General features: G+C 39.7%; 1 protein-coding gene across 1 annotated transcript; it reads right to left on the reverse strand.

Annotated features, from left to right (window-relative positions):
* Positions 1 to 5,532: 5,532 nt before the first annotated feature.
* On the reverse strand, positions 5,533 to 27,172 carry LOC124271443 (potassium voltage-gated channel protein Shaw-like). Its single transcript, XM_046706594.1, is given in 4 exon segments — positions 5,533 to 5,746; positions 5,749 to 6,406; positions 15,404 to 16,222; positions 27,092 to 27,172. Coding segments are annotated over 3 exon segments (1,377 nt in total). The 5' UTR covers positions 15,911 to 16,222; positions 27,092 to 27,172; the 3' UTR covers positions 5,533 to 5,534.
* Between the last annotated feature and the right edge of the window lie 26,279 nt (positions 27,173 to 53,451).

A 53,451-nucleotide genomic window follows, 5' to 3' on the forward strand; every position in this document is an offset into this window, starting at 1 on the left:
CGAAAATTTAGTTTTTGATGCATTTTCAAATTTGTTGTACTGACCGAAAGTTCCACCCGTTGTCTCTCTGATGAATAAGATAGATATGTAATAATGATTTGTTTGTGAAGATAACACTAAGTGGTGCTGTCTCACTTACATCAAACAAAGGTACCAAAATGGTTCTATTTTTGTAAAGCTTGAGGTTATAAAACATGAAAGAAACCATGGTATGGCTTCAGAGTTTCTATAGTCATTAACATATTGTGCATGCAGAACAACATGTACAGTGAATTTGGATGTTAGGCAACATATAACCCATCTAATCACAGGATATACCAGGTATGATGTTAGTATTTGTAGGTAATTCAGAAAATGAGCCTTCAACTTCACTGATCCACCAACTTATCACTTTTAGAGATTAGTGACGGCAACTGATTTTCATAAGAGGCAAATATGTTCACTTTACATTGGTAAAAAGAATTACAACGTGCAAGCAATTCTGTTTTGGATCCCTTGTACCTAGCTGTGTACACTTTTCGTTGGAATCGACCATATCTGGGTACCAAACCTTATGCAGATGGCATTTAAAAAAATCACTGCTACATCGTTCAAATTTTAAAACAATAGCAATTTTACCGTTGATATAGATCACAAACTTAGAATTTTCTAAAAAAAAAAGGGAAAACAATAAATGACCCCAAACCCGTCCACAGTGCCTTCTTTTTCAGATGATTCTCTATTAAGTGGTTTCATTAGCTTACTTGGTAAAACGGAAATAGACTGCTGACATTTTAATACAACTACCGACAGCCTTCCCAGACAAGGAAACGTGAAGCAGATCGTAAGATGTTATAACCCTGCAATAGATGGGGCATTATCTTCAGAACGGGATCTTACCTGGCGGTGTTTTCTACACTGCCCCAATATATCGCCGACAGTATTTGTTTTGACCGAGATGTAGAAACAATATCGATTTACCGATCGCATATAAAAGCACCTGTTAAGTCAACCTCACGCCAAACGAATCAAATGAAAAAGTTTGTGACGTCATCAGGATTTGATTAACTTTAATAGATAGCAACAATAAACATATAAGACGTCAGGTTGTCAAGGGACACTTCGCAAACAAACATGCTGCTGGTACATATAGGAATTAATTAAATTCTCGGTAAAAAAGCCAATATCATGAGGATAACAGACAATGATAACTGATACTACATAACATTCAAAAGGAGTTAACTGAATCGGGTTGCCTCTGAATTCGTCAGAATATTTGTTTTTATGGAAACAGGAAAATTGTTATATCGCGGTTAAAGTAAATCACCAAATCAAATTGAGAAATGTAAGTACAATTGATGGAATGATCCATAGCACAAAGTAAAGGCCTTTGAGTACGCAATAACTTGTGGACCTGGTGTTATTGAACATGCTCAAGGGAGATGGTTTGTCTGATCTAGGTTGGACTGATTACATGCGGCGGAGCTATTGCTGACTAAGGTGTTAAGCAAACAACACAATTTAAAAATAAAACCAGTTCATTATGCGATACAGTAACTTAGTCGAACACATAGTGAAATCGCCAGTTTAACAATACGCATTGATCGTAAATGAGCTTTAACACGTCCCCTCTCTCAGCAAAACATCCAGAATAGATAAATGTGCATTAGCAACAAAGACAGTTTCTAACATTTTATTTAGAGTGAGTGAGTTTTGTTTTACGCTGCACTCAGCAATATTCCAGCTATATGGCGGCGGGCTCTAAATAATCTAGTCTGGCCCACACAATCCAGTGATCAACAGCATGAGCATCGATCTACGCAATTGGGATACGAAGTGTCTACCCAGTCAGCGAGCCTGACCACCCGATCCCGTTAGTCGCCTCTTACGACAAGCATGGGTTGCTGGAGACGAGTTCTAACCCAATCCTCACTGGTGCGAACGAATTTGTAGACATTATATCGGACCAATTATAACCCGGATCTTTTGCGGGTCGTTTTATTTAGAGTCCACCAAGTAAAAAAACACTGAAAACGGTGAAAATGGCGAATGTGTTCCCGCTGTTCGAGCTGATACTTACATTAACGGCTATTTTATTAGTTTAATTTGGCCAAGTTCAAATCCAGCTCAAATGTCTGCCAATTCTGCCGTATTTCCACTACATGAACGACTTATTTATTCGTCATAGTTCAAATCCCGCTCAGATGTCTTGGAACGCTGCTGCATTTCATGGTAGGCTCATTTACACGCCTTATTTAGCCAAGTTTGCTGTCATTCCACTAGCGGCGACGATGTAATCTGACAACGACCCTGAGAAGCAAGGTTATCTGCGTCTTCACGTGCTTTGTCAAATGGTCATTAATGCTCAGCAGTGATGCTGAAACATAGAGCTAGTATGCTATAGAAGCGACTGTACAGCAGTATCAAAAAACAACAATGTCCAACAACTCTTAGGTGACACTGTTCAGAACAGCTGAAGGACGATGTGGTTTCCAAGTGCAGTTTTGTTATTTGAATTTCTTATACCTATTGAAAGGAACTAGTCCTACTGTGTAGATAAATTCTTCTGCCACCCAGAACGGCCAACATGGCAGCATAATTATGCCTATGTAAATCATGCAATATTAATGTCTTAGAACATGACAATCATCTCCATTATATGATAAACTACGTAGAAAGTACCTTAAAGAATTTTACTATGTTCATTCACTTATAGATACATTTTATCCTCATTAAACTGCAATAACCATGTTGTGATTCAGAATGTTGCTATGGTTATGCATCACGCTATGAAACTCAAAAAAGAATAATCGCCATCGAGCATCGTCTGAAGGTGATAATTATATGAAAACATAATATCAATATCGTATATAACACTGTTCTATATTGTACTACTTTATATTGTACTACTATATATTGTACTACTATATATTGTACTGCAGGCCTGTGCAGGTTAAGTATTAAATAAAGATTGAACTGTGCCTATTGAAATAAGATATAGTTGTTTTTCTGCTCAAGTGCTTCATCAGCATCTGACAGTAAAATAACAAAGTACAATTACTTTGTTCTCCTTGGTTTGGTTTAATCTCAAACAAAAGACAGCGTTCTTCTGATCGAAATACGAACGTATGAATGTGACGAAAGTAGTCATATCTGGGTCAGGGTTCAGATTTAGCCTTCCAAATACCTACATTAGTTAATATGTGATATGCCCATTCTGTTGAAATATCGGAAATATTATCACCGATTTATCTTAAGGTAGTGGATATCGAAAATCAACAGCAATCGATTCCACTTTCTACTCAAGGCGGTGTTTTTTCACGTGGCACGTCACAGACTGATTGGTCTTTGTCTCTTGATAATAATATAACCAGTGAATATTGCACTTTAATTGATAAAATCATATAAACACAGATCTGTGTACGTGCTTGCGGAAATGTAAAATAACAATATTTTACCAGCTGTTTTTTCTTCTTCTGATTTTGCTAGTCATGAGTCGTTCGTATGCATGGAACAAAATGGAAATATCGGAAGAAATGCGAAATAACATGGAAAATATGAGCATGGTACCTAAAGCTGTTGCATCGACCCCCAGCTATCGGTGTCATCATATACTGAAGGAAATAAATAAGAGAACAGTTTTACAGGGTGCATCTTTAATTTCGCATGTACCATAGACAATTCGTGTTATCTTTAATTTCGCATGTATCGTAGATAATTCGTGTCAGATATTACACGGGAAATATGGTCAACACGATAGACGCCAAAATTAATTGTATAGCAAGAGGTCAGAATGGCTATCATGAAAGTACTAAGTGATATAAAGCGCAAGACTCCTCAGTGAAATCTTAATGACTTAATTAACGCGGTCATCTGATCAGTGTACACAGACTAGTGTAACATTGAGTTTAGGTTTTTACGCCGCCTTTACCAATATTCCAGCAATATCACGGCGGGGGACACCAGAAATGGCCTTCACACCTTATACCCATGTGGGGAATCGAACCCGGGTCTTCGGTGTGACGAGCGAACGCTTTATCCACTAGGCTACCCCGCCGCCCCTACAAGGTAATAGATAAAGGACTGGGATGAAGGTGTGGAGATACAAAGGTGTACGTCACTGGTCCTGGACTGCTCCAGTCCACGAACTCGTGAACGAATTTGTTTTGTTTGTTTCTTGTTTACCGTCACACTCAGCAAAATTCCATATGGCGGCGGGCTCTAAATAATAGAGTCTGGACCAGACAATCCATGATGATCAACAGCATGAGCATCGATCTACGCAATTGGGATATAATGACACGCACCAAGTCAGCGAGCCTGACCACCCGATCCTGCTAGTCGCCTCTTACGAAAAGCATGGGTTGCGGAAGATGAGTTCTAACCCGGATCTTCACTGGTGCTAACGAATTTGTGGAGATTGTATCGGTTGTGATACTGTGCATTTGTATTACTACCAGTGATACAAAGGGTAACCAATCACTAGCTGACAGACTCCAACTTAGGTAAAGGGTACAACACTGCGCAGGTACTAACCGCGTCTTGGGAAACTGGCCACCTCTGCCTCTAACAGGGGCACCACTAGTTATTTATTCTTTAACAGAATAACATTGTGTCATGTTTGTTACAATTACAACACCTAACTCACGAATACCGATTTTCACACAGGATAAAATATAAAAAAATATTTTACAAAAGCATGTATACGAAACAATACACAAAATGTCCAAATGAAATGGAGGAACTAATCTAAATATAGTAACTGGATACCGTAACAGAAGCATGTAGTTAATGGGAAGTCCTTTTTGGGGATAATAAAATAACTAGCTTACCTCGGATTAAACATGAGGTTTATTTGTCTGCGACACCATGTTGGGGTCAAGTCACTTGTTTTACCATAATTTAGTCTGGCATAATTGGTACAATTCAACTCTGATAAGTAACTATTCAGTTTGCTATTGAACGTCTTTCTTTTGAAACGTCGTCATATGAGCGAAAAATTCTCAAGCACGACGTAAAACCCAATTTCACCTCACCTCACCTCTTTCTTTTGAAAGGGGTGGTACTGTTTACCTTCTATTCTTAAGGCTTTCATCATTTACTAGTACTTTACAATGTGGCCCATTTATGTTACTGCGTAGTCCATGTTTACTCTTCATTACGGTACTATAGTTAAAATATACCGCGCTCACGTTTCCCAATGTCCCTGCTACACTGGTCAATAACATAACTACCGCTCCTATCATCGCATTGAAACTATGGGCGATAACAGATATCAATCACTGAGCAAAGACCTGTAGACAGGAACTAGACAATAGCACACCTACATTCTTGTACAATAACTGACAGACATCACAGGGTAATAAGAAACAAAGATCAGAGGACAATAACCCCAAGAGATTCACAAGGCAATAACAGACATATATCACATGGCAGGACAAAAAGATGACTCGGCACATGAAGGCAATCACCAAAGTACCTAGGTACAAATTACAAAAATATCCTTATTTATCGTAGGCTGTCTTTCATTAGAATACACAGTCGGTGGCTTCAGATCAAATCTTCTTCACGAATGTTATTCCAACCTGCTCCGTTCCCTCAGCCCATCCATGTTTCTTCCTCTTCTTCTCCCGACACTGGTTTCTGGAATAGTACTCATTGAAGTTGGTTGCTATGACAGCAATAGGCATGGCAAGGATGAGGAGACCACTCAAGGCACACATCGTCCCCATGCCACGCCCACAGTAGGAGGCTGGGTAGTAGTCCCGTAGCCCACGGTTGTCATGGTAACCAGAGCCCACCAGATGGAGATTGGGATTGTGTCGAAATGGTTGTTGTCAAACTCACAGTAGAACTCGAACGACCCAAACATGGTGGCGAGAATCATGATGGAGAAGAGCAGCAGCGAGAGTTCAGTCAGACTGGATTTGACGGCCAGCATCATGACCTTAAGACCGGTGAAACGATCTGCCAAGCGGAAAAATCGGAACAGTCTCAGGATGTACAGACTCTTCAGCGTTAGATAGGCGATGTAAAGCTCCAGTGAGAGAACTAATATTCCCTCTTGAAAACCTCTTTCCATGAAGAACACCACCCATCCCATGGACACAGTGATGATGTCAATCCAGTTCAGAAATTTTCTGAAGAACCTGGCCTTCTTGGGGTAAGTGATGAAGTGGATAATGAGCTCTAAGGTGAAGACAGAGAGACACACGATGTCTATGTAGTACAAGATGGGATGGGCTTCCGAATCGATGACCATCTTAAGTTTGATGTTGTCCTTGTCTCTGACCAGCCTCTCCAGCATTGTCTGCCCTATCCTCTGCTTGCCATTCTGTTCCCGAGGCACCCTTGCTTCTGGAACAGTCTCAACGCAGTAGATGACTGCCGAGGCGATTATAAACATCAAGAAGAAGTAATTCCAAATCTGAAAGACAAAACGATTTCCAAATTAGAAGGTACACTTTATGGTGTTAATGTACAGGTTGGATATATCAATATTTGTTTCAGTATTATAGATATCATCTCCTTCTCTGTTACTTTATTACTAGATATTTTCCAGCTATGTCTGCAAGACCTAAGAGCTGTTTCATCGGAACTATGAACCTAAATAGTTCGTTTCAAAAGAAACACATACCAGTAAATCGTTGCAGATATATTTTTTGCCAGGTTGCTGAAAACCTATGTTTTACAAGCGCTTCTTTGGACACGGTCTCTTAGCAGATAAACAAAGAAAGTTTTTGTATCTGATGATTGTCTTGCTTCAATATCAGCTTCCTTGCGATGTCAGAAGCTGTTGCTGTATTGCAGATGAAAAACGAAGTGTGAGACTTGTACTGCATGAATACAAATGGAAATAGAAACTGTGTGTGGGCTGACATAAGCAGTATTTGTATGCAATATGTAGTTGCTTTGGCAGAACAAAGGAGCCGCATGTTCTGCAGCCCAGTTTCTTTCAAGGATGAGAAAACACATTATGTCACACAACCTAAAACCAATGTCTTTTAGGAATAGCGCGTGTCCTGGCGAGACCATCCCTGTCACCCTGCCAACTTCTGTGACGTGCGATACTTTGATTGAAGTTGTTAAGTAAGAAGAATATCCACAGACGCTGACAAAGACTAAATCGTTTGGGATTTTACGCACAAACGAATACTTGCTTGTTGGTGAAGTTTGAAAGTAAAGGCACATCGTAAGTTTACGTGGTTACCAGACCGTGAACGTGTTCAATAGACTCTGTCTCTTCTCCTCTCCATGAAAATACAATTCATGGTTAAAGAAACATGTTTTACCGTATGCAGCGCAAAGACTGTATCCTACGCTGATGATTTCGCCAAATGATAATATCGTCGTAGTGTACTATGTATATAATTTCGAAATGTTATATCCGACCTTCGAACAATAGATTCAATGTATTCACTAGATTCCGTGTTAAGACAGCTAGAACAGTGGTTTCTGGTGTCCAAAATTAAAACCCGTCTACCTGAGGTATAACAAGATGTATTTCGTATCGTTAGGAAGGTTAGAATCTCTAGTTTTCCAAAACTAGTGTTACCAGATTTGAAAGTGGCAGACCTTGACCTTTGACCTTGAAGATGTTTATCCACATATACATTAACGATGCAGAGTGCAGGATAACGTGAGCACGTGTAATATCCCTGGGTATCTAGTCACATAAAGGCATGATTTAATGCATTTATGTGATAGAATTGAAAATGCATGGTAACCATGGAAACGCCCCAAATCCGAACTGTCCTAACATTTATCATTTTGAACGTTTGTCATAAAGTAGAATCTGTGAGGTATCTTATGATACCAAACACATGGTGCTGGACTTATTATGCACTCAGCCGCAACGATACACGATAAAATATTGAATTTCAGGGAAGACTGGCAACTAATTACTGTGACCTTGTCCTTTGACCCTGGCATTTTACAATGATTCGGTGGAACAGTGCTTGGAGCAACACATGCATTCTTAAAAATGATTTCATATCTATTTATAGTGACGATTGATACACAGCAGTAGTGTTCTGTCTAAAACAGCATGGTTACCATGGAAACACCACCAAAGAGCCAACATGGCTCTGAAATACCCAGAAACTTCAAGGTTTCTAATGAAACCAATACATCTTCCTACACCTCGTGTAGCCCTATCTCCTTTACTATGCCAGTTAGCTGGGGACTACATCTACTCTGTGCTGAACAATATTACAAGAAGTTGGTAAAGGACACAGTCAGTTGGACAACTATGTTTTTTCTGCTTTAGAGTTAAATTTGCTGATAGAAGGCAGCCTCAGTCGATTCACAAACACTTAGTCCAATCATGTGAGGCGTCGAGAATCGGTTATCACGTTATTATTGTTGCTTCAGATTCTTAGATTCTATGAATATTTCAGTAACAGCCAAGGCTTCCGTAAAGCGTTCAAAGGGTTGTATGATAAACACACGACAGGCCTAAAATTGAAGTATCAGAGACTAACATTGTGTCGGATGCAATATGCCCTATGTCCTCGTGTTTGTTTATTTGAATGTGTTTGTTTCGCGCACAACCTGTGGACCAAGAAACGCATTCCCAGTTACGAATAGAACCTAAAAAGGAATCTGCTTCTTGCAGGAAATTCTTATGATAGTGGAAATGGCTAGAGATAGGATAGCTGCAAATAACGATGATAAGAAAAAGTGTTTAAGTGAGTATGGTTTTACGCCGTTTTTAGCAATATTCCAGCAATATCTCCGCGAAGGACATCAGAAATGGGCTTCAGATAATGTTCCCACGTGAGGAATCGAACCCGGGTCTTTGCCGTGACGAGCGAACGCTTAAACCTCTAGGCCCCATTTTGAGATAAACCTGACAGCATCGGTCTGAACAGAGACCATTCGCTGTACCTTGTTGTTACAGTTTTCAGTTTTTATAAACTTATGAATGTAAAAACGGGCGAACATCCCTTTAAAAGAGCACTTTTACATGTGGATCTGTGGTACATCAACTGCCGTAAATTTCAGTTAATGTGGTTGAAACTCAGTGAGTAAAGATTGTTGTCAACTTTACTCCAACTGTATTACAGCTACTTGACAACTTTCCAGACCAAGCAAATATACAACGAGCACTAAGCATTGCTTCCGGATTAGGTGAGCCTAATGGGTGTCACTAATATATCCCAATTCCAGTCGCTCTTTACAAACATGTGAGTGAGTGAGTTTAGTTTTACGCCGCACTCAGCAATATTCCAGCTACATGGCGGCGGTCTGTAAATAATCGAGTCTGGACCAGACAATCCAGTGATCCATGAAGAGGGTGTCCACGGAGATAGTCTTACTGATCCCTATAGTGTCAGTAGTACGTTGGAATGGCCACATGGATCGGCCACATCGATCACACATGGGACATCTTTTATACTACTTCTTCCTTACGTTGGAAAACCTTCAAATTTCTATAGATGTACAAATTAACATTCAACGAATCTTAATAAGATGATTTAAAACTTGATATTCCTTCTTGCGTACTGTCATATGGTCCAGTGAAAGAAATTAGTCTACAATATTTGATGTTCTGCCAGTTAGGGAGTTAGGTTTGACATTACTTTGTGCAGTAATTTCATTATATCACGATGTGTCAGTTCGTTGGTTGGTAAAAGGTGAAACTGTCGCAGGTCGCATCTTGACAAGAAGTCCATTTCAGGTGTCCCCCGCCGTGATATTGCTGGAATATTGCATACTCTCACTAAAACCCAAGAGACAGTTTGGAGATATATTCAGCAAGGATCTCAATCTGACTGGGATCTGTTTACTTTTATAAGATTCTAACTAACTAATTAGATTCTATTCTAACTAACTTAAGTGACTAACTCCACAAGCGAGTTCCGTCTTGAAATACCGACTTAGACCAACGTATGCAATTTTGAATAAAAGCAATAAAATAAATCCAATTTTAAAGAGCAATTACGGGAATAAATAATCATTGGGATCACATGACATCCGCACTTTGATCTTGGATACTAGGTGATGAATTGCAAAATATCGCAAAGCGCTGTCCGCTGAGTGGGACACAATAACGTGCACTTGGGACTGGTGATAAATGAAATTACTGCCCGGATCCGGAAAAATAACAACTATTTATTTATGCAGTATATTTTTCGTTTCAATTAAAAATCGTTCGGTTACTCCATGATCCGCTCGTCAAACAACACAATATATATTTAATTCTAACAGACTCACTCAACTGGCTGCAAGCAATAAAAAACAAACACACCAAACAAAAACTTAAACCAATACACGAAATACTAAAAAACATTCAGGATCTACAATCCTTAGCAAAAAAGATCACCTGGATCCCTGCCCATCTTGGTGTGTATGGCACCGAACAGACCGACCAAGTCTCGGCACTCCCAGAAGTGAACTTAAACATACCATCATCTAAAAACGTAATCAAAAGCCTCTCAAAACAAAAATTCTTCCCAAAGTGGCCAAGTGAACACAAACAAATTCTAAACTAAAACGTCTTCTTAAAAAACACTCAAAACATATTTAAAAATACAATGCAGCTAAAAATATTGCCAGGGCTGTAACTAAATTACAAACAGGTCAAACAAAATTAAATTCCCATCTACATAAAATTTATAGAAAAACCAAACAGACACATACACACACTGCAACGAAACAGAAACGCGCGAACACGTCCTACTACACTGCATATACTACCACCAACACAGAATGGGTCTCCAGAGAGACACGCGCTGGGGTAACCTAGTGCTTGAAGCGTTCGCTCGTCACGCTGAAGACCCGGCTTCGATTCCCCACATGGTTACAATGTGTGAAGCCCATTTCTGGTGGTCCCCGCCGTGATATTGCTGGAATATTGCTGAAAGCGGTGTAAAACTAACCAACTCACTCCTTTGATCAAACACAAATGGCCTGGCGGCCCGTGTGCGAATACGCATTATGTCGGAAAGTTCATCATTATCATCATCACATCATCATCATCATCATCATCATCATCATCATCATCATCATCATCATCATCATCATCATGAGGTTTCCAGATATGTGGGGTTCAGATAAACAGTTCTGTATACCAATACGCCACTTGTGCCCCGATATTTTGCACGGGTTAATTAGTTCCTTCAAACACTGGGGACTGCTTAGTTATGGCGGACAGGACTCCATGGTAAAGCGAGCGAGAGTTTCAACGTATGAGTTTGTTTAAACAAAGGAAAGATAAAGTAAAAAGGAAGGATTGACACCGTTTCAGATTGTTAAATGACTGGATCCCCGGTTGATTAGTACAAGCTGATTCATATTGATAGTTTTCATTACGTAGCATTTGCATGTAAATGAATTCGTCCAATTATTGAAAAGCAACTGTAGTATGCTAAAGTTAAATAAGACAAGCACAACGGTTTTGTTCCAGTCATGAATATTACCAGTAACATATCGTAATGTAACCTAAAAGCATTTGTGATGTGAAAATATATTTAGTGGGGTATAATTATTTTGGCGTATTTTGGGCTGATGCTCTCAGAGGACATGAAACTGAGCTATTTCATTGTTGGAAAAAACTAGCAGTTGCAAGACTTTCCACATTTTGACTCATGCGAAGTAAATTCTGTTATACAGTCAGCAATACTACTTCCTGGTAGGGTTGCAGGCTCTGGTCGAATTGCAATTCATTATACGTTCTGAGTCTCGGGTACAAACCTAAAAACCACAAGGAGTTGATCCGATTCTCCCAGGTGTCCTTTCCTGTCTGTCGAACACTTCTTCATAAGTGTTATTTTGTCGTTCTTGTAGAACTGGTTCCAGCCAGAGCTGTGTTTGGGAACAGATGGAGATCTGCTGCACCAAGATCGGGAGAATATTGCAACTAGTGGGGGCGTTCAGAGCCACTGAGGTTGATTGCAGCGATGGCAATTACTGATTTTAGCACTGGCACATTTCCTTGGTGCAAAGAGCACATCTTTTCCCAGCGTCAGTGTCTCTTAATAGTGAGTGAGTTTAGCAATTTTCCAGCAATATCTCCGCTGGGGACACCAGAAATGGACCTTGACCTTGATATCATTCTGTAATGACCTCAAAAGTGCTGAAAGGTGTGCTCCGAGTTTTGTCTAATCCCTCTCTCATATTATTTAGCCATGTTACTAACATGTAACTGGGCTTGTTTTAGCCATTTAGTAACCTGCCCCTTTGAACCAGGCTTGTGAAGGTAATTTAGTAACCCGTCCTTCTCCGCTCGGCTTATTAAGACAATTTAGTAATTTGCCCCTCTCTACTAGGCTTGTAAAGGCAATTTAGTAACCCCCCCCACACACCCACCCCCACACCCCACACACACTCCACTAGGCTTGTTGAGGCAATATAGTTACCTGTCCCTCCTCACTAGGCTTGTTAAGGCGATGTAATTAATTACCTAGGGCTTGTTAAGGCAATTTTAACTAGGCTTGTTAAGGCAATTTAGTAATCTGTCCCCCTCTCTACAGGCTTGTAGGCTGTGTTAAGGTAATTTAGTAATCTGTCCCTCTCTACTAGGATTGTAAAGGCAATTTAGTAACCTGCCCCCCTCCACTAGGCTTGTTAAGGCACGTTAGTAACCTGCCCCTCTCTACTAGGATTGTTAAGGCAATTTAGTAATCTGTCCCTCTCTACTAGGCTTGTTAAGGCAATTTAGTAATCTGTCCCCCTCTCTACTAGGATTGTTACCTGCCCTTTTAACTAGGCTTGTTAGGTAATAATCTGTCCCTCTCCACTAGGCTTGTTCAGGCAAGTTAGTAACCTGTCCCTCTCTACTAGGATTGTAAAGGCAATTTAGTAATCTGTCCCCCTCACTAGGATTGTTAAGGCGATAGTAATTACCTGTCCCTAGGATTGTTAAGGCAGTTTTAGTAATCTGTCCCTCTCTCTTTAACTAGGATTGTTAAGGCAATTTAGTAATCTGTCCCCTCTCTACTAGGATTGTTAACTAGCAATTTTAGTAACCTGTCCCCTCTCTTCATTTAGTAGGCTAGGATTGTTAAAGGCAATTTAGTAATCTGTCCTTCTCTACTAGGCGATGTAGTAATCTGTCCTCCTAAGGCAATTTCAACTAGGCTCTCTACTAGGATTGTTAAGGTTAGTAATCTGTCCCTCTCTACCAGGATTGTTAAGGCAATTTAGTAATCTGTCCTTCTCTACTAGGATTGTTAAGGCAATTTAGTAATCTGTCCCTCTCTACTAGGATTGTTAAGGCAATTTAGTAATCTGTCCCTCTCTACTAGGATTGTTAAGGCAATTTAGTAATCTGTCCCTCTCTACTAGTATTGGTAAGGCAATTTAGATAAATGTCCCTCTCTACTAGGATTGTTAAGGCAACTTAGCAACCTGTCCCTCTCTACTAGGATTTTTAAGGCAACTTAGCAACCTGTCCCTCTCTACTAGGATTGTTAAGGCAATTTAGTAATCTGTCACTCTCTACAAGTATTGTTAAGGCAATTTAGATAAATGTCCCTCTCTACTAGGATTGTTAAGGCAACTTAGCAACCTGTCCCTCTCTACTAGGATTGTTAAGGCGGTTTAGTAATCTGTCCCTATCTATTAGGATTGTAAAGACAATTTAGTGATCTGTCCCTCTCTACTAGGATTGTTAAAGCAATTTAGTGATCTGTCCCTCTCTACTAGGCCTCTAAAGGCAATTTAGTAATCTGTCCCTCTCTACTACGATTGTTAAGGCAATTTAGTAATCTGTCCCTCTCTACTACGATTGTTAAGGCAATTTAGTGAAATGTCCTCTCTGCTCGGAATGCTGTTACTTTCTTCTTTCCCAATTTCTTATTGTGTTATTGGACCGTTTGTTTCAGTTTCGCCGTCACCTGATCGTTTGGTTCATTTTCTGACAGGATAATAACTGGGTGCAGATGTAGAAAACAAACCCCTCATTTAATCATGCAAATTGTGTTTACACAATGCCTACACTCATCGCTAGCTCCTGCTTTCTTCACCAATTTTCAGTGATCCGTTCATGTAATTTTCATAACTATTTTGCCTGTTACGCCCTAAAAATAAGGCGAATAACCGAAACTGGCGATATATGTATATATGGTTCTCGGATCTGGGATTCGAACGAGCACATAGCACCATTTCAGCCCTGTCTGACGTTTAGGTATTGGGTGGAATTTGGATAATGGTGAAAATCCTGACAGGACATCATATTCTAATACCCCACGATCCCCAACAAGGTGATTGAGTGAAAATCCTGATAGGATCATATTCTAATGCCCAACGTCGCCCAACGACCCCCAACAAGGTGATTGAGTTCCTGATGACATCATATTCTAATGCCCAACGATCCCCAACAAGGTGATTGAGTGAAAATCCTGATAGGACATCATATTCTAATGCCCAACGATCCCCAACAAGGTGATTGAGTGAAAATCCTGATAGGACATCATATTCTAATGCCCAACGACCCCCAACAAGGTGACTGATTAATTTACTAATAGCTCTGTGTGTGTAATTGGTGTTTTTGCCTTTGATTTCAATGCTGTTCTTGCGACACTCTCCTAACTGCTTTCTCTCCTGATTGCGATGACAATTTGTGTTTGTAATATAGCTGATGCGAAGTTAATATGTTATTAAAGCTTTGGCAAAATATACTTTCCATCAAAAGTTTAGACTCACTAATGTAAATATAGCCACCTACTTCAAGCAACTGTTCTAAACTACATTTTGCAAAACATTCCATACTGTTAAAGATACTCTTTACACATGAACTGATGTATTGTAAAACAAATTCGTAACGTTGAACAGATTATTGTTACACAAATGATGAAACTCAGTGAAAATTGGCGAATTCTTAACAAAACTTTACACCAAAACGCAGCTGTTCACATGCATGATATTTGCACATGCTTTTCAGCAATTTGATGCATGATCCTCGTGCAATTCATCTGCATAAGGTTTGCTGTTGGTTCCCCCAAGTTAGTGGAGAAATTCATCTTCGGTGTAACCACATGTACATAACATATAGTGAGTGTTTTAAGTGAGTCTAAACTTTTGATGGGAAGTATATGATAACGTCAACGCTGCTGGATCGGGTGTTTTTCTGTTTGTAACGATGAGGATGCCCTACAACATATTTCTTGGTTCGGAAGTATAGTGACATACAACAAAAGAAAAATAGCAATAATTTTCATGAAAATCTTGTGACCTATCTGATAGCATTAATATTTATCTTATACAAATGTATCATAAATACAGCGACACCCTGTCGTTGTGGAAAACCAGTCAGTCCGGTCTCTGGAACTGTCATAAACTACTTCTTGGAATATACTGTTTACACCTATGATTCGTTATACAAAGGGAACACTACGGGCGCTTTCTTATGGATCTGAACCGTCCGGATTATCGAGATTTTACTTTACACAAAATTGTATGACTGTATGTAATATATTACCTTTGCTGCTTTGGAGGAATTTGGTTTGTCCAATAAGAGATAGATCCGTCTCTGCCATATCTTCCAAGAGGAGGCGTCGATTCCAGTGGTCATGTCATCATCTTTCAGCTTGGTGTTGAGGGTGTCGATGACCGCCTTCCCCTGGTCAGTCTCATGAAGAAGTTTCCAGCAGCATTCGGAAACATTATTCTCTTCCACTTGCCAAAATTTCAGCTCTCTTCGCAAGGAATTGCCACACAGGTTGGTGGGGAGGTGCAGCTCCGAGGTGCGATAGAAGTTCAGGATGCAGGCAAAGGCAATAGGGTCTCTATCAAAGTAGTATTCCCCGTTCACTTTGTCATAAAAGGAGGACGAGGAGCTCAACTGGGAAAGAAGTGTTCCTGGGTGTTGGTTTATTGTCTCCCTTGTGGTGAAGAACAAAGTACCTCCAACGTTCAGTTTAACTTTTCCTTTCGAAGGGGAAGAGTCATTTTTCTCTGTTTTTATTATACCATTCTTCTTGTCCATGTTGTCCCTTTAACTGCTGCCAACTATCAGATGTTCCAATTAGCACCAGACACAGAGAAGTCGGTTATAGACCAGCAAGGCCGAGTTTGTCAAATATCAAATTAAGTCTCAGTGAGTCTTTTACTGTGGTTCACGTCTTGAAGTTTCCTGGTTGTATTGGTGTAATTAGTGATGGCTGGGCGCACCCGTAGAACACGTTAGGCCAGTCCATGAGTTGCTCTTGAGACTGATGCCTTTGATTGCTCGACTACCCTGTGTGTTTTACCCACGGCTGACATGGCGATTGATCGTGGCAGCTTCTCGCCTAGCCTGCTGTAACAAACATACGTTTGATTGATTTACCTCGTAGGTTACCATTGATATATGACATGCAAACAGGAAGCTATTTCATATAAGACATGGAAAAAGAATCAAAACAAACGTTATTGATACGTAATATTTTACCTGTAGACATGCGTGTGCCATTCGTCACCGACGAGTCGAGTTCCCTATGTGTGGCAATACCCTACGATGTGCGATATTGTGTTAAGCGTCACGTTCACTCGTATTGTATTGTTAAGTTTTATTTGTGGATGTTTTTGGTACCAGCCCTTGCTCGCGGGTTTCACCAAAGCGGCAAGCTTTCTGTAAGAGACAACTTCTTTACTTCGGGATTTTCTCCCACATCAATCTGAAACGCGTTAGACCAAACTCCGTCACACGCTGTTATTTCCTAATGAGACAGAAAACCCCATTCGTATATATGATTCTACAAAAAAATGGGCGGATACAGCTTTCTGAGAAAGTAGGGGTGCACACTTCATCTCCACGAGAGTTTCAATGATCATTTAATAAACTTTCAGGACAAAGGGGGGGTGGGGGGTGGTGGTGGTGCGCACCCCTCTCTCTCTCTCATTACATAATGCTAATAATTATGTAGACTATTTATAACGCGCCTTTCCAGACTTTTCCTGCTCAAAGCGGACAAATATAATCTGAGTATTATTACCCCGGATAACCCACGCTGCTTGTGAGGCGCTATAAGGTTGATAGTTGCATGACTTATCCCACCGGGGACCCATTTTCTACTGGGTGAACAGAGGCAGTTTTTTTAACAAACTCACTTGTGCTTCGTTGTGGGACAGGACTGAAGTCCTAGAAACTTTCAGGAGTCAAGCTGACAAACACGGTCACCCATCCAATGACTCTCCGCGCCCAACGTTATACAAATGAAACATTATCGTATCCACTGGATTCGAACCAACGCCCAGTCGACTCTACAGTACGTGGGTCGTAGATCTTAGGAGGACACACGATCACGATTGTAAAGAAGACAGACCAGGGATCATAATCAAGATGTATGGGGTATCGTTCAGGGAACTCTGGAATCGATTCTTTTGCAGATTTGCAACCTGTAACTGTACTAATGATTGTTTTGCAATAATATATGGTTGTACCTATGCATGTGTACCTTCTGTGAAGCAAGTTACATTATCTAAACTCAATACGGCTTAACGCGACTGTAATTACTCTTAAACGGACGTAAATGGAGATCTTGTATAATCTTTAATGCATTTGAATGGCTTGTCATGCCATGCGATCATGAGGCGATTACGCATGACTTTACAGAGCGCACCTTACTCATGTCTCATAATTATGTAATGACGTACATAGTAAAACAGTGTGGCAAGGTTACATCCTGTAAACGTCAATACTGTGGTGAAAATGGATTAAATCTACATCAGCAAACAAAGTGATGTCCGATACAATTACCTGTGATTTAGTTTTCCAATAAAGTCTCGTGTTTTTATTCAGTTGAAGAATTGACTTGCTTATGCAAGTGTTTGTGACGGGTGCTACCGATGGAGCGAGTTGTGTTAACGTTGGCGTACACCTGGTACACCTTTGTTGTTGTTTTTCCGATACATTAACTGTAATGAAGGTTATGCCATTCAGTGGATTTGCACATACGAATGCCTAGCACACTGCCCCCGTGAAGATCGGCGTTAGAATTGGTCTTCAGAAAACCGTAAGGGGCGACTAACGGGGCCGTGTGGTAAGGCCCACTGACGTAGTTGATACACGTCATCGTACCCCAACTGTAGATCAATGCTCATGATGTTGATCATTGGGTTGTCTAGTCCAGATTCGGATTATTTACGGACTGCTGCCAAATAGCTGGAATATTGCCGAGTACGGTGTTAAACAACAAACAAAGCCTGGACTTGCAATGTTTGGAATAGCCACGAGGTAGCCACGACCTCGTAGTACAAGGGATAGAATAGATTTAGGTACCCAACCTCCAGGACCCACAACCCATATTCCCATCATAGTTAAACCTGACCTGCTTGTCCCAGTTCATGTCGTTGCTCGTGTCTTTAATCACTGATTTGCCTGTCCTGGACAAGATTATTTACAGGTCGCTGTGACATACCCATCCTCGATAATCCCCACTACACCCTGGATGCATCTATGGCTCGGCCGGATGATTTTATTATCCTTATTGTGGAGACTTATCGTAACGTATACCCTGGAAATTATCGAGGATGTGACATACCTAGACTATTATCAACTTCGGCTGACAGATCGAAAGATCATGATCAGGATAGATCCGGGATTCGAACCATTGTTTAGCGGATCATGAAACGGTTAAGGGACGAAACTCGTATATCAGCTTGATGTACTTCAGATGTTGCCTACCGTGAAGATCCGGGTTAGAATTTGTCTTCAGCAACCCATGCATGTCGTAAAAGGCGACCAACGGGATCAGGTGGTCAGGCTCGCTGACTTGGTTGACACATGTCAGTTGATCACTGGATTGTCTGGTCCAGACTCGATTATTTCCAGACCGCCGCCATGTAGCGGGGATATTGCAGAGTGCGGCGTTAAACAACAAACCAACCAACCAAAACCAATCACATATTGTCATCCGAAAGTACTGTTATGTGAGTTTAAGACTTCCTAGAGCTCGATAACACATAACACTTTATGACATGGTCTATTCTCAGTGCTGGCAGATGACAGATCATGAAACACCGTTAAATATACTTGATCAGTCCTATATATCGCCAGCTTCAACACAAGACAGGGCGATAACCTGTTAATAACAAGCAGACGTTCTTCAACACCTATAACAGTTTGTTAATGCGTTGTTCGCATCGCACATGTGAAAGAAATATATATTGATTACTTTGAAGAACCCAAGATTGCTAGGTAAAAGGGCATACAACTACAGTGATAGTTTGCTGCATCTATAGACCAATGGACAGATAGCTAGGCGATGTCAAGATAACTATAAAAGTAGGCATTGCTACTAGGTAAATATATAGTCACAAAGCAAGATTACTGGAAGGTATTTTGCAATTCAAAGATAAGCTTTTTAGGAATGGTTCGAACATGAGAATATAGTTCGGCAATTAGACATCACACAACCAAAAAAACTCCTATTCTAATAGCTCCATAACGGTGTTAGAAGCTACACCGAAACGTCGCTCATATCATATTAAAGAAGTTGTATATCCATAGAACTCTCCTTGTTTTTCATCACACCAGCTTCTAAATGCCACTCAAAGAAGGAACTCCTATTCTAGACAACGTTATACTGTTATTCATGCCTTGCATCGTAACTAAATAGCGAGATAATATACTAACCGATTTCCGGATAGGTAGATGACGCTATGTCTAATGAATCTAAACACCCCGTAGACAGACTCCATTTCCCGTCTAGTGTCATCTCAACGAGCCTTTCATGCAAGAGTAACGGCTGACTGATGGAGTTGGAAACAGCAAGAATGCCACTTCAGTGGTCAAGTGGATGGAACACCTGTTCCGAGGGCGGAAGGCTACGGTTCAGTGGCCAGCCACGTCGTACCAACAGCCAACAACAGATGATACTTGCTTGCCATCCCTGGCGGCCAGCATAAGGGGACTTCACTATTACATATACCACAACACATACACACTTCATGTTTTTTGTTCCTGAGTCATCGGGGTAATTTACGCTAATGATGTTTATTGTGATTTTCAAGGCGACACCTGTAATACCAAACGTTCCCTGCAACACTCCGACTGCATGGGTGATCGTGAGAAGGATCGGCCAGGGTTTAGTGTAGAAGCAGTACATCCGCTCAACTGTGTGTACGACCCGGAACGTCTGACTTAATTGTAAACGTTATGTAGTGGTTGGCTGATGCTGACAGTTCTATTATTTATATATTTACAGGTTGTTCAGCTTGACCTGAGCTACTCTTCATATGTATGACCCGGGAGGTCAAAGGGCACAAACGGCAGGTCGAGTTAACTTCATTAAATAGGGTAGCTTTTTCCTTTCTTGTTCTATTCGGCCCACGGTTGCACTGGAAACACCAGTTGCTGCTGAGAACCATCTGTAGCTTCTTTGTTAAAGAAAGTTGGGACATCGCTAACGATTTCTCGACACTGATATGTCAAACGGCGACCTTGTCTCGGCTGTTCGGACATGTTGACAATGAACTGACAAAGATGCACCCCTTCACAATAATAGACCCAACCAGTTGTGACACGGTCACGCAATGCATTACTATTCACTTCATCAGGTCAAGCTTAACAAGCTGTACTGGTAGATTGGAGTCAAAGTATTGTATGCGTCACACTCAGTCTATGCAACTGCCAATTGCGTGCATTGGACAGGCCGTTTCCTAGCTAAGATGCTTAGCGTTCACTGACATGAACGCTGTTCATGTCAGTGAACGCTATGTATCATAGCTAGCCGTTTCCCCAAAACTTGTTTAGGGTCTTATTAAGGAAACACCGTATGACTTTCGGAAAAAAATGCAATTCGATATGATGTGTACAATATCACGGAATTGAAATAAGTATTGTAAGGAGTATTTTCATTAAGTAACTTCTTATAATGGCAGCAAGGGCAACCTGGCCATTCCGGTGCAAGAAAAGCAACGATTGATCATTCTTCACAAGGAAAATGCTCGATCCGATTGATTTGACATATGTTAAACATTGACAAAAAAATTTATTCTGTAGACTCGATCCTACTATCAAAAAAAGCCGAAATACATTGTTTCTAGCCGCCAGTAGCTTGCCTCGTTGGTATCTCCCTTGGGTTCAGGGATGGCTTGATGACGTGACCTCGTTGCTAGCAGACGATACCGAAGCTTTGCCATGACGTTACAAAGGAACAGAAATCGACTCTTGGCATATTATGAAGCAGGTATTACATCCGTAACTAGACTTGTGAAACTGACGGGACTACATCGGGCCTCTGTTTACCCACATTTGAAGAAATTTGACGCAGGGTTAGGGACAGAGCGACAGGCTGGATCGGGACGTCGTGCTACTCTTGGGGCAAATGACAGACGACGTATCGCGCGTATCGCGGCGGCGTACCCAAACTGGTCTGCAAAACAGCTTGCCGTGAAGGCGTCAAGTCAAGGAACCCCTAACAATCAGAATCAGAAGATCTTTAAAGCAATCTGGATATGTCAAGCGAGTGCCGAAGAAAGTTCCAACAACACATATGGAGAAAAGGCTCGAGTGGTGCAGGGAAATGCAGGGTACAGACTTTTAAAATGTGATTTTTACGGACGAATCAAAGTTTCAGTTTTATAGGATCACAAGAAAGAGGTGGTCAAGAGGTGGACGTAGCTGCAAAATGGTTCCGAAGTTCTCACCCAGTGTCATGGTTTGGGGTGGTATAGGCAAACTCGGGGTAACGCCGCTGCTAACTATTACAGGAAGGATGGATTCACGCAAGTACTGTTAACTTATACAAGAAGGCATAGTGGAATCCCATATAGGACAGAGTGGAATACCTTTCAAACTTTTACAGGACAATGCATCTGTACACAAGTCAAGACACACCTGTAACTGGCTTGAAACGAGTCACGTGACCTTACAGAAATTTCCTGCGGCATCACCAGACCTGAACCCAATTGAAAATGTGTGGCAGATTATGAAGGACAAATTAGAAAAGTTGGAACCTAAGAGTGTCGTTGAGTGGTCTAATCTCATCAGTCAAATATGGGTGGGCCTACCCCAGGACTACATAGACAATTTGATTGACAGCATGGGACGCCGTATTCAGCAGTGCATCGAGAGAAACGGTGGACTAACAGACTATCGACCTGCATAAATGTAAACTTCAGTATCCAGAGTGGATGTATGAAAAATATAACTGAATTTATCATTTAATAAATTTTGAAACTACGTCTGTGAAAAGTCGCATTTTTTCTGCTCGTTACTGTATATAGAAAGTTGTCGGGTACAATTCGTTTTATCCGTCAGTTCGTTATAAGCGTGTTCCATCCCCTGAGTGGTGTAGTGGTTAGAGCGTCCGTCCAGAGGGCGGAAGGTCGCGGGTTCGATCCCAGGCCGCGTCATACCAAAACCTTTGGTACTGGTTGGTCCCTGCCTGGCGCTCGGCATTAATGGGTACAAGAACTGGTCGGCTGGGAGTCAGTATAATGTGTCTGAGTGGGGTATTCATGCTTACTGTGGCATGGTATCTCAATGAGCTAGCACTATAAATCAGGTTAAGTCTGGCCGGGCTAGCACAAGCAGCCACACATACACACACATGCACGTCATTACGGCGTTAAACCCCATTTCACCTCACCTCAACTATAAGCGTGTTCGGTATAAACGTACTTAACACTATACCAAAACACAATTCCAACTACAGTAATCGAGTACCAGAACTTTTAACTGGCTGTGCTCATAACAGTTCACTTTGATCATCCAGGTTCTCCATTGAGTAATTGTCTACGTAACATTGTGGATCCCGTTCCGAAGAAACGTGTACTTGTTGACCTGAAGCCTCTCGCTTGTACTTTATAGTGGGGACTTTGGCAACGTCTATTAAGTTACATTAACACCTCATCAACCATCTTCACAATGTTATACTGATGAACCAAACTAATCTGCATTTTAAACCTAGATGCATCTGGTGTCTTAAACTATAAATCACCCTCGTTGATATGAAATAACTATTGCTCAATTAGATGGCATGATGCCAAGCTATCATCATTAACCCCACGTACAGTGATGGGATTGTAAAAAAAATCTTTAAATGTTGAGAAGCATAATGGTTTTCTTATTTGAATGAACCTGAAATCGATTTACACAACGAGCACAAAACGAGAATAACACTTGTACCATATCTTTGTGTGGGTCAGTTCAAAGCTTGCTGTATTTCTGCATAGCCCATCATAATGCCCTCTTCATCTTTAGATAGACAGTTATATGTGACGGAGCCTGGAGACCAGATCTCATAAGTGTGGGTACTTTTTGTTGGAGAGGCTGCCTTGAAGATCGCCGATAAGACACTCATTGAATGCTTTTTCCGTCTTTGTCTAAGCGTAGGTTATTTCCAACGTGTAAACGGAAATGTCACGGAGATGAGTATGTTTTAAGTATGCTGCACTCATGGACGAAACCAAGGGCATTATCAAAGAACAGTTTCAAAGTTCGTATTCGATGTTGTGAAAAAAATCATTGTGTGAAATATCTCGAGTGCGCACCTGATTGTAGAATAATATTTAGATTGCATTGAAGTAGATCATATTAATTCATACCATTTTGTATGTACGACCTTTTTGTATGTATGTCAAACCCTTCCGTGACCGGGACATTAGTTTCTCCTTTCGGCATATTTCTTTTATTAGTCCAGATATTTCTTCTTGTCAAAGAATGAAGGGTTCTTCAGGTGTACAATGTAAACTAAGTGTCGTCATATGCGTCATAGCTATCTAATTGTCCCTGGACGGTGGGTTAGCCTAGTGGTTAAAGCGTTCGCTCGTCACGCCGAAGACCTGGGTTCGATTCCCCACCTGGGTACAATTTGTGAAGCCCATTTCTGGTGTCCCCCGCCATGACATTGCTGGAATATTCCTTAAAAAAGGCGTAAAACCATACTCACTAAGTCAGTCTAATTGTCCTATGACGACACTTATAAATTTGTCTCCGCTGTCTCCGGGTTTTGAATCTCTGTTTTGTCTATGTTATATACTATGTTTGATGATGGAAACAGACATAATATGGACTATATCTGCCACATCAATGGTGAACCAGCTGATTGAAGTATCTCAATTTTAATGAACCAAGTTTTACTGTACAGCATAGCCGCTCGCCACAACAGAACATATCCGGTTATTGTCAAGTCATACTCCAGTCATACTCAAAGAAGGAAGTTTAAAATGTGACATGAAGTAAATATAAAAAAATAAACAGAAATGTGAGAAATGTTTAGTGTTTGCATAAATAACAGTTCGTGGCCCAGTAGTATACGCAATGGGGGTAACGGACCAGGTCCTCCCATTGTGTATACTACTGGCCGAGTCCTACCTTTAAGCTTGTCTCTATTGATTAATCTATCAAACACAGCAACATCCTCATCTCATCAGTATCTATGACCATGACCTCCAATCTGCCTCCGTAGCTTGTGCCTGTGATGACGAATGTTTTAATTCTCTTTCAGTAGGGGCGGTGGGGTAGCCTAGTGGTTAAAGCGTTAGCCCGTCACGCCGAAAGCCTGGATTCCCCACATGGGTACAATGTGTGAAGCCCATTTCTAGTGTCCCTCACCATGATAATGCGGGAATATTGCTAAATGCGGCATAAAACCATCTCACTCATACTCTTTCAGCAGTGAAGCATCAACGGGGACAGATCTAAACGTAGTCTTCCTGTATAATGGATTAATTCATTTCTAGTTACCAGACAACAATTTGTACAGGTTAATAATGTGAAATCATCAATTGTAAACGCATCAACTGGCGCTCCACAAGGTTGCGTTATTTCACCAATTTTGTTTATATTGTACACCAATGACTGTGTATCCAACACAGAAACATGTTTTACAGTCAAATTCGCGGGTGATGCTGCATTGGTAGGCCTTATTAGGGAATCAGAACTTAGCTACAGAGCTGAAATTTCAAAATTTGTAGAATGGTGTAAATCAGTTTTTTTTATTTTTGAATGTGCAAAAAACCAAAAGAAATGATCATAGATTTTAGAAAAGCTAAGTCAACAATAAATGCTGTAACTATTAAAGATAATGAAATCGAAAGAGTAACTGAATACAAATATTTTGGTACTGTCTTAGATTTGAAACTCTCCTGGTTTGAAAACACTGAGAAAATATATTAAAAAGGACAGCAACGCTTGCTTTTTTGGTGGAAGTTGAAACATTTAAAAATCGACCAAACTATCATGATGTTATTTTACAAAACCTTTATTCAAAGTGTCATAAACTTTAATTTCTTGAGTTGGTTCGGAAACCTGTCTGTTCAGAATAAAAACAAACTTTCAAAAATAGTACTCACTGTGTCTAAAATTTTAGGGCTTCCTATCGAAAGTAGCGGCAGTTGTTATGAGCAGCAAATTTCAAAAAGGGCAAACAAAATTTGAAGTGATCCTACTCACATACTCTTTTCTGAATATTCAAAATTACATTCTGGACGCAGGCTGCGTATGCCGACTTTAAGAACAAACAGGGTTCGCCACTCACTTGTTCCAGCTAGTATTAGATGCATTAACAACAAATTCTGTGAATGACCTGTGTTTTAATTGTCCAAATTCTATTCAGTATCTATGTTTGTGTACTAAATGGATGTATTTATATCCTGATTATTTCATGATTACCAATTGCAATGTTATGTATGGCTGCTTTATGAATGAAAAACTGGAGAACGTATGATGCAAAACAAATTTCCCTTGGGACAATAAAGAATTATCTTATCTTATCTTATCTTATCTTATCTTATCTTATCTTATCTTATCTTATCTTATCTTATCTTATCTTATCTTATCTTATCTTATCTTATCTTATCTTATCTTATCTTATCTTATGTAAATCTGTTGTACAGAAGTGATGAACGACGGGTGGAACTTTAATGCCTCATCTCATATCACCGTGTGATATAATCTATACTTATGAAATAAACATGATATTGTCAGATGGCATTCGCTGTTCAAGAAAGGTTGGACCCGTGAAGGTCCGGGTTAGAATTGGTCTTCAGTAACCCATGCTTGTCGCAAGAGGCGACTAACGGGATCGGGTGGTCAGGCTCGCTGGCTTGGTTGACACATTGTCATCGGTTCCCAATTGCGTAGATCGATGCTCATGCTGTTGATTACGCGATTGTCTGGTCCAGACTCGATTATTTACAGACCGGCGCCATATAGCTGGAATATTGCTGCTCACTCACTCACTCACTCACTCACTCATTCACTCACTCAAGAAAAGTTGATTGATTTACCATTAAAAGTTAATAGGTGTTCGGGCAACTAGGTCCATTTACACCTTGCCCATCATAAAGGGTTGCTAAATTTCTAGCAAACTTGCCTCACGCTTTAATATAAGCAAGAATAACATTCTGAACTTGATTGCGAACCTTCCGTGGACATAACAGTCCAGCCAATGAGAGATCAATATTGAGAGCTGTAGATTCCACCATTGCCCTACGTTGATTTACATATTGTTTGCAATGCAGTAAATAGTGGGTCACATTATCTAGCTGATTACACACAGAACAATTCACAGAAATATATGCATTAATAACTTTGAGAAAGAAATGACGTAATAACACCTGTACATTGTGTTACAGTGTGTATATAGTTGTCGGACGGACATGACGTCACTTTGAATTGTAATGACGTCATGATAATCGACGTTATATCCTTTCATGTATTGATGTTGTTTTTGGCTTCAAAGTAAAAATAAAACCCGATATTATGCTAGACCGAATATATCCGATTAGCTTTTTCATATGATCAGTTATTAGGAGTACAAAATCCTGCTCTTGCAGGGTAAATGTCACCAATATTTCTGTCAACATCTGTAGTTGATAGAATCCTTCGGTCTTAAGTTAATGGGATATACTTTCCACCCAAAAGCCCTTTTACCATACATGTTTGTTTGTTGTTTAATGCCGCAGTTGTCCCGTTGTTTGACGGCGGCCTTTTAATAATAAAGTCTGGAACAGTCATTGGCAGCATGAGTATCGACCTGTGCAATTGGGATACGATGATATTCATCAAACAAGTCAACGAGCCTGACCACCCGATTCCGTTGGTCGCGACAGTCGTGGGTTGCTGAAGACCAGTCCTAACCTGGATCATCAACTATACATACATGTAGTCCTTTCATACCAACTATGAACCAAGGCGTCAAAGACGTCACTATTGGTTTTAGGGATGCTTACTTACCTCATACGCCTTGTCACTTCCGGATTTCCCTCTCATGTTAATCTGAACTTTAGTACATCGCTACCCAGTGGTAAAGCCAACAGCCTACCGCCTCAGTGATAAGAAACTCATGAACCATTGATTTATTGATTTGACCATGTTAGACGCCGACTAGGACATACGATTATAATCGATCTGCGAGTAAGTGTGATTCTACGTGACTGTTTATATACAATAATAGCAAAATCCAGTTGACCATAATTCGTATTTGCCAGGACAATTTAGAATCGATATTACTTTTACTTAGCGTGTCGTGCTTTCTCGAGGTTATTTACTCACCAGATGCAAAATATAACCTGTTTATCTATGTATAAGGATGCAGGGTGTTGTTATCAGAGAATACATTGATCTGTGACTATGTGCACGGCGTATTTGAAATATCTGCAGGAATGTGGTGCTGACATTTATGAGGTCGCACGCAATTCCATATTTTAAATTCTACCATATTTTTGTCCTGTGTTGTTTAAGGTGAAAATTGATTTCCCTGTGTACGTGTTTTTGACATTTGCCACCACCACACGTTCATCTGTAGCGAAAAAACAGTCTTGTTCAATTTCAGCATTTTTGCATTGCTATGGAAACATATTTCACACAATTATTGACATCCCATCCAAACCATTATCTCAGATAGGTTTTTGAAACTCGGCGTTTCGCTATTGTCTATTGAGTGAGTAAGTGAGTGAGTATTTTTACGCCGTCTTAGCAATATTCCCCCAATGCTGGAATGGCATCAGAAATGGGACTGCATTCTAGTTTTGTTGAAGTATAACTTTCTCCCACCAAAAGGAATAGGCCCAACTTAGATCGCCCTCTCCTAGATTACATGTGTGCCTATTTACAATTTATACAATAAATGGCAGACAGGAAAGAAGAGAAACACTGTTCACTCAAATCCTTTATCATTCCATATGTCTGAATGAACATTCCTTAAAATGTTTCCCTTCACATATTGAGGACAAGTTGCATTGCCTGCAGGCATTAATTCAATATGAACATCACAAGTATCTTTCACAATTACCACTCGTGTCTGAGGGCATCAATTCTATTTCTAGCTTACTTTTACAGTAAAGTAGACACTCAATGAAAATGAACACCATATGAAGAAATATGAGCTGTTACATCTGCACTTTTTCTCTATTTGTTGATTTGTTTGTTTGTTTTTTGTTGTTGTTGTTGTTTTTAAACGCTGCACTCAGCAATATTCCAGCGATATAGTAATAAATAAATAATAATCCAGTCTGGACCAGAATATCCAGTGATGAACACAATGAACATCGAAGATACGCAATAGGGATTACGATGACATGAGTCAACTAAGTCAGGGAACCTGACTATCCGATCCCGTTAGTCGCCTCTTACGACAAGCAAGGGTCGCTGAAGACCAGTCTAACCTGGGTCCTCTTTCTTGAACGGCCGTCGATATATATAATGAAATTCTTGGCAGCCTCTGTCTCCAGGTCCGTTTTGTCCCAGCGTTGTCTTCTCGGCAATCCCTTGGTCCTTCTGACAGTCTGCTGCCCCGGGGAGGCTGGCGTATCGTCACCTCACTACTACTCTGGACGACGATGGCGTCATCAGTCCTAAATTTTAGCATACAATACTTCATGTCAGATATGCGCATGTCTTGCTTGACTGTGTTTTGTTTGTTTTAAACATATTTTATTCATTCAAGAAAAGGATTGGGCACAAGTTATCCAACTTAGAAAAGCCCTCTCCAGATAAGTACACAAATCATCTTACAACAAAGTACACAAGTGACAGACATAGGCTAGGATATGTACAACAGATGTTAACTGAGAAAGCGTTTTGTTTGAGAGATATAGATATATATTTGAAAACATTGTTGAATATTCCATCACAAGGGATAACTATTTCAAATCACGAACTATGAAGAATCTTTTTATTTATATAAGTTCTCATTTAGTTATTGTATTTTGAAAAGAAATAGATTTGTTAAATGATTTGTAACTAGATAAATATTTTATGATTGGAAATTTAAATTTGTAACTGAGATTGTTAGTCACTGGCTATATCCTCAAGGGGGTTAAAGTACTGTAAAATTAGTGTCCTCCTGAAAGGGTACGTAAGTCCCAAAACATTTAAATTCAATTTAAACTCTCCGCTTTTTAATAGTAGAATATGTGTATTACTAGTTTTAATTTTTTATCTGTGATATTCTACTTCTTTTACTGCCCTTCGTTGACAAGTTTTATAATTTACCTTTAACTTTTATTAGTCTATACCTTGATTCAGTCACAATATGGCTGAGATATTGCCAAAGTGACTCTAAACTTTAGCTCACTCATGTCAGGTATGTACCTCACAGATTATAAGTGAAAAACAAAACATATGTAACCAAATATAACGTGAATATTATTATTATCTCTCCCAATAGCTTAGTGGTTAACGCGTTCACTCGTTACGCCGAAGATACGGGTTCGATTCCCACATGGTTACAATGTATGAAGCCCATTTCTGGTGTACCCCACCGTACTATGATATTACTGGATTATTGTTAAAATAAAAGTGGCGTAAAAACATACTCACTCCTACGTTAAAAGAAGCGTGGTTTCGTAACTTAGAACAATGTACTCTAAACCCAAGTAGACACGGCTGCATTTCGGGGTAGGCTTGATACACAGTTGGAAAGGTCAACACCCGAAAGAAACTCATTCAATATTCATCCGTGGTCGAGAGAAACAACTCATCGTAATGGTCATCAGCCCTTGTCCCTCTAAGCTATACAGTCGTAAGAGCGATTTGCATTTGCCACGGCTTGTAACAGTTCGTTGCTTGATGTAAATAATGTAAATAGACATCACTGAGACAATCAAACGTCAAGCGTGGCCAAGTGAAGGTCATCTAGACTCGTCAGTGAAACAAATAACGCATTAACTTCTCAACACTCACCCATCTCTTCTCTCTTATCCTACCTTAGGGACCGTTCATAATTTATGGATGGGGGGTGGGTGTGTGTGTCTCTGTGTGTCTGTGTCTGTGTGTGTGTGATGATGATGATAATTTTTATGTTTTTATGGAGAAGCAAGTACAATGTGAATGCCCCCTCCATAATTTCTAAGCATAATTTGAAACATAATTTTATGTACAAAATTGCTGACCCCGTATATTGGTACAAAAAATTGATGACCCCTAGCTATCCAAGAACAAAATGGGTACCCCCTTAAAATCATCATCACCCCCAGCCATAATTATGAACGGTCCCTTATTATACATATGAAACTGCTACGAAATAACAGCAAGTTTTGTCTATCAGCTTTGAAAAAAAGATTTCCCTAAGCCACTTCACAAAAGTGCATTTATCGATTTTTGAATGTGTTATAAATACGTGACTAAAACATCCGCTGCAGTGATGATAGATGTTTTGTTACAAACACAGTGTGCAGCAGGGTTTGACGTACATCTTGTGCCTGCACTTCGCGAACTGTTCAATGGTATTGGCTCTCTTTTAATCACAAGACACGACATATAGGCATACAATAGAAAGCAGGAACGATAAACCCAGGAAACGTACTCACAACTTCTTTTTGTTTTTTTTTTTTTATCGATTTAGCTTCTTTACATCCAGGTGTCCCGCCTACATGCCTTCAAGTTAACAAATGTAAATAGGTAAATTTCATGAATAAAATGAACTTTTGATTGGTTTAAGCTTTGTGCATGAGTTGGCTAATCAATCAGACTGCAAAAGTGGGCTTCATGCTATGTAACCGTGTGTGGAACCGAAATCGGATTATAAGCGCGACGGGTAATCGCAGTAACCAATGGACTTTGTCGCCAGTAATGGCTCAAATGTCAACAGATCGTGTATGTACTTTCACATAGAGATGGAGATTAGCTTTCAGTATGCCTCGTTTCACACAATTTGATACCTCTACCATTTGATCCTGTGCAGTTTGATACCTCTACCATTTGATCCTGTGCAGTTTGATACCTCTACCATTGGATCCTGTGCAGTTTGATACCTCTACCATTTGATCCTGTGCAGTTTGATACCTCTACCATTTGATCCTGTGCAGTTTGATACCTCTACCATTTGATCCTGTGCAATTTGATACCTCTACCATTTGATCCTGTGCAGTTTGATACCTCTACCATTGGATCCTGTGCAGTTTGATACCTCTACCAATGGATCCTGTGCAGTTTGATACCTCTACCATTTGATCCTGTGCAGTTTGATACCTCTACCATTGGATCCTGTGCAGTTTGATACCTCTACCATTGGATCCTGTGCAGTTTGATACCTCTACCATTGGATCCTGTGCAGTTTGATACCTCTACCATTGGATCCTGTGCAGTTTGATACCTCTACCATTGGATCCTGTGCAGTTTGATACCTCTACCATTTGATCCTGTGCAGTTTGATACATCAACACTTTGATCCTGTGCAGTTTCATACAACCATTTGATCCTGTGCAGTTTCATGCATCAACACTTTGACCTGTAAGATCTCTTCTTCCAAAACTGCCGTGTGTGTGTCTGAAATAACTAGTAACTCAGGTGTTTGCTGAGAGTGGCATTCCATTAAGTCTGAGTACAACAAATAGGAGATGCTGTCTGCTATTTGTAAGAGGATGGAATTCGGCGTGTGTGACCATGTACACCGGATCTCATTGGGGTTGGTGATTTTGATCATTCCCCTATGAGCCATGCAAGTTACTAGCCCACAAAAAAATTCACTCGCCCGAAATTTGAATGTAGAAACTAAGCAAAAGATTACAAAAAATAGATGAGAATAAGATAATGTCGGCATGGCACGGGTTTCATCATTAAGCTGCTAATATGATGAACATTTTTTATCAGGCCATAATCTTGCATGATTTAAAAGTGTATTTTAACAATGCGGAGAGGGTCTTATATTTACTAAATGATCCCATGAAAATTCACTAGCCAGTCGGGCTAGTAACTGTGGAGATTTGCTGGCCCGACTGGATATTTATTAGCCAAGGGCTAGCGGGCCAGTGGTTTTTTTGCACACTAGTTCTGTGTCGATGAAAACGTAGTTCAAGATAACTACTTCAAAATACAATATAGATAGTTCAGCAGATGAAAACTGGTGCAGCACATACCAGTTCTTTCGGCATGTAATGGCAAGCAAGGTCAGGACACAATAATGCGTGTTCAGCACAGCATACGTGTAGCTAGTTCATAACACAAGTTAGTTCATACAAAATAGCTACTTCAACACATAACCCGCCGTGATATTGCTGGAATATTGCTAAAAGCGGCGTAAAACTAAACTCAGTCAACACATAACCAGATCAGCACATAATAGCTAGTCCAGGACATCATGTCAGTCAGTGATGCATCAAATTTGAAAAAAAAGGATATACCTTATTGAAAGAGTTACTGACGTCAAGCAACTTTTGAGCAAGATTGGTATGACCCTTTGTTACAACGTAAATTGTAATAAAAACGCAAATTGTAATACTTGCAGCAAATTGTAATATTCTTGACGTAAATTGTAATAAAAACGTAAATTGTAATAAAAATTGACGTAAATTGTAATACGCAAATTGTAATAAAAATTGACGTAAATTGTAATAATTTTCGTTGCGGTAAAATGTAATAAATGTTTACGTAAATTGTAATAACAGTTTTAATCACTCGTTAATACGCAGGTGTTTGTTTTTCGTTGCATTTCATACATCAAATAAGCTTGTTACGGCGATAACTCAAGAAAGAAATGATGGATTTTGTTCAAATTTGGTACCAAGGTAAATTGGCGAGATTCACCGACACAAGTGAAATGGAGTGACCTTGAGATAATTTTCAAGGTCACAGCAAAAATCTGAGGGTTTTGCCAATATAAAGATTGTTAGCGCGATAACCCAAGAATGAATTGACAAATATTAGCTAAATGACGAAAATGATATTCGTCCTGATATATAATCGATATAAACTGTCCTCTGTATCATGTCTTTTCGCAAATATCTTTTGAGGTTTTGATATGTATACATATAAAGTGGGGGTGGCGTAGGGGTGGGTTTCTAACTGGTATATCTAACACACTTGCATGCATGTAGAGTCGGAGAGGTTGGTGGGTGTTCTAACGGGTATAACTACGAGGGACGTTCAAATAGTAGTCAGCCTCACCTAGAATATGATACAAATGCAGCTGTTTTTATGTTTTATTTTTCAATATATTATCTGTCAGCCTCAAGCAAATTGGTTTTGCTATGTTGCAGCCTCACGATCCCCATTTTGTGAGACTTTGTATATTGGCTTGGTACTCCCCAAAAACGTAAAATCTGCAATAAAATGCATCACAAACTTCAGGAAGCAAAATATGCTATGTTTGAGATTGGTAGAAGTCGGCTAGAATCAAACTTAGATATTAAACCGCACAAAAAAGCAATTTCAAAACTACAATCGCTTGTTCAAATGACTTTCCATTCTGTTTACTGAAAGAACTCGAGGAAGAAATGAAGGATTTTGTTCAAATTTGGTACCAAGGTTTATTGACTGTAGATTGGAGATTTACCGACACCACTTGAATTTAGTGACCTTGAGGTCATTTTAAAGGTCACAGCGAAGGTGTAACAGTTTTGCACATGACAAGCTTGGTAGCCGCGAAATTAGGAAAGTATTAACTGATTTTGATCCAATTTTATATCAAGGTGTATTGGCGGGATTCCCCCAACACCAATTGATTCGGAAACTTGTGCTCATTTTAAGTTCACAGTGAAAAGTGTTTTGCACATGTCTAACTTTTTAGTGCGAAAATACAAGACAGAATTAATATGTTTGGCTTAAAGGTAGTACCAAGATGCGTTGGGAGTATCGTCTAACGCCAGTCGAATTCAGTGACCTTCGGATTATTTTCAAGGTCACAGCGAGTATTCTTGCGATATCTCCAAACCTAATGGATGGAATTTGTTCGCATATTGTATCAAGGCATCAGATGACAGTTTCGGTAACGTTTACATAATGTTCAGGGTCAGACAAAGGATAATTGCGACATTCAGATATCGACATGTGGCGGGGGTAATAGCTATGTTTGTGACAAACGCTTTGTCATTACTAATTTTCAAATTTTTGTTAGCATATGGTTTCTATAATTTCATGTTAATTCTACCAGCTGTGAAATTATTCGTGACACGTCTTAAAACAGCCAGAGATTATTTGTGTATGTTTCGAAATAAAAGTTAATTGTTTTTCATTATGGAGTTATTTTCGATGTTGACGCAAGGACATATTTTACGAGCAATAGCTTTCAATAATTTAATGTTATTTCTATTACATTTTGAAGTTCTTCATAGCATATCCCAAAATAACAGGATATTGTTTGTTTACGCTTTGAAATGTACGTTTCTTCTTCTTCATTTTCGAATTATTTTCAATGTTGACGCAAGGATATATTTGAAGTCAATTTTATGTTTTGATCATATGTGATTTATTATGATTTATGTTTCGATCATACATTCATATATTGCGTTGTCATAGTTTAACCTGGTTCGTATTATTTTCTTCATCATATTACTACATATTATTGTATTTTTATGAGAGGGAATGTTAAGTTACATTTGCTAAGGATATCATAAATCGCTGGCGCCTGGTTATTCCTTGCCACATAGCAGTCAATCTGTCTACTCATTTGTTGTATTTGATTGATGCATTTAAAATAAAATGTAGAAATGATATTGAATTGCATCATTTGCTTCAAGGAATCGATCAGATGTGCTCGTTATCAAAGTAAAGTCAAAACTTCTTTCTGTAAGGTATACAGTGGAAGTTGACACCTTAATTGTTATGGGTAGACCAAAGAAATCATTTATTTAGTTTCACCGCTCAAAATACAACAAAGAATTCAACGGGTGGCTTTAACCTCTAAGAATGATAATAACAATGCTTATAACATACGAGGGCAAACATATCGGGGATAATTTGTTTTCATGCGATATGCACCGGGTAAAATATCACTTTGTCATGGTGACATGACATCATGAACAATGTTATGACGTCACGTTGCTTCTAAGAAGCCGCCTTCTAAATACAACGATGACGGGGAGCCTGCCTTTGTTGGAAAGTAGATTATCGCGTAATTTCCGCAATTAAAGACTTAATAAGACTTAAAGACGGTAATAAATAGAAAATTATATTCGTGACCATAATATGCTAGGTTAACGACCTAAATATCGGCATATCCCTTCTCTGGTTCCGAAAATACCAAGATTTAGGCAGTTGTGTTGTAAACTGATATTTATCTTCTATAAAGTCGGCTATATTCAAACCATGAGAAATCTCGTCAAATAATATCTGATGACGGTTACCAACGTCCCAATAGTGTCCATATATTTTAGAAATCTATAACAATATTTAAAGCACAACCTCACTACTTTTTAAGATAAATGACAAAGGATTAATCAACCATATTAAAAGGTTTTCAGGCTTGAAGGACGAAGCTCATTAAAATCTATTGCCAGCTCCCTTTTAGAGACTGATAAAAGGTTCGAAAATGTGGGTCATAAATGCATGAAAGTTTTTATTGTTGTTCATACCCGTTAGGCCTCCCGCCTCTACATGTATTTGAGATATAACCGTTAGAACCACCACCACCACCACCTCTATGTCTTAAAGTATGCTAGATATAACCGTTAGAACACACCACACCACTTTTCTGCCCATTTATTCAATTGGGCTAAATCATAGTTGAGACTTGCTTCTATGGATTTTACATATTTTCCCGCAACACCGATTGATGTGTCATCGGGCAACATTATTGTGATATTTTGTAAATTTCCAGGTAAATCATTGATATATACAAGGAACACAAATTAACCGAGGGCAGATCCTTGAGGAACCCCTGCCGTAACATTTAGTTTTTCATAATGTTCCATTAACAGAGACACACTGTCGTCTATCAGGGCCCGGTTGTTCAAAACTCGGTTATCTTTTAACCAGCCGTTAAGTACATTTAACCGACGGTTACCTAATAACAGAGGGTTATCTTGTTGTTCAAAACTCTGTTAACTTTTAACAGGCTGTTAACGTGACGTTAAGTTAACACACCTAAGGACCGCCGCTAACTTTTTAACAGTGTGGTTAACTCGCAAATGGCGTTCATGGCTAACACTGCTTTCATGATGCCAGTTCAGCAAAGAAAGGATAGGGTGTATCGTGGACTGGACTTCGATATTGGAAATTATTCTGACGAAGAATTACATACGAAACTATCTATGCACGTCATAGGAACTAAAATACATGTTGTACAAGTACATGATGCCTACGTTTCATCTTTTAACACTTGTGGAAAGGTTTATATATGCTTTACTACATTAAATGTGTGAATTTCTTCTGTAAATATTATTCAAACAAACACTTTCAAAGAATATAACACGTACACCCTACACCCACGTATGATATGATATTGAACAAGGCTACATGTAGATAATTAAATTAGTTTCATGAAAAAATATCCGAACGATTACATTATGATACTGAAAGTGTAATCGGCGGGATATGGCGATTGTGTATACTCTTATTCTACCGACCTTCACCTCAGAGAAATTGCCAAATACACTCCCAGTTTAAGAAAGAGAAGAAGCCAGAACTGCCGATTATTACCGTTGTCGTTCTGCGTGATTTTGCGTCAGTCATGGCGTCAGGCAGGACAGAAACTTGACAGTTTCGTGTAAACACATCACATTCCTGTATTGTATCTATTTTTAATTTCCTATTTCTTGCTACTATGCTCTTTCCATGCAAATGGGTGTCTGAAAATTTGAGAAAATGCTACACAGTGTAAAGTCTGAAATTTTCTTTGTTTACCTTTTAAACAGGTGTTGTCTTTCGAGCACAGCAGTTGTTTCCACCCCCAATATCTTTCGTTTCACTTTATCTAGACACTTGTATTGGTGCCAAAAAGACCAGTTGTAATTAGATTCTAAAATGTATGAGGAATTCAGTAGGGCTGGGACGAGTAGGAAACAATGGAATCGAGTACCCGCATGTACGTACCCGAATCGGAATCGAGTACCCGGAAATATAAGAAATACATTCGGGTCAACTTTCTGAATATTCAATCACGATTTGACAGAGATTATTGTAGAAAACTTGAACAGTTGGTAATAAGACATTAAAACTGACCTCAAGCTATTTAATTTACGTCTGTTTAACCAATATAGAGAGTAACATCACTACTTACATTCCTCGTTATAACAACGAACGTTTTGTTCCTGCTGCTACTGTAACTTAACTACTCACTGCTCATGCACAGATAAATTACAGTCATTAAAACTATGCTCCATTAATCGGACAATACCAAAGATGTAAAACCCGTGAATTTCCGGGTTAGAATATGGATCTTCAGTAACCCATGCTTGTCGTAAGAGGCGACTAACGGGATCGGGTGGTCAGGCTCGCTGACTTGGTTGACATGTCATCGGTTCCCAATTGCGCACATCGATGCTCATGTTGTTGATCATTGGATTGTCTGGCCCAGACTCGATTATTTACAGACCGCCGCCATATAGCTGGAATATTGCTGAGTGCGGCGTAAAACTAAACTCACTCACTCACTCAATGATGTAAATGTGTGTTACGTCAAAAATGAAAAAGACAAGCTATTGTCTGCCCTTGTCATTACAGAGCTCTCTACCTTTCCGGATACTCGATTCCTACAAATAGGACTACCCGAGTACCCGTCCCAGCCTTAGAATGCAGTGATTCATTTGTCGCCGCTGAATATGAAATACAAGTGATGTAATTGGCGTTTCAATACCGGCCTTCGCGAAACGTGATTTTGTAAACACTATCCAATAGGGCGCAAAGTGCACTTGGGAGTTCGTTTGAGTGTATTTATGAAAACATCTGAACACGATTCCAGGCTTATCGGCAACGTTTTAGAATTATTAGTGATTTTATTAAAAACTGATATCATTGTTAATTAATATGCTATTTTTGAAAATCTATACTCCAAGTACTTATCCGATTTTGTTTTGATATGTCCGTCTGGCATCCCTTCCCATAGATGGATTTTAATTATATTTTTACTAATCATTTCAGCAATAGGCCTAATTTCTTTTTCATTCTTCGAATGTTTTAATTGAAGCAAATCATCTTTTAAAATGCTGTATTAATTGATGAAAACTTAGTTAGCATAAACATTGCTCTCGCAACTGATGTGTAGGAAAATAAACATAACATTATTATGTATCTATTTCTGTTGTGAGTGATATGCAGGCCTACTTCGTGGTCACTTTGATTAAATGTTATATTTGAATATCGAAACCTTTTTGTCACAGCGAACACAACACTATCTCTTGTCATATTACACGATAATATTTGGAATTTTTAACTTATTTTATAACAATATCTGAATGCTAATGTTATACACTGATAGGTTCATATAAGGAATACTATGGCACAATAGTATTATTCTGCCGAATCGTTGCAGCGTTCTATAATACACTTATGAAATATAATACATGTTTTCCGTCCTTGAAGACATTGAAAAGAACTATCTATGCATTAAATGGAGGTTCACCTGATTAATGAGTATCGAGGAAATTATGTTTATCTACTAAGCGTTCTATAATACACTTTTCCGACCGTGAAGTCATTGACGAGAATTATGCATTTTCTGCAGTCACTTGTGAATTGAACTAAATGAAGGTTCATCTGATTAATGAGTATCGAGGAAATTATGTTCATCTATAAATTAGACGCAGCTTCATGTTTTTCAAGACATCTTTCCGGAATATGCGTATGTGAAGGCGTTCAGATAATGACGATATTGCACAGTATGATTCATGAGATTCTTGTCAAAAGTAAGTTCGGATAATAGATCGATTTTATTCAGCAGTGTTGGCCCTGGAGCCTATAGTACGATTAAAGTTTGATTACTTGCACGTGGTGCTAGTTACATATTAAGTTTCTATTGGTATTGAATGCATATTTCAGATAAAAGCTATGGTATTAATTATACAACATCTATATTGTTTGATGTTAAAAGATTTGGCATTGTGTGTTCATACATTACAATTTTTGACAGACTTGGCAAATAATTAATAAAAGATATTGATAGCATCTTCACGACTTGGCCATACAGTCATGACAATTTAAGGAGTGAAAAGTGAGCGATAGGTCTTGTGGGATTCAAAGATTCAATAAGACTGTAGCCGTCTAAGCGTATCTCTGTGTGTAATATTTATACATTTTCTATCCACGGACAACATGCTTCTAATATTAATATTATTTTCATGGATTCATCATATTTTATCTATAGCTGTGGTATAGTTGTTCATTAAAATGTGGGGCGGTGGGGTAGCCTAATGGTTAAAGCGTTGGCTCATCACGCTGAAGACCCGGCTTCGAATCCCCACATGGGCACAATGTGTGAAGCCCATTTCTGGTGTCCCCCGCCGTGATATTGCTGGAATATTGCTAAAAGGGACGTAAAACTAAACTCACTCACTGCAGTCAACACAAAACAGAGAAAAGTGCATTCTTGAAGTCAGTTGCCACATTCGAGATAACAGAATTACCAATAGAAAGTTATCTTGGGAAAGCGCTGTATTGTTCTACATACCGTTAACTTTATCGAAGTACCCACTGTCTGTTTTCATGTACAATAGAAATGTAACATATTCATATTCATATAAGCAGGATAGTGCTGTATGACACACTTGAAGACTGGATTTATCAGAATGGTTGTTGGCCTTTCGTAAAAGCGGCATAAAACCAAACTCAGTCAGTCAGTCAGTCATTAAAATGTCTTTTCTGTTGCTGGAATTGAAGTAAGTCCCACACAGAGCTGGGATCATATGTCTTTGAAATATAAATTATGCAAACGGCTGGAACCTTGTGTTCCAATCCAAAACGTTCGTAACGCTACGACATTCGCATGCCTATGATAAACTATAGAGTTGGCCTCAACCATTGACTGGATTACATTCTCTTCGTCAGCAGAGAAGTTTCGACTTCTCTTTTTCCTTGGGGTGCAGGCGACATTTTGCGTTTCCATTTTTGGTAAACCGGAAGTAAACAGAAAACGGAACTATGGGATATATGGAAGCTAACCAGTGACGTTAACCACACTGTTAAACTTTGACGGAGACGTTAGCTAACGGCATGACTAACCATGTTTTGAACAACGCATATTTAACGTTTGGTTACCTAACGGCCGGTTAAGGATTTAACCGGCCGTTAGGAGTTAACCGGAGGTTAAGATAACCGAGTATTGAACAACCGGGCCCAGATAGATAGTTAGTTAACCAACTAAGTACGTTTCCACGAACACCATCATTTTCTAATTTGTGCAATAAACCTTTATGCCATGCCCTGTAAAAAGCTTTTGAAATATCACAAAACAGCATACAGTAAAGGTGGTGATTATATAGGACTGAGCATATATTATGATAAATGTCTATGTTGAGATGTAGTAGAATGACTAGCAGTAAAACCTGACTGGAATTTACTTAAAATGTTATGTTCATGGAAATGGTCGTGCACATGCTTTACCATTATTCTTTCAAGGATTTTCCAAAGGATAGGTATTAAACTAATAGGTCTGTAATTAGTTGGGAGGAATGCATTTCCTTCTTTCAAAATAGGAGTAACATTACCCGTTTTCCACAATGTAGGAAATACAGTCACTCAGTGATATATTATACAGCAAACAAAGAGGTTCAGCTATAGATGTACAAATTCGTTTTAACACTCTCATGTTAATGCTATCAGGTCCACTAGATTTGTTTGCTGGTAAGGTCTTATCAGATACCTCCTTTTCGGTTACAATGACATTTGTTATACTGTTAACACAGCGATGGCTAACAGGTGGCAAAGTCTTGCCGCCATCAGTAACATTTGAAACAGATACAAAATATTCATTTAATGTTTGAGCTTTATCCAAATCTGTAAAAACTGAAGGTATCCCAGAATCAACAGTGACAAGAAGGGGAATGGGTCCCGATGAAGTAGTAACCACCTGATTGAGTAGACTGAGGTGATAAATAGTTATCAAAAATAGATTAAAAGTTTCCCTTTGCTATTCTTTTCAGATTATTTACTGTATTCCTTTGCTTTTTCTATTTAAATAGCTCAGAAGTATTCAGAGATCGAAATGCTTTTTTCCTTAGACGTTCTCATTTCTTTTAAGTATGTTACGAGGGGCGTTGAAAAAGTAGTCAAACTAACTATATTCTCGATGTCCAATGTTTGAAAATAAGCTTCCATTTTATCATGAAGGAATCATTAGCAAAGTCATATCCAAAATTTCATGTGGGTAATGTGGTTAACGAGATATTAGTCATCACAACATTGGGGTATTATGTTTCTTGCAAATTTGCAGAAAATGGAAAACGATCTCCCATTTGGTATCTAGTAATAGTAATAGTCCGCTTATATGGCGCTCACATCCAGGCACATTGCCTGCTCACGGCGCTACGTACATTACTATCGCCGATCAAAGGACACTATCGTAGTTTCCGATACTTTTTCAACTCCCTGGGGACTGTACAGCCATGCTGCCTGTTAGGCGCAATGAACTAAACACTCACATTGCCAGCACATACTCACGGGTACCCATTTTACAGCTGGGTGAACTGAGACAGTGTAGATCTAAGTATCTTGTCCAAGGATACTACGCAATGTGCCCATCTCGGGAACCGAACCTCGGTGCCTCCTCGAAACAGGGCCTTCAGCGTGATAGGCAGACGCCTTACAACTGCACTATTGCGCTATCTTTTGGATAATGGTATACCTCAGATAGTATCATATAAAATGTGTTCAGCATAGTATTGGATGACTTCCCGTCATCATCAACATTCAAAGATTTGGATTGCTCGATTTACATTTAGACGGGGACTGTTTTTTTAGGACACCCTCATTTTAAATTTTCAAAAACATTGTGTCCAGATATACAACATATTGAGAGCTGACACTTGTGTGACCATTCAGTATTTAGTTTGAACCCTTGACACCCTGTATGAATAAGTGAAAACTTTAGGATGAGTTATATCCTTATGATGACGTCAACTGAAAGTGGGTGGGTAGTGTCTCCAAAACAAGCCCTTTCAGTAAACATGAAGGGGGAGTCACTTGAACAAGCGATTATAGTTTAAAATTGCTTTTTTGTGCAGTTTAATATCTAAGTTTGACTTTTACCAACATACAACATGTTTTTTGCATATTTTGTTTCAATTGGTGTAGGGGGATTCCCGCCAATACACCTTGATATAAAATTGGATCAAAATCTATTAATACTTTCCTAATTTCGCGGCTACCAAGCTTGGCATGTGCAAAACTGTTACACCTTCGCTGTGACCTTTAAAATGACCTCAAGGTCACTAAATTCAAGTGGTGTCGGTAAATCTCGTCAATAAACCTTGGTACCAAATTTGAACAAAATCCATCATTTCTTACTCGAGTTCTTTCAGTAAACCGAAGGGGGAGTCATTTGAACAAGCGATTGTAGTTTCAAATTGCCTTTTGTGCAGTTTAATATCTAAGTTTGATTCTAGCCGACCTCTACCAATCTTAAACATACAAAAATGTTTCTTGCATATTTTGTTTCCTGAAGTTTAATTTGTGATGCATTTCATTGCTAGTCAGCTAGGCTATTCCATTTGTCCGAACCACAACATACGGAGACAGATCATTTAGCAGACCGGGTGTTGTACTCTGGAATTGATTACCTGAAAATGTCAGAAAATCGGAAAATATCAACAGTTTCCAATCTTGTCGCAAAACCATCCTCTTCAAACGAGCATCCGACTAAGCGCACATGAGCAGGACTCTGGATATGTAGCGCTATACAAATGTCTAATTTGATTTGATTTGATTTGATATACCCGTTAGAAACACACACCCACCCACCCCACTTTATATTTATACATATCAAAACCTCAAAAGATATTTGCGAAAAGACATGATACAGAGGACAGTAAGAGATCTTATATCGATTATATATCTGGACGAATATCATTTTCGTCATTTAGCTAAGATTTGTCAATTCTTTCTTGGGTTATCGCGCTAACAATCTTTATATTGGCAAAACCCTCAGATTTTTGCTGTGACCTTGAAAATTATCTCAAGGTCACTCCATTTCACTTGTGTCGGTGAATCTCGCCAATTTACCTTGGTACCAAATTTGAACCATATCCATCATTTCTTTCTTGAGTTATCGCCGTAACAAGCTTATTTGATGTATGAAATGCAACGAAAAACAAACACCTGCGTATTTACGAGTGATTAAAACTGTTATTACAATTTACGTAAATATTTATTACATTTTACCGCAACGAAAATTATTACAATTTACGTCAATTTTTATTACAATTTACGTTTTTATTACAAATTACGTCAAGTTTATTACAATTTGCTGCAAGTATTACAATTTGCGTTTTTATTACAATTTACGTCGTAACATCCTTTTTGAATTGATCGCAGAATGAGCCCCTCATATAAATGTAAGAACATTGGACATCCCTTACTGTATATCTTCCATGTTGCCTTGGAAAATACACATGGATAGTTGTACCATTGCTGATGTGGCTTTAAGCATTAATACACAGACAACCTATATGATTATACAGATGGATTGCAGCTACATGATCAGATCTAGAGGGAACGTGGATATGTTGTGCGTCATTAAACTGGGCGTGGATATGTCATGTTTTATAAGACGGGGCGTGGATATGTCGTGTTTTATAAGACGGGGCGTGTGTTCTGTGTGATTAGACGGGGCGTGAATATGTCGTGTTTGATAGGATGGGCGTGACATGATGTGTGTAATTAGATGGGACGTGGGTACGTCGTATGTTATAGACGGGGACGTAGATATGTCATGTTTTATAAGGCGGGGCGTGTGTTCTGTGTGATTAGACGGGGCGTGGATATGTCGTGTTTGATAAAATGGGCGTGACATGATGTTTGTAATTAGATCGGACGACGGCACGTCGTATGTTATAGACGGGGACGTAGATATGTCATGTTTTATAAGGCGGGGCGTGTGTTCTGTGTGATTGGACGGGGCGTGGATATGTCATGTTTGATTAAATGGGCGTGACATGATGTGTGTAATTAGATCGGACGTGGGCATGTGGTATGTTATAGGCGGGGATGGATATGTCGTGTTTTATAAGGCGGGGGGCGTGTGTTCTGTGTGATTGGACGGGGCGTGGATATGTCATGTTTGATTAAATGGGCGTGACATGATGTGTGTAATTAGATCAGACGTGGGCATGTGGTATGTTATAGACGTGGATATGTCGGGACGTAGATATGTCATGTAGATCAGACGTGGGCATGTGGTATGTTATAGGCGGGGACGTGGATATGTCGTGTTTGATAAGATGGGCGTGACATGATGTGTGTAATTAGATGGGACGTGGGCACGTCGTATGTTATAGACGGGGACGTAGATATGTCATGTTTTATAAGGCGGGGCGTGTGTTCTGTGTGATTAGACGGGGCGTGGATATGTCGTGTTTGATAAAATGGGCGTGACATGATGTTTGTAATTAGATCGGACGACGGCACGTCGTATGTTATAGACGGGGACGTAGATATGTCATGTTTTATAAGGCGGGGCGTGTGTTCTGTGTGATTAGACGGGGCGTGGATATGTCATGTTTGATTAAAATGGGCGTGACATGATGTGTGTAATTAGATCGGACGTGGGCATGTGGTATGTTATAGGCGGGGACGTGGATATGTCGTGTTTTATAAGGCGGGGCGTGTGTTCTGTGTGATTGGACGGGGCGTGGATATGTCATGTTTGATTAAATGGGCGTGACATGATGTTTGTAATTAGATCGGACGTAGGCATGTCGTATGTTATAGGCGGGGACGTGGATATGTCGTGTTTTATAAGGCGGGGCGTGTGTTCTGTGTGATTGGACGGGGCGTGGATATGTCATGTTTGATTAAATGGGCGTGACATGATGTTTGTAATTAGATCGGACGACGGCACGTCGTATGTTATAGACGGGGACGTGGATATGTCGTGTTTTATAAGGCGGGGCGTGTGTTCTGTGTGATTAGACGGGCGTGGATATGTCGTGTTTGATAAGATGGGCGTGACATGATGTGTGTAATTAGATCGGACGTGGGCATGTGGTATGTTATAGGCGGGGACGTGGATATGTCATGTTTTATAAGACGGGGCGTGTGTTCTGTGTGATTGGACGGGGCGTGGATATGTCATGTTTGATTAAATGGGCGTGACATGATGTTTGTAATTAGATCGGACGACGGCACGTCGTATGTTATAGGCGGGGACGTAGATATGTCATGTTTTATAAGGCGGGGCGTGTGTTCTGTGTGATTGGACGGGGCGTGGATATGTCATGTTTTATAAGGCGGGGCGTGTGTTCTGTATAATTAGTATAATTACACGGGACGTGGATATGTCGTGTGTGATTAGAAAGGGTGACATGTTTTATAAGACTGGGCGTGGTTGCGCTCTGTGTGATTAGACGGAGCGTAGAAATGTTGTGTTTGATAAGATGGGTGTGGTTATGCTGCATGTAATTAAACGGGGCTTGGGTATGTCGTATGTGATTCAATTGGGCCTGGATATGTCGTACTTGATTAGACTGGACTTCGATATGATATATGTGATTTGACGAGACGTGGATATGTCGTATGAGATTAGACAGGACGTAGATATGCTGTGTGCAATTAGACGGGGCATGGGTATGTCGTATGTGATTAGACAGGATGTGGATATGTCATGCTGTTTAAGACGATTGTGTTGTGTGTGATTAGACGGGGCGTGGGTATGTCGTGTGTGATTAGATGTGGTGTGGATATGTCATGTGTGATTAGACGGGGTGTGGATATGTGGTATGTTTTAGGTGGGGCGTTGATATGTCGGATGGGATTAGAGTGAGTGAGTGAGTGAGTTTAGTTTTACGCCGCACTCAGCAATATTCCAGCTATATGGCGGCGGTCTGTAAATAATCGAGTCTGGACCAGACAATCCAGTGATCAACAGAATGAGCACAATGGGGAACCGATGACATGTGTCAACCAAGTCAGCGAGCCTGACCACCTGATCCCGTTAGTCGCCTCTTACGACAAGCATGGGTTACTGAAGGTTCATTCTAACCCTGACCTTCACGGGTAGGATGGGATTAGAACTGATCTGATTAGTCCTTGAACTGCTCGGACGTAACCCAGGAATGATGTGAGCAGTCAAACTGGCAGTATGGAATTGATTCTATAGATGGCTAAGCCGAATGTGGTTGTCTTGCTGACGTGACGTCACGCGTGGACGGCCGGTCGGAAGCAAATCTCTCGTGTTCCCACGTGTCGAAAACGTCTCTTTAGAGATGGCCACTTCATTTTGGGCCATTCCAGTCTCCAGCATGCCCACGGCGCGGAGAAGCTGATTTTCTGTAAGCAGTGGCATGACGTACACGCAGATTAAGTTGAAATTAACGTGTTTTCACAACATTCAGAGGCTAGGGAATAATAAACCGTTCTTCAATTTTCAATATCGGGTGTGTGAACTCCAGGTGTCAAAAAGCATGCAATAAGTGAGTAAGTTCATTGTGCACAAAGTGCACGTGCCACGCGCGATATGTGGCATCAAATTTCACGCAAAGTGCTTTGCTACATGTTTATTTAGGGTTGTTTTTATACCTTATCAAATAACTTTTATTTTATGCAATTTTATGTTATGCGCAGTTATTTTTTTCCTGTTAGTAAGCACATGCGCCTCGCGGTAGAGGATGACGATTTTTTTCTTTTACGAGCGCTTCATACACTCCACAAACATCAAGCATTTTACCTGACTTCATTCAATTATTATATCATTTGACAGTGCAGACAAACATGGGGAAGTTACACATTCAATCATTACGTTACGGCGCCATAGCTAGGAAATATGGATAAGGTTATTTAATATCTTAAAAGAATGTTATTTTTCTGATAGAAAACATTTCAATACTGCCAAAATGCCCGACAAAATTAATCAACATCACAACATTTAATCGGGTTATACTTTTATAACCCCATTCAAGGGTACAGTCACTGATTATCTAAGATGTAACTTAACACTAACAATATCAAATATTAACTCTCTACTAAATGTCGAAATTTGTCAATAAGTTCAAGTTTATTCAATTTGTGTTTTAAAAACGCAGCGAATTACGTTACGGCGGAAAAAAATAAAAGATGCAAAAACCTTTGAAATAGTTAGCCTTTAGGATGGAAAAACCACAAACGGGAAAGGCTTGGCAATAATTCCTTCATCACAATGATACAGAAATGAGGAACCTCGCCTTATTACAAATATTCATGAGTTTATCAGGAATGACCATTACAACATCGTCTTAAAATGACCTCTTCAAATTTGGAGTGACAACCCAAGAAGGTGTAACCGATGGTTTAATATCATGTAATTTGATTATACCTACTGTGTGTTCAGCTTCTTTTGCATTAAATCTCTGTTGTAACGCCTAAAGATGGTATCAAAATCAGTATTGCGAATTAAAAGTGGTGTCCCACATTTGTTGAGTGCTGCTGTGGCTGTACTATGAGCCATTGTCGTATTGGCCAGTAACACGATTTTTGTGCTAATCTATGGTCTCGTGTAGAAGTAAATGCTGACTGGAAATATTTTGCCTCAAGACAGCATGGAAATCAGAAAAAATATAATGAACTGTTTATGTTTATGTTTAGAACCGTTTGAAAGAAACTTACTAAACTTCCTCTTCACAATTCGCTGCGTAGAGCTGCGTCCCCTAGGTAGCCTCCGATTTTGCTGTAAACATTGAACTGTCATCAGATAATCTTCAAAATCTATTTGTAAATAGAGATTTGTGAGCGTTGTAGTTTGTTCAAAACAGGCTATTTCCTGTTGGTAGATTGGTTGCTTTGGTTCCGTGGTTTTGAAAACGCAGCTTGTTAATTACATATATAATTGGTCCAGAAATTGAGGGAACAACTAGATATAGATAGGGTCCAAATTTTATCAAACATATTTAACAACGTTTCTATACACGATGGTACCAGCATCACGAGCTTTCGAATGTGTGGCCAAAGTTTCAACATGTTTGTCACCCCATGGGCCCCGAGGGACCAGTGAACAGCGTATTTATCTTACCGAACACCCCAATGTTAATTTTGAACTGTTTGAAGGAGTACCAGAGTTAGGCAATTAACCAAATCACAAAATCAAGCAGTCAAGAAAAAATACACTTAGAGTTATCTCCCTTCCATCGATTTTCATTCGCAAAACATCGGTAATTTCCGTACGTGACTCAATTATTCGAGATAAAGGATTACTAACACGACGTACCAAATTAATTCCCACAGTTCGGCATTCCCAGCGGATAACATAGAAAATGTCACTCGCTGGTAAGCGGGGTACATTGAAAATAATACAAGACCAGCCAATCAGAAAACGACATTAATATGTGTGAAGTAAGAAAATAATATGTGTCCATATTTCAGGTGGTGGATGTGAACTCTTAACTTGAATTTCTTCAGTGCTGATTCCAAAGTTGAAACATTAACCGGGAATCAGTATTCTAAAATTAGGGCTGGGACGGGTCCAAATTTTCTACCCGGGTACCCCACCCAATATTACCCTCCCCTACCCGGATACCCGTAATGTTAATTCCTGACATCAAATTTGGAAGAAATAGCACTATATTCTTCAGCTCGGAGGCTAAAATTTCGAGTTTTTCAATGTCTTAACCATGTATTATAATCAAAAGAAGTGAATGTAAATCATGTCTACATTTTCAAAGACAATACAACCTTTTAATCATGAAAGAATAACAGATTACATTGTTTAATCTATTAGTCACATGATCTTAACAGGTCCGGGTATTGAGACGGGTACCCGTGTCCGACTCATTACCCACCCGTCCCAGCCCTATCTAAAATTAATACAAATCACTATGCAAGTATTACAACGGCAGTACCAAATAAAGTGGCAATACAAATTCAAAGCCAATACAATACAAAAGCAGTAACTATGGTGAGAAAGCCAGTGATGGTGATATTCAACAATGGTCATATTTCCAAAACAGGCAGAGTAACCACGGTACGACTCAACGCACAATTGCTAGTCTTATTGTAACTTGAGATGTAATGTGTGATGAGAAGCAAGAGTTAAATCCCTTATAAGACCCCAGAACATTCTCAAACTCCCTGGATCATAATATGGCAAAATGCGACCTGTCTGCAGTCATTCAAACTGGGATATAGGGTTGTTATACCCCAGCAAATATCACATGGTTAGCTATGTTTTTCTACCAAATATATTGTTCGGCTGGTTCTGCCCGTAATACAAATTTAGAGACATACGCAATTCTGTGCTTATCATTTCCAGATTGGCCCATGAGCCTCTGTGCAAATTAACATATCAATAATTATTGCATTCAGCAAACACCAAATGGCCAATACTAGACAATTTATTAAAGTGAAATGTGTGCAAAAATGCTATCCATGCTTATTACCAGTCAACTGATCAAACCGGGCCAGTTCTACAACCTTCTAGGTGAAGGAAGGCGCGGCCCACGGCACAGGTTGACCATTTTACATCAGCAATGTGGTGCTGAGCTCCTATTCTCCGCCGGGCCTACATTGGGTAAGAACAATGAGCGTCACCAAGCACTCACCACGAGAAGGTTGCTCTTCATAGTGGCATGAAAACAACGGGCCACGCTATCATGTCGGTTAAGATAATGTGTTTGTGTCAACTCTGGTCATCTGGTCAACTCTGACAAGGTTTTGGGCAGTCTCGTTAAATTCGTTACATTATATAATTTATATAATTACACGTTGATGCAAAATCGCACATTGATGGCCACGAGTGGGAAGACATTGATCCTGAGCATCAGACAGAATGCCACCTGTTTCACTTTTCAGGCCAGCCGATTAAATCCATGCGAAAGAATTTACAGGTATGCTCGTCCTTTCAAGACACTGCACATAAACTCGGCGCAATGGACGTTCAGTGGGGATGTCAATATGCTGAATTTGTTGTTTCCTCCAATAACAACACCAAAAGTATGTAACTGCAAAGCACAGGTTTTATTTGCCCGTAGCTTTGACCTTTTGTGTGAGAACTCCAGATTTTGTGAAGTCAACATATGTACTGTGACCGAAGTTTGTCCTTTATATAGGCATTCTGGAGTTTGTCCCAAATCAAACTCCCTCAGTGCGTCACGGCATGACCTTCCACAAGATGATCAATAACTCCTCCCCCGTCAATCTTTCAACCTCCAGTCGCATTATAGAAGGGGCGTTGTGTTGGTAAACGAGCTGTGAAATATGACACAATGAACCAAAGCTTGACAACACTCTACATCTACATAACTCGCGACATTTTGACCATTTGTTGCAAATCCAAGCTGCATAATATTTGTTCAGAGACTCAAATGTATCTGCTACCCATTTTCAATTTCTGGTATATGCCAGATTTAATTTTCAAGAGATATGATGGAATCGATTTTGTGAAAATTTTGTCCGCCATAAGATTCTACCAGGCTACCCACGACCCCTTCATACAGCTGCACGACTTGCAAAAACCGGTGAACAACACCATTGTCTGCAACACCACAAGTGGATTAGGATATCTGACCAGACAATGTGGAACCGCCTTTATATCTCAGCGCTAGACGGCCTCGCAGAGTTTGGGTTTTAACGCCACAAAATAATCACATGCAACATCATGCAGTGTTGCATGTTGTCAACGGATTTGGCGGTGACTTATTACCGTTGATACCGGTGGTCGCCCACTCTGAGATGAACTATGTATGGCACAACAGAATCCACGCGTATGATGCAATGAAGGGGTCTGCCAATGGCCCAATGTCAACCCAACAAGAATTTCTTGTTTAACGCCACACTCAACAAGACCAACGTGTGATCCGTGCTTATGTTTTGTCCATGGGCGGCAATCCACTCAGGGATTCCGGGGAGCCAAGTTGTAAACAAATCGACTTAATTATTATTCTTATTATAATCTATTTATATAGCGCCGAGTTCAAGCCAGGCTGCTTACAGGCGCTTTGTTTTTCCCTCGATCATCGGACGTCAATCTCAACGGCACTTCGTATTTTCAATCTGAACTCCCTTGGGACCATACATGTTATCCTGTGTGACAAGCTTTAATCTGTGCACAGATAACAGACAATCCCTTCGCAGCAGTCTGTGTGCAGTATGTGTTCCGCATGGCCAACAGATACTACCAGAGATCTGTTGTTGTCACATGAATATGAGAACTGTTCCACGAACGTTCAGATCTGGTACGGACTGTGCATATGCCCAACGACCATTGCTTGAGAAATAATATGTAATTATTGTATTGTATATATAATACGTGAACCTTGTACTCTTCACACTGGAGGAAATAAATATTATAAAACTCTTGCAGCCACTAGGCGCACCAAGTTAATCTTGATTTCCCATCCTTACGAGGTACCCATTCACAGCTGGGTGGACTGGGACACATAGTCACAGTACTTTGTCCATTTACTGCACGTTGCTGTACCCGCAACCAGATGTTTGCACGTATTCATGCGGCCACCATCTGGTCATTTACCAATGGATTCGTGGGTTCTTGTAAGTGCACAGGATTCTGTACTATACACTAGGGGTTATGACAACAATGAAAGAGTTAACTCCTAGATTTTTACACCCGGTTACAGGTGGGCTCGAGCCTGGCGCCTTAGACAGCTCGCCCACCGTGCAGAATACATTAACATATATTTAATTTATGGTCTTTTATTGTGACGTACTAAAGACCCGACTCCCAAACTGACTGATACAACTTACGTTTCTGGTAGATTGGTGATTGATATTTCCCCTAAGCTGCCGACCGTTTACACAGCGATGATAATAAACAAATAGTTTACAATCTTTATGATCCGGTTCCTTTGTTATTTGATAGTGTACTGGAACTGATATACATTGTTGTTTCCCCAAGGCTGAGTGTTATTGCTTCTTGTGATTAATGGTCGGCGTATTCTACCGTATTGATTTGTCGATCAACGATGAGCGGCTTGTACAAAGTTAACCAATCAGATGTGACTAGAAATATATTTTAAGCTCAGTAACCGTTAGTGCGTCTTTGACAGGATACGTTCTTCGAACACGGTGAGTCTCTAACTAAACTTTTAGCAGAGCAATATTTGCATTTCACATTTAATCATTCTATCATTCTAAGAGGCAATGAATTATTTAGTCAGATATTTAGGCATTGTGAAATCATGAAGAATGCACCATACTAAAATATATCCATTTATACTACAAACATTAATTATTTTCTCAGCACATAATATCCGTACGTACGGTTGCAGAAACAACACGTTAAATACATTCATCTACGTCTTCAGTTGTCAATACGTATGCATCTCAACGAGTCTATTGATAGATTTCTATTATTACAATTCACCAGCGATAGAGCTTCTAGTCTCGACTGTGCGCCCAGACCGTTTCCACTCGTTTGAAAGGTAAATGCTGATTTGCGCTGCTGTGCGGTATACGATGTATAGTTTGGACAGCAATTTACAGCAACACCGTTCTGGTGCTGAGGTTTGAACAACCATAATAGTCGACATGCTTTTAAACGGGTTCAAATTCCAAACTACGCAAAGAGTTTGATCACTTTCCCACATCAAACTTCAGACTTTAACCCTGCTCACACTGACAGGAGCTCCTCTATAGGAGTCAGAATGAGCTTTAACCTGCAATCAAAACCCGGTTCACGCAGGCCAGGGTCCCGTTTAACAAAGCTCAGGCCTACCATACAAACGGTGAACAAAACCTCAAAACTGAACTCATATACACCAAGACAGATACAAAATCACCAAAATAGGAAAATAAACTTCCAAAACTGCAACAATATCCTCTAAAACCGAAACAAACGCATCTGTAATGGAAAACTAATCGTATCAGCTGCAAACGCGTTCGAGAACGGTCGCCGAGCGTACAAAACGGCAGTCATAGCATCCCGAAACGGTATACAAATCGTCAAAGATATGGCGTCGCGGGGAGACGAACAGACTTTGGTAAATAATGTTTTTCGTCACTATGAATCTAATCTTGAAAATTTGATATCGGAATGTAGAGCATCAACCCGTATTGTAGTAAGCGATTCTGCACAATGTGGTCCCTCGTTCGACCGAAGAGGGTTTGTACTTTGTTGTCAACATGTCGTGCTGCTGTTTGTCTTCAGTTTTGTAAATAAAGTTTTCATAGCGTCACATTCAACGTTAATATATTTTGGTGGTTTAAAACGTTGATCACTCTCTGTAAAATTGCATATCTAAGTGGTCATTTTGTCTTTAACCATTAAGTGAACGAGTGCAAACTCAATTCACTGATTAGGGCAGGGA

Source organism: Haliotis rubra, unplaced genomic scaffold, assembly GCF_003918875.1.
Source record: "Haliotis rubra isolate DU_JTF1 unplaced genomic scaffold, ASM391887v1 Scf160, whole genome shotgun sequence".
In the NCBI taxonomy this organism is placed as follows: Eukaryota; Metazoa; Mollusca; class Gastropoda; order Lepetellida; family Haliotidae; genus Haliotis; species Haliotis rubra.